The sequence below is a fragment of the Arachis ipaensis genome, chromosome B01, assembly GCF_000816755.2.
Source record: "Arachis ipaensis cultivar K30076 chromosome B01, Araip1.1, whole genome shotgun sequence".
Classification (NCBI taxonomy): Eukaryota; Viridiplantae; Streptophyta; class Magnoliopsida; order Fabales; family Fabaceae; genus Arachis; species Arachis ipaensis.
Genome location: NC_029785.2, coordinates 105676629 through 105731457, shown reverse-complemented (window position 1 = coordinate 105731457; position 54829 = coordinate 105676629). Strand labels below are relative to the sequence as shown.

General features: G+C 39.5%; 1 long non-coding RNA gene across 1 annotated transcript; it reads left to right on the top strand.

Annotated features, from left to right (window-relative positions):
- On the top strand, positions 5570 to 41893 carry LOC110271781. The gene is made up of 3 exons (XR_002362436.1): positions 5570 to 6317; positions 20802 to 21836; positions 41621 to 41893. It is a non-coding gene; the product is annotated as an uncharacterized LOC110271781 (long non-coding RNA).

Below are 54829 nucleotides of genomic sequence, written 5' to 3'. Positions count from 1 at the left end.
CACACTAAAAAAAATATAAAAAAATTAAACATAATTAAAAAATATTATAATTTAATGTCATGTTTTTTCTAGTAATTATATATCTAAAAGTGATTTTAACTAATTTTATCCAAACAATATTTGTTTTATCAAAATCAATTTTGGTAGAGTTGTCAAACATAAATTATGTTGATACAAATTCACTTTTACCTATAAAATTACTTTCATTCAAACTCAAATTTGATAAACGCCAATCCAAACACACACTTAGGTGGTGGAGGACTATAGAGGCAGTATGATAGATAGATGATCCAAAGGCTATTATTAAAAAATAAATACCTAAATTGATCTCTAAGAAATTTTAGACCGGACAGTTTAGTTTTCAACAAATTTTTATTCTCTAAGTCTTTCACAAATTACTTTTGTCGGATAGAGAAATCCCTGCCTCATTTTGAATATGACTAATTTGTTTTAGAGAGTATTTTTTGAGAATCTAATAATCTAATAATAAAACTTGTTAGGGACTTATTTATCTAATACGCATATTGAAAAATTGACTCAAAGTAACTTAGGGACTAATGTGTTTAATGAGAGCAATTCTCAAGGACTTTAAAAGAATAAAAATTCGGTGAAGACTAAAGTATCTAATCTAAATATTTTTGGGAACTAAATTGGATGTTTACTCAAAAATAACTTATTTTGTTTTGAGACGGTATATAGGTTAATCGTCGAATAGCGTAACAAAAGGTACCTCCATAGGTTCCCCTACCTTGAGAGTGGGTTAAGCTTAGGCTAAATCAATGCACTTACTCAAGAACTAAGAGCAGTATAGGAAATACACTATCTTACTGGAACACCCTATGATGATCAAGCAGAGTGCAAGTGCCTGAATAATCCTAATCCAAACCCTCAAAGGTGTTCTTTGAAACTCCATTTGATCTTTTGACGCATGGGGATATAGCCAATTCAAAGTAGGCACGAATTAAAGAAGTGTGTTAGAGCTAACTAATAATATAGGATTTCTTTCATCTCTTGGTTTGATTGAAATCAATTCTAGGATTGAATATCAGAAGCTTTTTAACACTCCAGCTTAAGTATAAAGTCGCAGAGTCAAATATTAGCATTTTGCTATACAAGATATGTTGGACAAGATACATAAATAATACATAAGATTTCATACTAAACAACGAACAATCAATGTTTGAAGGTGGAAACTCAGGTGCAGTCGACTTCACCTGAAGTTGATAGATGAAAGCCGTTAGATGAAAATTTAGTCAAATCATCTAACGGCTCTCAGTTATCAACTTCATGTGAAGTCGACTACACCTAAATTTTCACCATGTTTAAAACACACAAACTAACATAATAAGCTCAAAATGTTAACATCATTCAAAAGAAGAACCAAAAATAATTATATATACATGTTCTTTAAATATCTTTGGTTGCATTCCTTTAGTCAATGGACCAGATAATAATAAATTGGGTAAATGTCCTATCTGGCCTCTGTTTTTTTTTTTCGTTGAACAACATGCATCTTGATCATCCTAAAACTTTATCCAAGCCCCCACCATCAATGAAAATGTACATATTAATGTCTGCTACTTGATGGGAAACGGTTGTCCATTTGATGTGTCAAGTGAAGTCTGATATGTCATGTCAGAGTGCGAGGTATCAATACGAAATTGTTGTAGAAACTAAAACCCCCTTATTGTAACTCAAACGTCGTCGCATAGCCTTATTTAGTATCCCTTGAGAAACATTGCATTTCCATTGATCTCCTTCCTCTCCTCACTCATTCACAAAAAAACTTAACACATCTTCTTCCACCAGTGTTTCCCTCCAAAAGTCAATGACAACGTTGCAAGTGTTGGCCTGATTACGAGTCATTGACAGACGTTTTGAGGGTTTTGACCGTAGCTTCGTGGCACATGTGAAAGGTTAGTTTCCCTGTTTTGGTTTCTCTTATGTTAGTTGATAATGTACTTGTTTTGCATGCATGTATCTTAGAATGAACTGCGTACATGAACTACGTCCCCTTCTTTTTGTTGAATCCGAGTTAATCCTTGAATTGTGATACCCTAGAACACTGTTTTGATTAGGGTTCATTAATTTAAGGTTTTCAAAAACATAGTTAATATTCCAAGTTATTGATAAAATGTAGTGTTTTTAGTCATGGTTTTCATAGCTGTCATTGATGCTTATTAGGAAAAAACTTTAATGGTTTAGGTTTAAAATGTTGCAAATATTTGTGTTTGTGGTACCCTATATTTAACCATGGCATAAAGTTTGGAAGAGCTGCAAATTGTAAGCTACGTTACTTAAGTGGAAAGGTTGAGAAATTTCCTCCAATGGATGTGGATTTCATTAATAAGAAGGACTTAGAGGAACTTTTCAAGGGATTGGGGTATTTGGTGTACAAGAAAATTTACTGGAACGATCCCAATGATCCTCAACGAAAGGACTTTTAGGCCACCAGCTCCTCTGAATTCTCAACTATCAACAACCCATGGATACTGAGCCTACACCAACTCGAACGCCATTAACTCATCCTGCAATAATTCGACCTGCAACAACTAAGGGTCTATCAGCCCACCAAAAATTCCTGAGGCCATATCCAAAAAAAATAATGGCTACAGCAAGTGGAAGGACTTTCTTAAGAGCTAAGACTATTCAAGTGCATTCTAACACCAAATTTTAGGCCATCTACGTAAAATTAGTTTTTTAGGATGCTTGTCTTCTAAGACATGGATTTGGTTACTTTCTGTTTTTGACAATTTATGTTTTTATTTTGCTACTGTCAAATTTGGAAAACTAGTGATAGGTTGTGACATGGTTTGTTATTCATTTTAGAAAGGGCCTCACATGGTTGGGAGTAACTTTTGGAAACTTTGTCCTTCTTTTGAAATGATTATCTATTAACTTTGTTTAGTTGTCTTGTATTATTATGTTTGCTAACATTTCAAACCTTCAATATGTGAATCAATGATACAGAATTCATCAATTGTAACATGATGAATAACTAAATAGAAAATGTCTATTAATCTAAGAACATAGTTGATTACAACTTCGTAGTCAATGCTTCCCTTGCAAATCCAAATTGCATCACTTACAAAACATTAATAAAAAGCACTAACAAATCATCTAAACATTAACAAAGTACTAACAAAGCACTCTAACAGCATCCACTAATAACTAAATTAAACCCCATTGCTATTCCAATGCCCATGAAAAGTAAGTCAAACACTTTGCACATGTTAAGACCACCACTATATTTGTCAAGATTCTTATATTCAACCATCTTCATCTCCAGCTCTATTTTTCATTGGGTCTGCAACTTCATGTTTTGTGGCCACTTCATCAATACCAAAAGATGCAACATACTCATCTAGCTAGTCAAGTAAAGTATTTGCAATGTGGTGTTTTGGTCTACAACAAAGATACTTACTATTAAACTCCCATAAACACCAAATATTTCAGAAAACATGAACTAAAACATAAAACTTACCTTGAAATAAGAACAAAAAAGTCTCCTTAGACTCTGCAAAGTGCCGAATTCGAATAAGATGATATAGGTGCCACAGTTGCACATAGGTGAAACGAATTTCTTCTTTCTCCTCTTCGATGCTCCTTCGAGGTTGCTTCTACCAGAACTCATCCTTGCGGTCCAATTCTCCTTGCACCCAACATATCTTTTGTCGTGACAGCATGAAGAACCACTATTTGCAGTACCCATGCCTGCTGTTATGGAGTCTTCTCACATGGATGGATAATGAAAATCCTATCCTTTTAATGAGGAGCGGAACACATTTAAACTACTAACGACAATGTTTGAGTTGCAAGGGGGGATTTTAATCCATGCAATAATTTTGTATTGACACCTAGCATTGTGATATTGAACATCAGACTTCACCTGACACGTCAGATGGACAAAAGAAAAGGCTTTGGGCAGAAATTCAGCACCCATGTCAATTTGTATAGCTCTCAATTTATATCCAGTTTGTTATTTCATGAGAAATTTATAATTTTGAAAGGTTGTAAGTGCCTGAGATTTATTAACAATCATTAAAATAAAGTTAAACTTAAAATATGCATCCACAAAGCATATATAGTATTTATATTGATAAACCCATATTTTATGATATATATTGTGCTCAATTTAAGTGATTTATTCAACCCTTCACCCACTTATTCATGTAAATTGCATGGTTTTACTTTTCCTTCCTTATTATATGATATATGTGAAAAACATGTTTTCTATGCTTTAAAAATAATTATTTTAATTACCCTTTATTACCATTCGATGTCGTGATTTGTGTATTGAGTAGTTCAGATCTTCTAAGGCAGAAATGACTTAAAGGATGGAAAGGAAACATACAAAAATGGAAGGAAAGCACAAAATAGAGTTTTTGAAGAAACTGGCAGCGACGCGAACGCATGGACGACGCGGCCGCATGCCTAGCGCGAAAAAGCAACGACGCGAACACGTGACTGACGCGGACGCGTGCCTTAAGCAGAACACAGATGATACGGACGCATGACTGAAGCGAACGCGTGATAAGGAAAACTCCAGATGACGCGACCGCGTGACCCAAGCGGCTGCGTGACAGACGCCACGCACCAGAAATTACAGAAAACGCTCCCAGCGATTTCTGAAACCCTTTTTGGCCCAGATCCAAGTCCAGAAGGCACAGATTAGAGGTTATAAAGTGGGGGAATGCATCTATTCAGGAGGAGGATTCGATTATTCACTTTTCATGATTTAGATGTAGTTTTTAGAGAGAGGTTCTCTCCTCTCTCTCTTAGGACTAGAAATTAGGATTTTTCTCGCCTTCATAATTGTCTCTTTTTATTAGGTTCAATGTTCCTTTTTAATTATTTTCTCAAATTAATTTATGAACTCTTTCATGTTACATATGATTCTCTCAATTAATGTTATTTGAGGTATTTCAGTTTATGATTGCTTTCTTTTATTTATGTTACTGTTGCTTCCAATCTGAAGACATTTTTATTCAAGTAAGTTTACTTTTCCCCTTTTGGGCTTGGTTAAGTAATTGGTAACTCATGAGTTATCAAACTCAATGTGATTGATAATTGTTATCTTTGCTAATTGAATTGAACTTCAATAACTCCAGTCCTTTCTTAGGAATTGACTAGGACCTGAGGATCAAACTAATTGGTCCACTTGACCTTCCTTTGCTTTAGTAAAGGCTAACTAAGTGGGATTAAAACTCAATTCTCATCACCATTGATAAGGATAACTAGGATAGGACTTCCAAATTCTCATACCTTGCCAAGAGTTTATTTTATAGTTATTTATTTATTTTATTTGTCATTTAAATTACTTGTTCCTTACTTTCAAAACCCCTAATTTACAAAACTCATAACCAATAATAAAGAACACCTCCCTGCAGTTCCTTGAGAAGACGACCCGAGGTTTAAATACTTCGGTTATCAATTTTAAAGGGGTTTGTTACTTGTGACAACCAAAACGTTTGTGATAAAGAACTTTTGTTGGTTTAGAAGCTATACCTACAACGAGGATTTATTCTGCGAATTTCTAGGCCACGCAAAAGTTCTCTCTTCATATATCCATTTCTTGATGTTATTAGCGATGGACCCCAAATACCTGCAAAAACTAATTTTAAAGGTGATGTATAAACAATGTCAGTATAGAAAAATGCAAGCTATGAATTTTTGCAACCGAACAAATTTCACAAACATGATCAGGATTGATATTAGAAGAGATGAAAATAGAACATCGTTTAAGCGTTGTCTCAACAGTGTTTATTGCATAGTGGCTTAATCGTTTATGCCATAAGTCAATAGTAGGTGTCTTATTATAACTATAAGCTATAGTGCTACATCCATAACCATTTTGAAGGTCAGAATTATTTGGTTTAAAGACAAAATGATTAGGAAATCTATAGACAAAACTAATGTGATGCTTATTTGTACTTGATATAGCACATAGATCAGAATGTATTGTAGAAATCGGTTTTGGCACATAGAGATGATCAAAAGTATAGATTCCATTTTTAACTACGCCTTGGAAAAGATGCTCCCGAGTAGCTTGATCACGAATGACAACAAAATCAGGCCAAATTCAAAGAAAACTCGATTATCGGCAGCAAATTTTAAAACACTCATGAGATTATGTGTAATTTCAAGAACTAGTAACAAATTATTCAAATGAAATACAATCTTTTTAGAAAGATCCGTTATAATAGAACAATCTTTACCAGTGATACTAATACCTGTGCCATTTTCCACAAACAATTGATCTGAACTTGCTTGACTTGAGCATGAAGTTAACAAATTAAAGAGTCATGAGTTGTATGGTGGTGATAAACCACTATTTTATGGTTTATATTGTGTTTAGTTGTGTGGTTTTGTCATGATCCTTGCCCACTTATTCATCAATTTAGCATGCATTTAGATTTCCTTCCTAAATTCAGTACATGTTTGAAAATTGCTTCCTAGAGACTTTAATTATTTACTTTTAATTCTCCTTTATTCCATTCGATACCGTGATCTGTGTGTCAAGTGTTTCAGGCCTTATAGGGCATGAATGAGATGGAGATTTGAGAGGAAGCTAGCAAAAATGGAAGGAACACAAGAATTTGAAAAGATAACCAGCGAGAAGTGACGCGGTCGCATGGCTCACGCGATCGCGCGAAGGAGCGCAAATCGCAGCTACGCGGCCACATGGCTTGCGCAGCCGCGTGGATTGGAAAGCGCAAGCGACGCGGTAGCATGGACGACGCGAACGCGTGGAGAGGAAAAAGCGCAAGCGACGCGTCCGCATGGATGACGCGATCGCGTGACATGTGCGATCTGCATAATCTGCAGAATTCGATGGGGGCGATTTTGGACCTTATTTCGGCCCAGTTTTCGGCCTAGAACAGCTGACTAGAGTCAGAGAATATGCAGAAACAACACACACATTCATTCAGTAGTTTTAGATCTAGTTTTTTCACTCTCTTAGGTTTTTCTCTCTAGTTTTTAGGATTTTAATTTTTCAATTGATCTTAGCATTGGAACATTGAGAAGAGTTATTTCCTCATCAAGACTTCATCATTCTAGTTTGTTCTCTTAACTTAGTTTTATTCTTCCATGTTCTTTGTTATGTTCAATTTTGTCATTCAGATATTTTTATGATTAATGAATGCAAGGATTATTTCTCTTTAATTCAAATTCAATTCCAATAATCATGTCTTCTTTTAATTCCCTTTTATGTGCCATGGATTCTTTATTTACAATGCGTGAGTAGTTTCATTACTTGATAGGGAGTTGATTAAAAGGAACTCTTGAGTTGGAAGGATCGAAGGAGAAATTTATAGTTGGGTTAAATGTTGGATTGCTATCCTGTCACCAACGCCAATCCCTTTACAGATTTTCGGTGAGTTAAAAACTATACTCGCAACGTAACCATTTTAATAAATTTTTAATTCACCAGCTTCTGCTTCCCATCAATTTTTGGCGCCGTTGCCGGGGAGTTGCAATAGAGTGCTAATTTTATTAATTAGAATTTATTTATTTGCATTTTATTTAATTTTGCTACTATGAGCTGCATGTTTCTTCCGTCAAATGACACGTTCACTTCCTGATCCGCGCTTGCTAATATTCGATCCTAAAATTGAAAGAACAATTTCACGAATAAGGCGAGAACAGCGTAGGTTAGCCCGCTCTGAAGGCGGATCTGAAAGTGAATTTGAGGAAGAAATCAGCCCCCGTTCTACTGATTCAGTTGTTTTACGCGTAGAAAACATGGCAGCTAGAAGAGTTACCATTCAGGAGGAAGGAGCTCCTGATTTTACAATACAACCGTTTCAAGCGCATCATCCAGTGGTAGCTACCGATTTTGAAATAAAGACCGCACTGCTGAATTTGATGCCCAAGTTTCATGGCCTACCTGCTCAAGAGCCTATCAAGCACTTGAGAGATTTCCAGGCAGCCTGTTCTACTGTCAGGCGTGATGGCATTGATGAAACTTCAATTTTGCTGAAAGCTTTTCCGTTCTCTCTTGAGGGAAAAGCAAGAGAGTGGTACTACACTCAACCTCTAGCAAATGTATCCAACTGGGATACACTCAGAAAGGAGTTTCTGGAGAAATTCTTTCCATCTGAAGTTACTGATAAACTGAGGAAGGATATCTCTACAATTGTTCAGGATGACAATGAGACTCTCTTTGAATACTGGGAGCACTTCAATAATCTTCTGGAAGCATGCCCCTACCACATGATTGACAAGATCGTGCTACTCAGCTATATCACACAAGGTATGAGGCCCCAAGATAAGACCACATTGGAAAGTGCCAGCAATGGGTCTATGAATAAGTACAAGACCACTGATGAAGCTTGGCAATTGATCAGTGATTTAGCTGAATCTACTCGAAACCACAGACAGAAGCAAGGTCATTCAAAAGCCATTGCAGAAGTATCTTCTGGCATAGAGACTGCTGCTCTAAATCGAAGCATCTGTGAGATGACCAACCTGCTGAAGCAAATGCAGTTAAATTAACAAGCTCAGCAAACTCAACCGCAGCAAAACCAACAACTAGTCCCACAAAGAATTTGCAGAATTTGTGCTGATTATAGCCATTACACTGATGAATGCCCGCAGCTCCAACAAGAAGACAACATGGTGGCATCCACTCACAACTTCTATGACCGCCCCAACCAAGGGTATAATCAAAGTGGAAATAATAACCATGGATGGCAGGACAATTCAAACCAGAATTGGAGGGACAACAATAATAGGGGAGGCAGAGATAATCAGGGAAATCAGAGGTGGAATAATAACAACAACAAGCAGCAAAATCAACCTTACCGAGCACCTCACCTGAGGCAAAACCAAGGACCACCGAACAATCAGCAGCAAACCTCTCAGTTTACACATTCTTCTGTATCTTCTAATGAAGATTTATTACAAGCTTTTGAGAAAAGACAACTGGCCATGGAAAATACCATCGTGAACAATATTAACGCCAGTCTGAATGGTTTCACCTCTACTCTACAAGCTTTATTGACACAACTTGGTTCAGCACAAAATTCCAGTAACCAACCTTCAAGCACCACTGGAATTCCCTCTCAACCATTACCCAATCCGAAGGGAGGCATTAATGCCATCACCTTGAGGTCTGGAACCACACTGCAGGAGAGGAATCAGGAGGAACCAAGCTCACCAGAATACGCCTCAGCTGAAGAGGTGGTGGAAATCGAAGATGTTGAAGAGGAAGAGGATATACAGGACATGGCTGAAGAAGAGATAGCTCAACCACAGGAAGAAGCACCAAAAGGCACAGGCACCACAGAAAACACTACTCCCATTCCATTCCCACAACTTGCAAGGAAGCCCAAGAAGCAGCTGGAACCTGATCCTAAAATGGTAGAAATATTCAAAAAGGTTGAGGTAACTGTTCCCCTTTTTGATGTTATTCAGCAGGTACCTAAATATGCAAAGTTTCTAAAAGACTTATGTATCCATAAAGACAAAATTAATGAATTAGAAACTATTCCTTTAGGTAGTTCTATATTTGCTTTAATGGGAAGATTACCTGAAAAATATAGTGATCCAGGTCCTTGCATAGTTAGTTGTACTATTGGTGGTGTAGTAATTTATGATTGCATGTGTGATTTAGGAGCATGTGTCAGTATAATGCCTTTGTCTATATATGATGTTTTAAGGCTCCCTCCCTTAAAAAGGTCGGCAGCTCATTTTGTGTTAGCAGATAAAAGCATTATTACAGTGGCTGGAGTTGCTGAAGATGTTTAGGTGAACATTAAAGGGCTCACATTTCCCACTGATTTTTATATCTTGGAGATGCCACATAATGATTTAGATAAGCCATCATCAATCCTACTTGGAAGACCATTCCTGAAGACATCAAAATTCAAATTGGATGCTTTTTCAGGAACATACTCCTTTGAAATAGATGGCCGTATAGTGATCTTCAATCTGAATGGAGTCATTGACAACCCCCAGAAGATCGTTCTATCTTCCAGTGTGATGTCATAGACGAAAGTGTGGCTGAAGTTCAAAAAGAAGAGTTTGAAGAGAGGCACACTGGACAAGATCCAAGTGTGGGGACCCTCTTAACTGACAATGGGGACACTTCGCCATTTTCGCAAGCCCCAGACAATCCAGAGCCTACCCATGATCAAAAGTTAGGATTGAAACCTCTCCCTCCACATCTCAAATATGCTTACCTTGAGGATGAGCAGAAGCTTCCAGTTATTATTGCAAGAGAACTGACTTCTCAACAAGAAGAGCAGTTACTTGATGTGCTGAGGAAGCATAAGAAAGCAATTGGGTGGAGTTTGGCAGATATAGTGGGAATCGACCCTCAAGTATGCGAGCACAGAATATTTTTAGAAGAGGGAGCAAGACCTGTCCGTCAACCCCAGAGAAGATTGAATCCCACCATCTTGGAAGTTGTCAAAAAGGAAGTGACCAAATTATTGGAAGCCGGTATCATATATCCCATTTCAGACAGTGAATGGGTAAGCCCAGTACAAGTGGTGCCCAAGAAGTCCGGAGTCACTACCGTGAAGAATGAGCATAGAGAGCTCATAGCAACTAGAGTTCAGAATGCTTAGAGAGTCTGCATTGATTACAGGCGTCTCAACCAAGATACCCGTAAGGATCACTACCCACTTCCATTCATTGATCAAATGCTGGATCGCCTGTCAGGTAAATCACATTATTGCTTTCTAGATGGGGTGAAGGAAGTCCGTTCGTTCTTTGGCCATGCAGGTTTCTACAGGAGATTTATTAAAGACTTTAGTAAGGTGGCACTTCCCTTATCCAGATTACTGCAGAAGGACATTGAGTTCGAGTTCAGTGAAGATTGCAAACAAGCATTTGATAAGCTGAAGACTGCTCTAACTCAAGCCGCAATTGTGAGAGGACCCGACTGGAGCCAGCCGTTTGAAATCATGTGCGATGCTTCCAACCATACAGTAGGAGCAGCGCTGGCTCAGCGTGAAGGTAAGGATCCTTTTGTTATTGCCTATGCGTCTAAGACTTTAGACACTGCCCAGTCCAATTATACTACTACTGAGAAAGAGCTACTTGCTATTGTTTTCACTCTGGATAAATTCCGAGCTTATTTACTTGGTACTAGAGTAGTAGTGTATTCGGACCATGCAGCTCTAAAGTATTTATTAGCTAAAAAGGAATCCAAACTAAGACTTATACGTTGGATACTGCTGTTACAAGAATTTGATTTAGAAATAAAGGATAGGAGTGGTAATCAAAATTTAGTAGCGGACCACTTAAGTCGCCTTGAACATATTAAGGATGATTCTACTCCTATAGATGATAATTTTCCTTTTGACAACCTGCAAGCAGTATTTGAGGTAGTCCCTTGGTACGCACCTGTTGTTAATTATTTAGTTAGCCGCACATTTCCTCCACATTTCTCTAAACATCAAAGAGACAAGCTGAAAAGCGAGTCTAAATATTATATATGGGATCACCCATATTTATGGAGATGTGGCACTGACCAGATAATTAGACGATGTGTACCTCAATCAGAATTCCAGTCCATTTTAGAGGCCTGTCACTCATCTGAGAGTGGAGGACACTTTGGCCCTGAAAGAACAGCTAGAAAGATCTTGGACTGCGGATTCTGGTGGCCTACTCTTTTTAGAGATGCTGCTGAGTTTTGTAAATCTTGTCACCCATGCCAGAAATTTGGTAACATATCCAAGAGGGATGAGATGCCTCAACAATATATGCTTTTTTGTGAAATTTTTTATGTCTGGGGCATTGACTTCATGGGTCCATTTCCGAATTCTAGTGGATATTTTTATATATTTTTAGCTGTGGATTATGTTTCCAAATGGGTGGAAGCAATTCCTACCCGCACTGATGATGCTAACACTGTTGTTTCCTTTGTGAGAAACCATATTATATGCCGCTTTGGATCACCACGAGCGATCGTGAGCGATCAAGGCACCCATTTTTGTAACAGGAGACTAACAGGATTGATGAAGAAGCATGGGATAATCCATAAAGTTGCAACAGCTTACCACCCCAAACTAATGGGCAAGCCGAGGTGTCAAACAGAGAAATTAAGCGTATCTTGCAGAAGATAGTGAAGCCTCATAGAAAAGACTGGAGCACCAGACTACAAGATGCACTGTGGGCATATAGAACAGCATACAAGACACCCATTGGGATGAGTCCCTTTCGCTTAGTTTACGGAAAAGCTTGCCATCTTCCAGTTGAAATCGAACACAGAGCCTTCTGGGTAGTTAAAGAGTGCAACATGGAAATTGAGAAAGCCGAAACTGAAAGAAAGTTGCAACTACAGGAACTGGAGAACCTTCGCCTAGAAGCTTATGAGAACTCCAGAATATACAAGGAAAAGATGAAAGCTGTGCATGATCAAAACATCAAGAAGAGAGAGTTCTAACCTGGAGATTTTGTTCTCCTTTACAAATCTCGACTGAGGCTCATGCCCGGTAAGTTGAGATCAAAATGGGAAGGTCCATATAGAATAGAGAAGACTGAACCGTACGGAGTCTATCACCTAAGCCATCCTTCAAGTTCTGAACTTATTAAGGTTAATGGACACCGCCTAAAGCTGTACCATGGTGAGAAGGTGCAGAAAAATAAGGAGCTTGAGATCTTCCACTTGGAAGATCCCCACATAGCAGCAGATTGAACTAGTGGAGCGTCCAACTTACAGATGTAAAAGCAAAGTGCTTGGTGGGAGACAACCCACCGCGGTATGATCGTTCCTTTCTTCACTTTTAGTTTTTCTTCTTTAATAACTCTTCTCTTTATTAGTGCTTCCGTGCTCTTTCAATTACATGTATTTACATTTCTCTAAAAAAAAAAAAATTTCTCCGAACGACGCGATCGCACCAGCAACGCGTCCACGTGGCAGAAGGAGTAAAGAAAAATAAAAATGAACAGAAAGTTACGCAGGAGGAGCGCTGGAGTCGTGCCAATGGCACAAATTACTCCACGTGACCGCGTCGCATGGAAATCATGGCCTCCCACGCGACCGCGTGCCTCACGCGGCCGCGTGCCTTGCATTTTCGACGTAAAAGGGTGCACTATGCTATATTGTGCGAGAGTGGTGCTGGATTGGTGCTGGAAGCACAATCCTCGTCACGCGACCGCATCGCCGACGCGGCCGCGTCCCCCATTTTATAACACACACTCATGCGATCGCGTGACCCACGCGATCGCGTCACCCAATTTTGGCAATTAAAATGAATCAAACAGAGAGTTGTGCTGGAGCGAGGCTGCACTCGCGCCAGCAGCGCAACATAGGTCACGCGACCGCGGGACAGACGCGATCGCGTCCCCTTCCCTGACGCGTCCCCATGCGAACGCGTGCCCCAGGCGGCAGCGTCGCATGCGCCGCACAGCTAAACCCCAATTGCCAAATTATCTTATCTTTCTTTCCTCCAAATCCTAATTTTTCTTTTCCCTCCTTCTTTCTTCTTTCCCCCTTCTCCTTTCTATCTCACTCTCTCTCTCTCTCTCTCTCTCCTCCATTAACAAGGTTTTACCTTCTTCTTCCTTCTTCTCTTTTCTATCATTCTTATTATATTATGTATATATTATTATTTTCTTTTTCTTTTCTTTTTCTTTTCAAACTTTTACTTTCTTTATTCTTCTTTTCCCTTTTTACATGGTGTTAGAAATTTTTTTGAGTCATTATCCCTCACCATATGCTTGTGACTTGTTACAATTTATTTGACAATTATTATTATTTTTTTTTTTAGGGGATTGCTTGCACGTTCAATTTCATACTTTTTACATCTTGTTTAACATGCATGCTATGTGTTTGTGAAAAAGCCCATGTGGCATTATGCACTTCTCTATGTTCCTATACTATTCAATGCTTGCTTTTCACAACTTTCCCCTATTATTTTATTAATTGAACTCAATTGTCAATACAAACGTGATGGTTTGTTACAAAGTAATGCTTGGTCTATGCTACTCATGCCCTTTGCCAGCATGCCAATAAACACCTTGCATTCACTTGTCTTTTTATGCACTAGCTATTTCCCATTGATGGCTTTTCATATGTACTCGAGAGCATGTGTTAATGTCATCTACATTTTACTGTGCATCATTCACCCTCTTTTCCGTTTCCTTCCTTGCTGTATCTCTCTTTGCATTTAATTTTCTTTCTCTTCCCTTCTTTCAGGATAGCCACCAAGAAAGGAAAAGAGAAAGCAACTTCCAGACCACCAGCAAGAAGAGGAACTAAAAGAGCATTAGTGGCAGAGCCTTCTTCAACCGCAGTCAAGCCCTCAACAAAACGAGTCAAGAGGATAATAAAGGTTGACGAAAAAGAGAAAGCCTTTCCAGTAAAGGACGCTGCGCGATTTTCCAATTGCTACTGTGAGCAGATGTTCCCCATCCTGGCAGAAAGAAACTATAACAATGAATACCTTCTTACCCTCCTGCCCAATATTGCCACCTTTGTTGAGCCGCAAATTGAGCGAAGACAATGGGGTTTCCTACGGAAACAGCCAAGGCAGGTCAATCTTTCTTGGGTAGTTGAGTTCTACTCCAACTTCTACATGCCGACCCTGCAGTCTGTTTATGTCCGGCAGAAGCAAGTCCCCATCACAGAAGAAGCCATTCAGCAAGTTCTGAGTCTTCCCCCTATTCCTGCAGGAATGGACGCTTTTCAAGAAGCCACCCTTCAGCGCCAGAGATACCAATTTGACTGGGACTTCGTTTTCGGAGTCATCGCTTTACCTGGCAGCCGTTGGATCTACGGATACCACCGTTCCCGCCCTAAGGGAATCTTGGCTTCCGTACTTACCTTGGAGGCTCGCGTATGGGCACAGATCATGTCCCATTACGTCTTTCCAAGCACTCACGAGTCCTCCTTCACTGCAGACATGGCTGTTCTACTATGGTGCATCCTTACAGACCAACCTCTGAATCTCTCAAGACATATCCGGCATGCTATGGAACACGTACAAATCGCGGGCAACCTACCTTTTCCTGCCCTGGTCTCAGATCTTGTCTCAGCAGCCGGAGTCTCTTACAGAGCTGGGAACACCAAAGCCATGCTTCCACGGGAGGATCAATATGTCCCTCACGGGAAATACCTCAGACTTTCAGCAGCCACTACAAGCCAGCCTACTGAGCCAGTTGAAGATATTCCTTCTTCAACACCACAAGCATCTACAACCGAGAAATTGCTCCAGCAGATACTTGAAAAATTGGATCGGCATGAACTGAAAGCTAAGATGAGAGAGCGCCGTAACGAGCGCCGATTCAAACACCTCAAGGAGCTACTCAAGGGACGCTTCAGAGACTCAGACACCCCGGACTCCACTTCTTTTACCAGTACCAGGAGCCATGATGATCCCGACTGTGGAGATACTGCCACTAGCCCACCCCTGTTCCTGACAGATGGCACCGAGGACGGTGCAAAGCCTTAAGTGTGGGGAGGTCGGTCAGTACCTGACTTCCGGAGGTAAATTCTCTTCTCTGGCACCAATAATTATGATATTTTAGTTAGATTTTCTTTCTTTTATAGAATAGAATAAACTGCATAGGTTAGAATAGTTGCATGCATGTTCTACTTGATTTAAAAGACAATAAGTTTCTTTTAAAAATCTATCTTTGGAACAAAATTTCACTAATTTTTCAAAATTTTTATGATAAATCTTCTTGAGTTGTATTTGGAACATGATGTTTGAGCTAAAGAACACACAACCTGTGAAAGATTTGAGCCTTTATGTATGGTTACATTATTTAACCATAATCATTTTATTCTTGTGTGTTTACTTCTCTATGATTGTAATCTATATTTTGTTTTATCTTATATGTCCAATATTTATTATATTTACATGTTTGCACATGATTGAGGCCATCATTTGTTTACACTCACTTATCCAAATCAAGCCTACCCTTTTCAATTACCCTTGTTAACCACTTTGAGCCTTTGAAACCCCATTTGTTCTATATTTTACCACATTACTAACCTTAAGCTGAAAAACAATTATATATCCCAAATTGAATCTTTGGTTAGCTTAAGATAGAATTGTGTGTGCTAGTTAAGTATGGGAAATTGTGGGAACAAAAGTTGTTGAGGGAATGTGTCATGAAAATTTAAAGGGAATTTGGATACCTACTCATGTGAAGATATGAGAATGAAAAATCTATGTGCATTGATAAGCTTTATTTATTAAAAAAAAATCAATAAATAAGGGGACAAAATTAACCCAATGTTAAATTCAGAATTCAAAGATCAATGCACATATGATAGAATTAAAATACAAAGTTGAAACATGAGTATGGGTTGAAAAAGGGAATTATGGGTAGCTAAGCATGAATTTAAAAGTATATAGAATATATGTATATTAGGTGAGAGCTTAGGTTAATTAAAGATTCAATTTATAAAGCTCACTTAGCCATATGTATATCCTTACTTGCACCTTGGCCCCATTACAACCCTGAAAAGACCTCATGATGTTTGCATTGGTATATTAATTGTTGTTGATTGGTTAAGAGAAAAACAAAAGTTAGAAAACATGACTAGAAAAGAATTGAGTGATTACCCTATACACTAGAGATTAGAGCGTACATACATTACCAGTGAGGGTTCAATGCTTGAATTTTCATGTTTCCTGCTTTCATAAGCTATCTTCTTGCACTTTTATCAGTTTTATTGTATAATGATAGAATTAGTGGAATTTGATTTGTAACTGTTTTGAAAGGCTTATTTACTTTTGATCAAGTGGACAATAATCATCTAGTTGCATTTATTTATATAAGTAGGATTGCATTGCATTTCATGAGTTTCTGCATGTTCATACTTATTCCCTTGTCTCCTTCAATTTAGCATGAGGACATGCTAATGTTTAAGTGTGGGGTTGATAAACCCATATTTCATGAGTTCTTTTGTGCTTAATTAGAGTGATTTATACAATCCTTCACCTACTTATTCACATTAATTGCATGGTTTTACCTTTCCTTCCTTATTATGTGATGTAAATGAAAAAACATGTTTTCGAAGCTTTAAAATTAATTATTTTAATTACCTTTATTTCCATTCGATGACGTGATTAGTGTGTTGAGTAGTTTCAGATTTTCTAAGGCAGAATGACTTAAAGGATGGAAAAGGAAACATACTAAAATGGAAGGAGGAAACAAAACGGAGCTTTAAAGAAATCGGTATCCACGCAATCGCATGGACGACGCGATCGCGTGCCAAGCACGAATCAGCAGCGACGCAGCCGCATGACTGACGCGACCGCGCGCCTCAAGCAGAAAACACATGACGCGGTCGCATGACTGACGCGACCGCGTGGCAAGGAAAAGCTCCGAATGACGCGACCGCGTGACCCACGTGGACGCGTGACAGAGGCCACGCACCAGAAATTACAGAATACGCCCCCAGTGAATTCTGAAGCCCTTTTTAGCCCAGATCCAAGTACAGACAGCATAGACCAGAGGTTATAAAGTGTGGGAATGTACCCATTCAAAGGGAGCTCGCATATTTTCACCTTTCAATGATTTAGATTTAGTTGAGAGGGAGATCTTCTCTCTCTCTCTTTTAGGATTTAGGATTTCTTCTTGTTTTAAGAGTAACTCTGGATCCAGGTTTAATGTTCTTTTAGTATTACTTCTATTTATTTATTCCAACATTTGAATTGATTATTATTATAAATTGATCTAAGAATTATTCCATGTTACAGATTTCTAATTGAATTAATGATAATTTGAGGTATTTTCAGTTTATGATTGTTCTCTTGATTTAAGTTGCCATTGCTTCCCATCTAAGGACACTTTTATTAATTCAGCAATTTACTTTTTCCCCTTTTGGTTTTGATTAAGAATTCAGTAACTCAACAGTTATTAAACTCAACATAATTGATAATTGTTACCTTGCTAATTGAGTTGAACTTAAATAATCCCAACCTTTTCTTAGGAATTAATTAGGATTCAAAGGTCAATTTAATTAGTCCCTTGACTTTCCTTTGCTCTGGTAAAGGTTGACCAAGTGGAATTAAGATACAACTTTCATTATTGTTGAGAAGGATAACTAAGTTGGACTTCTAATTTCCCCTATCTTGCCAAAAGTTATTTTACAGTTATTATTTATTTTTACTTGCCATTTAATTCACTCGTCATTTAAATTACTTGCTTCTCACCGTCTAAACCCCGATTACAACCTTTATAGCCAATAATAAGAACACACTTCCTCACAGTTCCTTGAGAAGACGACCCGAGGTTTGAATACTCGGTTATCAATTTCAAAGGGGTTTGTTACTTGTGACACCCAACACGTTTGTAAGAAATGTTGATTGCTTGGTTTAGTAACTATACTCACAACGAGAGTTTTTATAACCTCTAAACCATCAATCTTCCGTTGCTCTTTCAAAATGGCGCCGTTGCCTAGTAGAATCTCACCGTGGCGACCAAACGTCCTCCGTGATCCATGCAATTGAGCACGATACCAATCCGTGTACTTCGAGGTGAAGTGTGGAACCTTATTGAACCTGGTGCACCAGCTCTGAATACGAGCCATTTACCTCTTACTCTTAAAGCTGCAAAGAGCTCTAAGCTGGCCATCTGTTTCAAGCAAACCATATTCAAGTGAATAAGTAAAATTATAAGTTAAGGATTGTACCCACTTGAAGCTTGTATTGGGTGGCAATGGCCTTGGGATAGGTGTTTTTGGTGGTTCTGCGAGTTCCGTTTCCTTGTGCTCTTCTGTGAATTCTTCCACTTCCTTGCAAAGATCTTCAATTGTATCTGTATCTTGGTCAAAGTCTTCTATGTCTTCCTCATCACTTGAGTCATAGATTGGAGGTTGAGAGAAATCTACCTCCGCATCATCTTCATATTCACTTGGGGAAGATTCTTCGATCTCAGAGAATTCACTTGCGGACGCAAGTTCATTACTAGGAGAACTAGACTTGTGACTATCATCATCAAGGAAATTTGCTTCTTGGATCATTCTGTCTGATTCTTCGTAAACGACTTGCCTTGGAGATTGTACGGTATCCTCCTTAGCATTAACTGTGGCATCTCGGACGGAGTTTTCCTTAATTCTGTATTCCCAAGGAAGTTCAGCATCGCCTAGATCTTCAACCAATTCTTCTTCTTGAACAATGACAGCTTCTTCCACTTGTTCTAGTACGAATTCATTTTCTGTCTTGTCCACTGGAGTCTCTAGTATTTCTTTCATGCTACGCTCTTCATTGGGCTGTCCACATGGAGCTGTTGTTGATCCTTGTATACTTGAGCGCCTAGTGGCCCATTGAATTAGTGCTTGCTCCAGTTGTTGAATGGTTGTTTGAAATTTAATCATTGTTTCCTTCAGGCGATCCTTTGCTTCGCGGTTTGCCAGACTTGGACATGATACAAAGGAAAGTGGTGATGATTGGGAACGATTGGATTGGTATTAGGGTAAGGAAGGATCATATGATGGCGAATGGTGAAGAGAAGCTTGTGAGTGTGGTGGTTCGAGGTTATGTTGAAAGGATGGTTCATATGCACGGGGTGGGGCTTGTTGGTAGTTACAAGGTTGTCCACCATGTCTTACAGCTGGGTATGCACGGTAGAATGGTCTTTGTCCAGGATATCTCGGAGGGTGTTGCTGTCTAAAGGGTTGATTAGATCCTCTTGGCTCCATCCATCCTTGATTGGTCGGACCTTGATGCACATTCCTACTGTAACTTCTATTTCCTTTAACAATATTAGAACCAAACTCAAAGCGAGAGGGGGGAGAGTTCATAGTAGCAAATAAAGAGAAAAAGGAAAAACAACAATAATTAAACAAGCAAAAGAAAAATATTTACAATAACCAATAATAAGGCACACGTTAGCAGTTCCCCGACAACGGCGTAAGTATTCCCGCCTGTCACGCGGGTGACCCGGGTTCGATCCCCGGCAACGGCGCCAAAAATTGATGGGAAGCAGAAGCTGGTGAATTAAAAATTTATTAAAATGGTTACGTTGCGAGTATAGTTCTTAACTCACCGAAAATCTGCCTATCAATTTAGAAATATGTCACAGAGAGTCTAAATTAAAATTACTGGGAGTTTTAAGTCCCAGGTCGTCTCCCAACGAGTACAAACTAGAATGATGAAGTCTTGATGAGGAAATAACTCTTCTCAATGTTCCAATGCTAAGATCAATTGAAAAATTAAAATCCTAAAAACTAGAGAGAAAAACCTAAGAGAGTGAAAAAACTAGATCTAAAACTACTGAATGAATGAGTGTGTTGTTTCTGCATATTCTCTGACTCTAGTCAGTTGTTCCGGGCCGAAAACTGGGCCGAAATAAGGTCCAAAATTGCCCCCATCGAATTCTGCAGATTATGCAGATCGCACATGTCACGCGATCGCGTCATCCATGCGGACACGTCGCTTGCACTTTTTCCTCTCCACGCGTTCGCGTCGTCCACGCTACCGCGTCGCTTGCGCTTTCCAATCCGCGCGGCTGCGCAAGCCATGCGACCGCGTAGCTGCGATTTGTGCTCCTTCACGCGGTCGCGTGAGCCATGCGACCGCATCACTTCTCGCTGGTTATCTCCTCAAATTCTTGTGTTCCTTCTATTTTTGCTAGCTTCCTCTCAAATCTCCATCTCATTCATGCCCTATAAGGCCTGAAACACTTGACACACAGATCACGGCATCGAATGGAATAAAGTAGAATTAAAAGTAAATAATTAAAGTCTCTAGGAAGCAATTTTCAAACATGTACTGAATTTAGGAAGGAAATCTAAATGCATGATAAATTGATGAATAAGTGGGCAAGGATCATGACAAAATCACACAATTAAATACAATATTAACCATAAAATAGTGGTTTATCAGGTGGCTATCACCAGAATTTAGAAGCCACGCAGCTTCACTTATAGAGGAAAGGATAGAAATACATGCTCTTGGATGATGGAAGGAGAGTGGTGGTGGTGGTGGAGGTTGAGAATTGCCATATGAAATTGGACGTTGGAAATTATAGTTGTTTGTTGGTGGGGTAAAGGAAAATTCAAAGCAATGGTAGCAGCTCCAAATGACATGGCCAAATCGGTCACAAAGTTGGCATTGAGGTTTATTATTTGTGAAACCAAATATTCCTCTTTCTCTTGAGTTTCGACCCCCTGTACCTCGACATCCATAACCACCTCTAGTATCATGAAATGACATTGATGATTGAGCAAAATTAGCTATATGCATTCCTGAGTCAGATTTCTTGAATCTTTCCAGCATATTTTCATATGCTAAAAGGTAGTTTTCCACTTCTATAACACGATAGGAACCTAATTTAGACATAACAGTGCCTATGTAAACATTGTATTCCTCAGAAAGCCATCAAGAATGGCTTAGATGTGATCATCTTCAAGAACAATACCGATAGCAAAGAAAGAATCAACAATCATTCTTATTTGAGCTAAGTAGTTAAAAGCAAAAGCTATTTTCTTGGTGGATTTCAACTACGATTTCAATGATTGTACTCTTGCATTTGATGCGACTGTAAAGTAAGAATTAATTTTGCCCCAAATTTCATAGAACCAACCTGAGCCAAGGATCTTGTTTCAAAAGATTGGAGTCATAGATGCTACAATCCATGTAGAGAGAGCAAGATCCTGAAGCTTTCAGGCCTTGTAAAAGTCAGATTCAGATTGTATCTTCTTGGTTGGACCAGTGATGAATTGTTCAGGTACCTTTTTCTGCATAAAGATGATCTTCCATTCCAATGTTTTGAATGGTAAGAAGAGCTTGATAACGCCATGTGGAGTAATTATTTTCGTTCAGTTTATCAGGAATTGGGGAGAAAGGTTTCTTGTTTGATAAATCGGTGAGTGAGATCTCAATTAAAAGAGCAAACAAGAAGAAGATTCAGCTACATAGGTGTTCATACCCTGGGTCGAGTTATGCGATCCGGGTTGGACGAAGACAAGAACGACTGACCTCTTATAAGGTTGGCTGGTCACCGACCTCTTCCCAAAGAGCTCGGCCAAATCGCTATAAGGGCCTAAGCAGGCCCAAAGTAGAAGATCACAGCCCACCTGAAGGCGGCTGGCCAAAAGATAAGCGGACTCACCCATAAAAAGATAAGATAAGATAACTAACTTATCTCAAGGGAGGTCACTCCACACTACTATAAATACATTGGAGCACCCAGGTATAACTCATATTTCAATTCTACTAACAAAACCTACCTAAAGCCCATGCTAACTTAAGCATTGGAGTCTCTTGCAGGTACCACCACCCTCCGGTGACCAAGGATCGATAGCATCTCCAGATCCAGCAAGTCGGACCCAACAGCTTCGATCACACCCGAAGATCTCATCCGAGATCGACCTTCAGTTTTAGGTAACCCTCGAAACATTTGTGCCATTTCCGGGGATCCTGGAACTCATCCCACCATCATGGCAAACAATCCTGACAACGATCATAACTCTAGTTTGGAAGAAAGAATGCCGCATAAGAACACGGATGCTGCATCAAAGGAAACACCTCAATCAAAAGGAGACAAGCAAACCCCAAATACAGAGATCTTAAATGCAATCCGTGAACAGCAGGATTGTCTTAAACAGCTCGAACAACAAGTTGAACGGCAACGAGAGGCCGAGAGAGACCTCTGAAGAGAAACAAGACGGCGTCAAGAGCTGGAGGACAAGCTCCTAAAACTCGAAGCCGACCTCAAAACTAAAACCACTCGATCCAACCACGAAGATAGCTCCCACAAGACACGTTCAGAAAAGAGATCATGAAAGCCAAAGTTCCAAAGGACTTCAAAGCCCCCAACATGACCCTGTACGATGGTACGACTGATCCAAGCCATCATCTCAGCAATTTCAGAAGTTGGATGTATCTTACAGATGCCTCAGATGCAATCCGTTGTAAAGCCTTCCCGACCACGTTGACCAAGACGGCAATAAAGTGGTTCGACAGCTTGCCGCCAAGGTTGATAACAAGCTTCGATGACCTCGCTAAGAAATTCTTAGCTAGATTCTCCATTTAAAAAGACAAAGCCAAGCATGCTCCAAGCCTGCTAGGGATTAAGCAAGGAGATCGGGAAAGCCTCCGCAGTTACATGGAGAGATTCAACAAAGCATGCCTGGACATACAAAATCTTCCAACAAAAGCAGCCATCATGGGTCTCATCAATGGTTTACGAGAAGGACCCTTTAGTCACTCCATATCTAAAAAACATCCAACATCTCTCAATGAGGTTCAAGAACGGGCAGAAAAATACATTAATATGGAGGAGAACTCTCGATTAGGGGAAACTTCAAAGATTGGATTCTCCTACCCACCTCGGGACAAGGATAAAGAGTCTAGGAAGAAGGAAGACCAACCTACTGAGAAACCCAGAAAGTACCACAACTACACCCCTCTTCGGGTGTCTCTCGTGGATGTTTACCGGGAGATATGTAACACTGAGAAGATCCCACCGCCTCGCACGATTAAACACAAGAGAGGTGGAAGTCAGACAGAGTATTGCGAATACCACTGAATCTACAGGCATTCTACCAACGAGTACTACGACCTAAGGAATGTCATAGAAAAATTGGCACGAGAAAGGAGATTAGATCGGTTCTTAGCCAATAGAGTGGATCAACCAAAAAAGAGAAGAAGGGATGAAGAGGTCGGACGAGCTGAACGTCCCCCTAACACCCCTGAGAGACATGTTCACATGATAAACGGAGGAATCGCAGGAGGAGGGATCTCTAAGTCCTCCCGTAAAAGACACCATAAAGAAGTGCACCATGTCGGAAGAGGGGATAGGTTGGTCGATCTCCCCACTATTACCTTCACTCAAGAAGACGCCGCGTGCATCATCCCGAGGCATGATGACCCCGTGGTCATTACCATCATACTAGCCAATGCCAACCTTCACCGAACATTGGTCGACCAAGGAAGCTCTGCAGATATACTGTTCAAATCCGCCTTCGATAAGCTCGGCCTACAAGAAAAAGAACTCAGAGCATACCCAAATAGCCTATTCGGGCTAAGAGACGCCCCAATTCAGCCACTAGGGTACATTCCACTACACACAACCTTTAGAAAAGGAACTCGGTCTAGGAAATTAAGCACAGACTACATCGTAGTCGACGTGAGTTCAGCCTACAATGCCCTAATAGGTCGGACAACACTGAACCAGCTCGCCGTAGTGGTGTCCACTCCGCACCTATGCATGAATTTCCCAACTCCAGAAGGGATCGCTACCATAAATGGAGCACAAAAACTCGCGCGACGCTGTTATAATGAAAGTCTGAACCTTAAAGGTGACCCCAGAGGAAAGAAAACCAATGCTATAGAACTTGGGGAAGACCGAAGAAGTTCAAATCGGTGAAACTCAGGACAAAACAACAAATATAGGGACAAATCTAAAAGGAGACCTCAAGGAGCTATTAACAAAGCTCCTAAAGGATAATTCCGACTTCTTTGCATGGAAGGCCGTGGACATGCCTGGCATCGATCCCAGACTAATGTGCCATAAACTAGCAGTATACCCTGGATCTCAGCCCGTACAACAGAAACGAAGAAAGCTCAGTGCAGAGAGATCACAAGCTGTAGAGGAACAGGTACAGGCCTTGTTAGAGGCAGAGTTCATAAGGGAGGTAAAGTACCCACTATGGCTAGCCAATGTAGTATTGGTCAAGAAGTCAAATGGGAAGTGGCGGATGTGCACTGATTACACCGACCTCAACAAAGCCTGCCCAAAGGATCCCTACCCACTCACGAACATAGACACACTAGTCGATGCTTCATCGAGATATAAGTACCTCTCCTTCATGGATGCTTACTCGGGATACAATCAAATCCCGATGTATCAACCCGACCAGGAGAAAACCTCATTCTTAACCCCAAGAGCAAACTACTGCTACGTAGTCATGCCCTTTGGACTTAAGAACGCAGGGGATACATATCAAAGATTGATGAACAAAGTGTTCGCCAATCATATTGGAAAGCTGATGGAGGTTTATGTACACGACATGCTGGTAAAGACATAAAGAGAGGAAACGTTGTTATCCGACCTCACTGAAGTGTTCGACACCATAAGAAAGCATGGGATGAGACTTAATCCCGTGAAATGTACCTTCACGGTAGAAGCTGAAAAATTCTTAGGCTTCATGCTCACTCAAAGGGGATCGAGACAAACCCGGACAAATGCCAGGCCATACTTAACATGAAAAGCCTGACCTGTGTTAAGGAGGTCCAGCAGCTAAACAGAAGACTGGCATCTCTATCTAGATTCCTAGCTAGATCGGCATTAAGATCTCTCCCTTTCTACGCAACACTAAGGAAAGGAAAGAGGTTCGAATGGACCCCAGAATGTGAAAAAGACTTCCAAGACTTCAAGACATTCCTGGGGCAACCACCCATCTTAACCCGACCCAGGGAAGGTGAAGAGCTAATCCTATACCTCACCGTAGGAAGTCGAGCAATAGCTTCAACACTAGTCAAAGAAGACGAAAATGGGCAACAGCCCATCTACTTCATCAGTAAGGCTCTACAAGGGGCTGAACTAAACTATCAAAAGATAGAAAAGTTTGCCTGCGCCCTTATACTCACTTCTCGATGATTTCGGCCATATTTTCAAGCTCACACTATCAGAGTACAGACCAATCAACCTATAAAAAGTATTCTACAGAAAATAGACTTAGCTGGAAGAATTCTACAATGGGCAGTCGAGTTGTCCCAGTTCGATCTCAAGTATGAAGCTCGGACAGCCATTGATAAATCACTATTTTATGGTTTATCTTGTGCTAATTTGAGTGGGTTTTATCAAGTCTTTGCACACTTATTCATATGATTTGCATGATTTTACAATTCCTTCCCAATTTTGTTCTATGGGTGAAAACTTGCTTCCTAAGCCTCTAAATTATGAAATTTTGATCTCCTTTTCTACCATTCGATGTCGTGATCTGTGTGTTAAGTGTTTTCAGACTTTATAAGGCAGGAATGGCTTAGAGGATAGAAAGAAAGCTTGCAAAAATGGAAGGAACACAAGAAATAAAGGAGACAACCAGTGAGGATCGACGCGTGCGCGTACGCGTGGATTGGAGTTTGCACGACGATGCGTGCGCGTACCTGACGCGTACGCGTGACTAGCGCAGAAGACAAGCGACGTGTACGCGTGACATGCGCTACCTGCAGAAATCACAGAAAACGCTGGGGGTGATTTTGGGCTGAGTTTGGGCCCTGTTTTCAGCCCAGAAACGCAGACTAAAGCTAGGGGACAAGCAGAGACTCAACATATTCATTGACACAACATTCATTCACAAAAAATTTTAGATTTTAGATGTAGTTTTCTAGAGAGAGAGGCTCTCTCCTCTTTCTAGGTTTTAGAATTTCTCTTAGTTTTAGGTTTATTTCTTCTCAATTCCAAGTTCAATGTTCCTTTAATTTAGTTTCTCTTCTACTTTTATTTATTCTAGCATTCTAGTTTATTTATTTTCCCAATTTGATTTATGAACTCCATGTTAGATTTGATTTTTTTATTTAATGCAATTTGAGGTATCTCATATTTATGATTTTAATTTCGCTTTTTACATTCTTAGCTTGAATTGATTAATTGGAGACTCTTGAGTTATCAAACTCTTTTGTTAATTGATAATTGAAATTTGCTAGTTGATTTGGATCCCTCTAAGCTAATCTTTCCTTAGGAGTTGACTAGGACTTGAGGAATCGAATTGATTCATCCACTTGACTTTCCTTCATAGTTAGAGGTTAACTAAGTGGGAGCAATGAACAATTCTCATCACAATTGATAAGGATAACTAGGATAGGACGTCCAGTTCTCATACCTTACCAAGAGCTTTTCTAGTTATTGATTTACTTTCTTGCCATTTTATTTCCTTGTTCCTTATTCAAAAACCCCAAAAAGATACTCTTCCATAACCAATAGTAAATCAAACCTCCCTGCAATTCCTTGAGAGACGACCTGAGGTTTAAATACTTCGGTTATTAATTTATTGGGTTTGCATTAGTGACAAACAAGTTTTTGTACGAAAGGATTCTTTGTTGGTTTAGAAACTATACTTACAACGTGATTACTTTTGTGAATTTTTTACTAGCAAAAATCCGTTTGTCAAAAAAATGGCGTCGTTGCCGGGGAATCGCAAACGTGTGCCTTATTATTGGTTATTGTAAATATTTGCTTTTTTGTTTCTTTGTTAGTGTTTCTAGTTTTAGGAGTTTATTTTTATTAATTTTTATTAGTTTTTATTTCTCTTGATACTATGAATTCTTACCCCTTTGGCTATGAGTTTAGTTCAAATTATGTTGCAAGGAATGGACGCTATAATGAGAACATGCATCGAGGTCGGAATAATCAAAGATGGGAGGAGCCACGAGGATTTGATCAACCCTTTCGGCAACAACCCCCTCCAATGTGCTATCACCAACAACCATTCTATGATGCATACCAAGACAATAGTTATGGTGGACCTCTTCGTGACAACCAACCTCCACCAAATTACTATGGTCAAGAGCCATTCCAGGGTGCGTACCAAGATGATGAATATGGTGAACCCCCTTGTAGTTACCAACAAGTCCCACCATATGCCTATGAACCCGCTACTCAACATAGCTTTGAACCACCATACTCACAAGCCCCCTACTACCAAACACCCTCACATGATCCTGACCCATATCCACCATATCAACCACCCTATGAGCCATATGAACCATACGTAGAACCACCCCAATTCCAACCCAATTACTCCCAAGAACCACCACCTCCATATACACCATGTCCATATCCATCCATCCACGAGCCATATGATCCTAATTATGCAGTCCGAGCGGAACAAGAATCAAAGGATCGTCTCAAGCAAACAATGGATCGGTTTCATGTAACCCTTCATCAATTGGACCAAGTGGTGAGCCAAATGGCACCCGAAGCTCTCGCGGCTAAGGAAACTCAACTTGAGAACCAAGGATTGAAGTGTGTTGTGCAACAAGTGGAAAAGATGGAGAGTGTTGAACCACCACATCCTGAATATGATGAACCACCCTCTTATCATGAACCTTTCCTCCCAAATAATGAACCCTCATATCCACCCCAACCTCCAATGAATGACACTTTAAGTGTTCTTCTTCAAGGACAAAGAGAGATGCAAAGGACAACACAAGAGTTCATAGCTACCTTGACCGAGGTGGTAGGTAATTTTGCCTCCCTACACTTCGATACTCAAAGAACTCCCATGGCTACATGTGGAGAATTATTAGAAGAGCGTAGCATGAAGGAGACATTAGAAACTCCGGTGGAAAATGAGGAACGTGATTTTGTATTGGAACAAGTGGAGGAAGCCGTAATAGTTGAAGAGGAAGAAGTGGTTGAAGACTTAGGACACGCTGAACCTCCATGGGAATCTAGAGTTGTAGAGTATTCCTCCAAGAAGATTGAAGTTGATGTCAAGGAGGCTAGTGCACACCCCCATGGCATATTCCTTATGAAGACTTGGACGGGATAGATCAAGAAGCAAGTTCCCTTGATGAAGAGCATGAATCAAGCCATCCTAGTGCTGAACGTGCATCCGCAACTGAACCCCTTGAGTTTGAAGAACCTTCTCCAAGTGAATCTGAAAATGATGTGGAGGTAGACTTTTCTCAACCTCCAACTTATGACTTGAGTGACAGAGAAGAATTAGACAAATTTGATGAGGTTGCGGTTAAAGTTGAAGAGGTTTGTAAAAAGGTGGAAGAATTCAAAGAAGAGCACAAGGGAGTGGAGCCTGAAAGACCATTAGATACATCTCTCCCAAGGCCATTACCACCCAATACAACATTCGAGTGGGTAAAATCCTTATCCTTGACCTTCACTTTCCCATTTGAATATGGTTTGCTCGAAACAGATGGTCAACTTAGGAGACTTTGTGGAATTAAGCGTAAGAGAATGACGTTTAGTGGTTGGAGTTTCAAATCAAGACTCATCAAGGTTGATACTTCAAGAGCTAGATGCAAAGGTGAGACTAGTGAACATTTGGTTGGATCTAAGAGAAGAGTTTGGTATTGCATAGAGAATTCAGACTGTCTGTCAACCGGTTGGACCAATGATAACCCACTTAGAGACGGGTATAGGATCAAGATTTGGGATCCGGGCATACAAGAGGATCAATTTTGGGAGCTCAAAGCTTATGGAGAACTTCATCAAGGCTTGGTGAATTTATTTAGAGATGTTGAAGCTTATTGGAAGTCCAAGCATTGGTGGAAGTTTCAAGATGAGTTCAAGCACAAGCCACCATGACAAGGAGCTCACCAAATGTCCAACTTAAGGACTTTAATTAAAAGTGCTAGGTGGGAGACAACCCACCATGGTATAATATTTCATTTTTATTCTTAGTTTTATTTTATTTTATTTTTATTAGTGTTTATTCATAATGTCGGTGTCATCATCTGCATTCTGCATCTTTGCATTCTGCATTAAAAAAAAAAACAAGCACACGACGCGTACGCGTCACATGTGCTTGCGAGAATAAGGAGAAGTGAACAGAGAGTTGGGTAGGAGTGGTGCTAGATACGTGCCTTGCGCACAAGCAAGTCCACGCGTACGTTTCCCTCACGCGTACGCGTCGCTTGCGAATTCAGTCCAGCACGCGTACGCTTCCCCGACGCGCACGCATGCCCATGAAAAATCGGCGTAAATAGTGTATGGCCAGAGAGTTATGATGGTGTGGGGCTGGAACTATGCTGGGAGCACAAGTCCCATCACGCGTATGCGTTCCTAACGCGTGCGCGTCGTTTTTCCAAAAACGGCCATCCACGCGTGCGCTTGCCTGACGTGCACGCATCATACGAGATTTAGGCCCCATGCGCACAACAAACAGAGAGTTGTGCGTGTGCAGGGCTGCCCTCGCGCCATTCGCACAACCAACATCATGCGTACGCGTCCCAGACGCGTACGCGTCGCTTGAAATTCACGCGATCCACGCGTACGCACAATTTATCCACCTCAGCGCCTGATTTCAAATCACCCCCCATCCTAATTCTTTTCAATCCTAATTATTTCTTCCTTTTTCTTTCTTTCTTCTTCCTTATTCTTTCTTACTTTCTATTACTTTCTTCTTTCCTTTTTCATCTTCCTCATCAGGTTTCTTTTTTTCTTCTCTCTCCTTTACTCTCTCATTCTTCATTTAATTATTGCATTTAACTATTTTTCTTTCTTCTCAATTTTATCTTAGCTTAATTCCTTTTGGTTTCTTTTTCATTCCTTTTTTTTCATGCATTTTTATGTTGGTGTTGGAACTTTATTTGGGTCTTATATTATTATACTCGAGCTTGTGGATATATTAGGGAGTAATTTGACAATTAATATTAATTTTTGGGTTGTATGCATGTTTGGAGTTCTTACTTTTGCTAACATATTTTACATGTATACTAAGTGTTTGTGAAAAGTCCGTATGGCATTGTGAATTCTTAATTATTCTATTCTTCTACACTACTGCCTGTTTTTCACAAAACCCTTGAAATTTTTTATTGATTAAATATTATTGTCAACACAAATGTGGTTGTTAGTTTGTTACATTTGATAATAAAATGGAGCTATTAATGCTTGATCTATGCTACTCATGCCCTTGCCAACATGCTGATAAACATCTTGTATCTAATTGCCTTAATATATCATGCTATATTTCCATTGATGTCCTAATTACATGGAGTCGCGACCATGTCTTTACGACATTCTTCTTTACCTTGGCATTGATTATCACTTGTATTTTCCTCCTCCCGGTTCTAGCTATTTGATTTCATGCCCCTTTCTTTTCTCCCTTTTCAGGATGGCCACCAGGAAGGGTACAGAGAAAGCCTCTAACAAGCCACCGGCGAGGAGAGGAATGAAAAGAGCATTGGCTGCGGAATCATCCTCAACATCAGTCAAGCCAACCACAAGGCGGGTCAAGAGGATCATCAAGGTCGATAAAACCACCCACCTGAGGAAGAACCAGACACTCCGGACTCCACCTCACCTACCAGCACCGGGAGCCATGATGACCTCGACTGTGGAGATGCTGTTACCAGCCCCCTTTGTTCCTGACTGATGGCACCGAGGACGGTGCCAAGCTTTAAGTGTGGGGAGGTCGGTCAGTACCTGACTCCCGGAGGTAATTGCTTTTTCTTAACACCAATAGATTTTTTTTTTCTTTTGTTAGATAGGATAGATTGCATAATAATAAGTGTTTGCATGTATGTTCTACTCGATTGAAAAATAATAAGTTTCTTTTCAAGACCCTATTTTTGAAAATTTCACTAATTCAAATTAAAATTCTATGTTAAACTTGTTTGAAGATTGTAACTTGGAACATGGTTTAGAGCTAGAACACACAACCCAGTGAGATTTGAGCTTCATTATATGGTTACATTATTTAATCATAATATTTTATTCTTAGGTGTTTTCTTCTCTATGATTGCAATCTTTGCTTTGTTTCATTCTATATGTCCATTGTTTAGTGTATTTACATGCTTGCATATGATTGAGGCCATCATTTGTTATTAGCTCACTATTCCAAATAGCCTACCATTCTAATTACCTTTGTTTGCCACTTTGAGCCTTCTCTATCCCCTTTTGCTCTTTATGTTACCACATCACTAGCCTTAAGCAAAAAAAAATGAACTACCTTAATTAAATCTTTGGCTAGCTTAAGATAGGGATTGTGTGTCAAAATAAGTGTTGGAAACTATGGGAACTCTGGTTAATAATAATGTGTATTGCTTAATTGATGAAGATTAAGAATTTGAATGCTACTCATGTGAAATTATGAAAACCAAATGCATTGATGTTGTACTGCTTTTATATTTAAAAAAAAATCCAAATTTAGGGGAATGAAAGCACCCCAATGTTAAGTTCAATAAAAAGATCAATGCATGTGAGATTAAATAGAAGAACATTTAAATACATGAGTAGGTAAAAAGCACAAAAAGTGAGACTATGGGTAGTTAGGCATGATTTTAGAAGCATAAGGAGTGTGTGTATGTTAGGTGAAAGCTTAGGTTAATCAAGGATTCAATTCTTAGCTCACTTGGCCATACATATATCCTCACCCTTACCTTAGCCCCATTACAACCTTGAAAAGACCTCATGATGTTTGCATTGGTACATTAAATATTTGTTGATTGGTTAGATGAAGAACAAAGTCTAGAAAGCATGACTAGAGAAGAGTAGAGTGATTAACCCTAGACACTTGAGAGATTAGAGTGCATATACACTACCACTAAGGGTTCAATGCTTGATTCTATGTTCCCTGCTTTCATGAGCTATCTTCTTACAAGTTTACTTGTTTTTTTTTTATTATATGATTTGAATTAGTGGAATCTGATTTATGTTTGTCTTGAAGAACTTATTTACTTTTAACCAAGCAGACAGAATCATCTTAGCATATAGTTGCATTCATAGGTTGCATCTCAAGAGTCTTACTTTCCCCCATTCATTCCTTTTATCTCCTTGAGCTTAGCATGAGGACATGCTAATGTTTAAGTGTGGGGAGATTGATAAACCACTATTTTATGGTTTATCTTGTGCTAATTTGAGTGGGTTTTATCAAGTCTTTGCACACTTATTCATATGATTTGCATGATTTTACAATTCCTTCCCGATTTTGTTCTATGGGTGAAAACTTGCTTCCTAAGCCTTTAACTTTTGTATTTTTTATCTCCTTTTCTACCATTCGATGCCGTGATTTGTGTGTTAAGTATTTTTCAGGCTTTATAGGGCAGGAATGGCTTAGAGGATAGAAAGGAAGCTTGCAAAAATGGAAGGAATACAAGAAATAAAGGAGACAACCAGCGAGGATTGACGCGTGCACGTATCTGACACGTACGCGTGGATTGGAGTTTGCACGACGACGCGTGCGCGTACCTAATGCGTACGCGTGACTAGCGTAGAAGACAAGCGACGCGTACGCGTGATTGACGCGTACACGTGACCAAGATTTTTGTCAATCGACGCGTACGCGTGACTGACGCGTACGCGTGACATGCGCTACTTGCAGAAATCGCAGAAAATGATGGGGGCGATTTTGGGCTGAGTTTGGACCCAATTTTCAGCCCAAAAACGCAGACTAAAGCCAGGGGACAAGCAGAGACTCAACACATTCATTGACACAACATTCACTCACAAAAAGTTTTAGGTTTTAGATGTAGTTTTCTAGAGAGAGAGTCTCTCTCCTCTTTCTAGGTTTTAGGATTTCTCTTAGTTTTAGGTTTATTTCTTCTCAATTCCAAGTTCAATATTCCTTTAATTTAGTTTCTCTTCTACTTTTATTTATTCTAACATTCTAGTTTATTTATTTTCCCAATTTGGTTTATGAACTCCATGTTAGATTTGATTTCTTTATTTAATGCAATTTGAGGTATTTCATATTTATGATTTTAATTTAGCTTTTTACATTCTTAGATTGAATTGATTAATTGGAGACTCTTGAGTTATCAAACTCTTTTGTTGATTGATAATTGAAATTTGCAAGTTGATTTGGATCCCTCTAAGCTAGTCTTTCCTTAGGAGTTGACTAGGACTTGAGGAATTGAATTGATTCATCCACTTGACTTTCCTTCATAGTTAGAGGTTAACTAAGTGGGAGCAATGAACAATTTTCATCACAATTGATAAGGATAACTAGGATAGGACGTCCAGTTCTCATACCTTGCCAAGAGCTTTTCTAGTTATTGATTTACTTTCTTGCCATTTTATTTCCTTGTTCCTTATTCAAAAACCCCAAAAAGATACTCTTCCATAACCAATAATAAATCAAACCTCCCTGCAATTCCTTGAGAGACGACCCGAGGTTTAAATACTTCAGTTATTAATTTATTGGGTTTGCATTAGTGACCAACAAGTTTTTATACGAAAGGATTATTTGTTGGTTTATAAACTATACTTACAACGTGATTACTTTTGTGAATTCTTTACTAGAAAAAATCCGTTCGTCAGCCATCAAGTCCCAATATCTGGCCAACTTCATTGCAGAATACACCGACACCATAGACACCCCCACCGGCTGGAACCTCTACGTTGACGGTTCATCAAACAAAGCCGGAAGTGGAGCCGGAGTAATCCTAGAAACTAGTCAAGGAACTCAACTTGAGCTCTCCTTAAAGTTTGAGTTTCCCACCTCAAATAACCAAGTTGAGTATAAAGCCCTACTGGCAGGTTTGAAGCTGGCTAGGGAGGTCGGCTCTCAAAAGCTTACCATTTTCAGCGACTCACAGGTAGTCACCTCCCAAATAGAAGGGAGCTACCAGGCTAAGGATCCCACCATGAAGAAATACCTAGAAAAGACCAGAGAACAGCTCGAAAACTTCATGGGATATGAGATTCGACATATACCTTGAGAACAAAATGCCCGAGCTAATGCACTTTCGAAACTAGCTAGCACCAAACCTGGGGGCAACAATAGAAGCCTCATCCAGGAAATACTACAAAATCCGTCAACCTCGGAAAAAAAGAAGGTCTTAAGCATATCAGACCAGGACCAAGGGTGGATGACTCCCATAATTAGTTTCCTCAAATCTGAAACACTCCCCGCGGATAAAAAGAAGGCAAAAAGGCTAGTACGAGAAGCACAGTACTACACCATAGTGCACGACGTCCTATATAGGAGAGGAAAGTCTACACCCCTCCTAAAATGCATCCCAACCTCCGCTACAAGGGAAGTTCTTGAGGAAGTCCACAGTGGCATGTGCGGCAACCACCTCGGGGCGCGAGCTCTTTCTAAAAAGGTATTTTGTGCTGGCTTTTACTGGCCAACCTTGCAAAAGGAAGTAATAGAGTTCGTCAAAACATGCCCCCCATGTCAGAAGCACACCAACTTTCACATCGCACCACCCGAAGAACTCATTTGTGTCACTTCACCTTGGCCATTCGTAAAGTGGAGGCTTGACCTCCTCGGACCATTCCCTTAGGGATCAGGACAAGTCAAGTTCCTTATTGTAGGAATAGACTATTTCACAAAATGGATCGAGGCTGAACCTTTAGCCACTACCACCGCCCAAAGAAGTCGTAAGTTCTTGTATAGAAATATTGTCACAAGGTTTGGGGTCCCATACTCTATTACCACAGACAATGGCACTCAGTTCACCGACACAGGCTTCAGAAACCTTGTGGCTGATTTGAAAATCAAACACCAGTTCACCTCTATAGAGCACCCACAAGCCAGTGGACAGGTGGAAGCTGCCAACAAAGTCATATTGGCCGGGTTAAAATGGAGACTACAAGACGCCAAGGGAGCTTGGGCAGAAGAGCTTCCACAAGTCCTATGGGCATACTGGACAACACCACACTCCACCACCGGAGAATCACCATTCCGACTTGCCTACGGAATGGAGGCAATGATTTCCGTGGAAGTAGAAGAAGGATCCCCTAGAGTGATCCTCTACAACGAAGACACCAACTCCCAAGCTCAAAGGGAAGAGCTCGACCTACTTCTAGAAGTCCGAGAAAGAGTTCGGATCAGAGAGGAAGCCCTAAAATGTCGAATGGCTCTAAGGTATAATCGAAAGGTAATCCAGTGAAGCTTCACCACCAATGATCTCATCTTAATCCGAAATGACATCGGAGCAGGTCGGTCAGGAGAAGGAAAGCTAGCAGCTAACTGGAAAGGGCCATACCGAGTTATAGAAGTACTAGGAAAAGGCTACTATAAGGTGTCCGACCTCGAAGGGCGAGAGCTACCAAGGTCATGGCATGCTTGTAACCTAAGAAGGTACTATATCTAGAAAATAGTAAAGATCTTAGGTTAAGGCGCACTCTTTTTCCTAAAAAGGGTTTTTTAATGAGGCATCAGGCCAAGATCTAAAAAACTGCCCGACCTAGAAGGGTAAACACTCATATGTATACACTTTTGTTTATGTTTTATGAAAGTTATCAATTCCCTAAAAATTTTCCTGTCAAGACACATTAATCTAAGCTCATAAAACGCAAAAATTCATCGCCTGATTACAGAAAGGTCGGCAAGGTGAAGCGATAGAAGCAAATTAATGTAAGAAGTTATAAAAAGTAACCCATAAAAAGTAACCTGACGATGTCTAACTAAAAATGGGATTACTAAAAATAACTTAAGAAGGCCCGACAGAGAAGTCGAACCAATGAAAGGATCACTGCAAAGGGACAAAGAAAGGTTGAAAAACCAAGTGCTTAGCTGAAAGGTACAAAGTCTCGAAAAAAGACATTACTTAAAAAGTAAAAGCACAAGTCGGAAGAAGGCTAAAAAGTCTTCCAAACAAACTATAAAGAAAAGGTTTCCCATAGGAACACTACCTAAAGTTGATTAGAATATGACTGAAAGCCAGGACAGTAAAGGCATACAAGTCAACACCAAAAAGGTACGACCTAAAGAGACAAATACAAAAAAGAGAATAGGTAAAAGTCCAAAAGGTCAAAAAGCCTAAGGGTCAAAGCGCTTAGCTAAAAAGGGTACAAGACTCCTGAAAGGAGATATTACTCAAAAGGCAAAAGCATAAAAAGTCATCCAAACATACTAAAAAAGTTCCACCCGAGAACACTATCTAAAAAGTTGTTTGGAATTCGACTAAAGAGCTTGGACGACAAGTCGCAAAGATGATACAGCTGAGGTAGCCACTGCAAGGGAAACCAAGGAAAACCCCACCTCAAGGGGTGTCAAACCAAGGAAACCCAAAGCGCCTATATAAAGGTTGAAGAGCAATCCCCTCCAAACAAAGGTTGAAAAACAAATATAAAGCATATCGTCACAAGCAGAGTTAATATATCATTCAACACAAATTAAAGCATTAAAGACTCAAAGGCTGCTGTAAAGTGTTGTTTTTGAAATAAAGTTGCTAGGAAGCAACTAAATGTCAAAGAGTCAGCCACAGAAACTTACAAAAAAGTTCAACAAAGTCCACAGGTCGGACTATACCAAATACAAAACAAAGCTATAATAAGAAATCATCAAGGATCTAAAGTCGCGTCAGCAGCGGCACCCTTAGGAGAAGGAGGCATGGTCGAGATTGGGGTGGCATTGACAACTCCATCTGGCTCATTTAGAATCTCCACATTAGGCTTGGGCTCAGGTGGGACCACCTCGCCAGAAGGAGCTACAGTACCGGAAGCTGAGGAAGCCTTAGGTGGTGGCACAAGAGGAGGAACTTTATCTTCATCATCTGGGGCAAGCACGATCTTGCCATCCTCCACCACATTTTCCATACTAAATAACGAGAGTTCGAGCTCGGGAGCAAGAACACAGACTTGGTCCTTTAGATTTTCATACATCTCGGTCATATTGCTCACCATATGGCCCTGAAGCTCGGCAATCATCTTGGGCAGACTGAAGACTCTCCTTAGCTTCCAATAGCTCACCATAGGTCCGAGTATAGCTCTCCTTATACTTCTTAGCAGCCTCCTCGAACAGATTAGCAGCTGCCTCCGCCACAGTAGCCCAATCCTTCTCCTTTTCTACATCAAGCACCAATTTAGCCACCTTGGCATCTAGCTTGTCTTTCAAAGTCTTAATCCTATCATATTCAGACTTAGCATCTTCCATAAAAGCTCTGGAAGCATGAACCAGAGACTCCTGGACAATTCGGGATAAGGCCGCAACAATATTGGCCATCCGAATGATGTTGCTCGTTATGAAGTCAAGGTGGTGAAGGATCAAAATGTCGTCCAGAGGGACTTTCCCATGAGGAGCTATCAATTCTGTGACAAAAGCCACACCATCAAATTCTTTGTCATTAAGGTTATAAGTCCCAACAGTCTTTTTCTTCTTGGGAGGAGGACCAGTAGCAGTAGGAGAGGAGGCAGCACCAGAGGTCATCTGAGACGGGTTGGACAGAACTGCCCGAACTCTCGGGGTCGGGATAATCTTCCTCGGACCCTGAGACTCAGCCGCTGGCTTCTTCGGAGGCAGCTATGCCAAAGACCCCTCCCTCGACGTCTTATGTGACAGATTTTGGGCCGCCATCGCCTTCTTGGCCTTCCGAAAGGACTTCATAGTATCCGAAGATTTAACCATCTCTGAAAAGAAGCCAGGAAAATAATTACACAGTCGAAAGAGGATAAATTCACAAATAAGAATAGAAAACTATATGTAAAGAAAGAGGTCGGACGCTACCTAGCTCAGCACAAATAAGGGAAAGATCTCCTAAAAACTTCTTAGTATCCAGGTGAGGAAGTTCTCCCCAATGCTCCTCTAAAACATCCACAAAAGCCTGTTCTACCTCACCTAAACTCTCCCAAGAGTATTTTAGGGCTACAGGATCTTTTTGCCACCATAAAGGAAAGGTCGGCTCATTATTCTCATCCAAAAGAAAGGGCAAACGCCCTCAACAGCTCGGACTTTAAAATAGTGATTTTTAAAGTCGCCAAAAGATTCATCAAACATTGAGAACAATTTCTTGCCCTGGGTAGCTCAGAAAGAGATCCAAGAAGCTTTCTTCTTAGCCACTCCAGGTTTGGTCAAAAGAAACAGGTAAAGGAAAAGAGACTGGGAAGGATGAACACCTAGTTCTCGACACAGCAACTGAAAAATCTTTATAAAGGCCCAAGAGTTCGGATGAAGTTGCGAAGGGGCCACATTACAGTTCCACAAGAGCTCGGTTTTGAAGGTAGTAAAAGGAATGGTAATATTTAGCTGGGAAAAGAAGTAGTCATAGGCATAAAAGAAAGGTCGCTCTGTCCGTTCTAAAGGAGGGAAACTAACTCTTTCCTCAGGGTCGGGCGATACTAATACATCAGGATGGAGTCTAGCCAATCGGCCGTACCAGTAGGGACCTTGGTGGACGATGCACCACTATTTTGTGGTATATTTTGTACTTAATTGAGTGGATTTTATCCACTAAACTCATACTTATTCATATAATTCACATGTTTTACATTTTTCTTCCTAATTCTGTGCTATGATTGAAAACATTTTTCTTTAGCCTTAAAATTGTTAATTATTAATCCTCTCTCACTACCACTTATTCATATAATTTGCATGTTTTATATTTTCTTTCCTAATTCTGTACTATGATTGAAAACATGCTTCTTTGGCCTTGAAATTGTTAATTATTAATCCTCTCTCATTACCATTCGATGCCGTGATCTGTGCGTTAAGTGTTTTCAGGCTTTATAGGGCAGGAATGGCTTAGAAGATGGAAAAGAAGCTTGCAAAAATGGAAGGAACACAAGAAACTAAGGAGCTGACCAGCGAGGAACGACACGTGCACGTATCTGACCTGTACGCGTGAAAGGCGAAAAAAGTACAGCAACACATGCGCATGCCTGACGCGTAGGCATGACAAGGAAAATCTCCAAACAACGCGTACGTGTGACTGACGCGTACGCGTGACATTCGCTACCTGCAGAAATCGCAGAAAATGCTGGGGGCGATTTTGGGCTGAGTTTGGACCCAGTTTTTGGCCCAGAAATGCAGACTAAAGCCAGGGGACAAGCAGAGACTCAGGACACAATTGACACAACATTCATTCAAATAATTTTAGGTTTTAGAATTTCTCTTAGTTTTAGGTTTATTTCTTCCCAATTCCAGGTTCAATGTTCCTTTAATTTAGTTTCTCTTCTACTTTTATTTGTTCTAGTACTTTGGTTTATTTATTTTCCCAATTTGGTTTATGAACTCCATGTTAGATTTAATTTTATATTTAATACAATTTGAGGTATTTCATATTTATGATTTTAATTTAGCTTTTTACATTCTTAGCTTGAATTGAGTAATTGAAGACTCTTGAGTTATCAAACTCCTTTGTTGATTGATAATTGAAAGTTGCTAGTTGATTTGAATTCCGATAACTCTAGTCTTTCCTTGGGAGTTGACTAGGACTTGAGGATTCATATTGATTTATCCATTTGACTTACCTTCATAGTTAGAGGTTAACCAAGTGGGAGCAATGAACAATTCTCATAACAGTTGATAAGGATAACTAGGATAGGACTTCTAATTCTCATATCTTGCCAAGAGTTTTCTTAATTATTAGTTTATTTTCTTATCATTTAATTTCCATGTTCAATATTCAAAATCCCAAAAAGTTACAATCTCATAACCGATAATAACTACACCTCCCTGCAATTCCTTGAGAGACGACCCGAGGTTTAAATACTTCGGTTTATTTTTATTGGGTTTGCTTTAGTGACAAACAAGTTTTTGTACGAAAGGATTCTTTGTTGGTTTAGAAACTATACTAGCAACGAGAACTTATTTGTGAAATTCTTTACTAGCAAAATTTCGTTCGTCAGTGGACATCTCGACAATGTTCTTACGAGAAGACATAAAGCAACTATACCTACAGCAAGAAAAATAAAAGGAGTCATTACCAAAAACAACTCGGACAGCAATAAAAAACAAAGGAACAACCAACAAGTAACAAGTATGACAGCAAAAGGGCACCCCAGGATCCATGCAAAGCAAAGAAATCAAACACCAAAAGACCCAGGGGCACCCTTTGGAGGCAGTACAGATGCGGAAGAAACCCATAGGGAGATCAAAACCCTAGGCCCTTCACCAAAAAGAAAAAAGGTTCACCTAAAGCGCCTACATTCCCCCAAACCAAGCAATGAAGACTAAAAGATCGCGACTTCAATGAAACGTAATCACCAGAAAGCTATCAAAAAGCCCAGCAAGATAAAAAAATTTATACAAAAGAGCATGCAGCAGTAAAGTACAGAGAAACACGATGATCAAAACACATAAGATAAAAATACGTGAAGCGAAAGCACCAACCTGTGGAAGAAGCTAAAACGAGCAAACCAGCGAGCCACGAACAATCTTCACTAAAGATAATGGAAGCTCCAAAAAACCAAGAAAGGAATGATCTTGGGGATGAAGAAAAGGAAGCTTCTTTCACTGAGCAAGAGAAATGCACGAACAAACCAAAAGCAAACTTCAGGAAAGAAACGAGCTTAGGGGCAAGATTAAAGGACGAAACGAAACAGAAAGGAGAAGGAAACTGAAACTAAGAGCAAAACCTCTTCTTTTATTTCAAAAAAAAGTTTAAAGAGGGAAAAGAAACGGCAAAACAAAATGAAAGCCCAATCAATAGGCATTAAAAGCGCGTGTGTATTCCCAAGAAAGTAACCCCTTCAAGAAACAAACGCGGCAATAAAGGAGCGAAAGCAAAAAACGCTTCTCATTCAAACACATCTCGCAAATAGAAGAACATATTGGGCCAAGATTCTTGAGCACGAATTCCCCAAAGAGATCAAAGTTCAGAAAGCACGATCTCATGGAAAGGTCTAAGCTCAAGCAGGGGCACTGTTCATACCCTGGGTCGAGCTATGCGATCCGGGTTGGACGAAGACAAGAACAACCGACCTCTTATAAGGTTGGCTCGTCACCGACCTCTTCCCAAAGACCTCGGCCAAATCGCGATAAGGGGCTAAGCAGGCCCAAAGCAGAAGATCACAGCCCACCTGAAGGCGGTTGGCCAAAAGATAAGCGGACTCACCCACAAAAAGATAAGATAAGATAACTAACTTATCTCAAGGGAGGTCACTCCACACTACTATAAATACACTGGAGCACCCAGGTATAACTCATATTCCAATTCTACTAAAAAATCTGCCTAAAGCCCGTGCTAACTTAAGCATCGGAGTCTCTTGCAGGTACCACCACCCTCCAGTGACCAAGGATCAGCAGCATCTCCAGATCCAGCAAGTCGAACCCAACAGCTCTGATCAGACCCGAAGATCTCATCCGAGATCGACCTTCAGTTTCAAGTAACCCTCGGAATAATAGGGATGGAGGGAGGGATAAGAGAGGATTTAAATACCAATTAAGGGAATTGAATTCAACTATTTTCTATATCATCCAGTAATACTCATAACATGACCACAAGATCTAAAGCTAAACAAAACTTCTCTATTGCTTTAATTGTCTCTAAACTTGTTGCGTTTGATCTTATAAATAATATACCAAAAAATATAAAATAGACTCTACATCTCCTCATTGGGAAGCTACTATAGATCAGGAGTATAAGGCCTTACTAAAATCTAGACCCTGGACACTTAAAGAACCTCTACCAAATGCTTTAATTTTGTATAGTAAGTGGGTGTTTGCTATAAAAAGAGATCCTTGGCCAAAAGGTTTCACCAAATGAAGGAATAGATTATTATCAATTTTATAGTCCTGTTGTGCGACCAACTACAGTTAGAATTATATTGACTCTTGCTGTCTCTCTAGGATGGAATATTAGGCAGTTTGACTTTGATAATGTATTTTTTAATGGTAAATTAGATGAAAAAGTATACATGTTAAGCCAGAGGCTTATGTTGTCTCTACTTCTTTATTAGTGTGTGACTTAAATAAAGCTATTTACGGTTTAAAACAAGCTCCAAGAGCTTGGTTTAATACTTTATCTAACACACTAAAACTGTTTAGTTTTGTAAATGCTAAATTAGATGTGTCATTGTTCATGAAAATTACATCATCCTATGTTATTTATCTTCTTGTGTATGTAGATGATATTATTGATACAGAAAATAATGCTCAAGAGTTGGAATTATTGATCACTAAACTCAATACAGTTTTTCCTTTGAAGGACTTGGGGAGATTTAGCTTCTTTCTTGGCCTCGAAGCAAATTATCTACCTCAAGGATAGATCCTATTAACTCAACCAAAGTATGCAAATGAGTTATTAAGGAAATTCAACATGGATCAAGCATAGCCACTGCCAATCCAATGGTATCGAATGCTAAATTGGATATTAATAATTCTGAGCCTTTTCAAAATCTTAGAGGGTATAGAGCTATTATTGGTGCCTTGCAGTACCTTACAATGACTCGTCCAAATATATTATTTACAGTGAATTGTGTGTTTCAATTTATGCATAACCCAACTGTTCTACACTGAAGAAGTGTCAAGCGCATACTTTATTACATCAAAAGTACAGTCAATCATGGAATTTTGTTTACAAAATCTACTCACTTTCAACTTCTTGCCTTTGCAAATACTGATTGGGGAGGAGATCTGAATTATCGCAAATCCTTTACAGGGTTTTGGACAATCATTTGTCATCCGGTAGTAGGCGTCGATCTGTACATTTTCATTGATAGGTGGGAGTAGGATAAGATTTCAGGGTGATCGAGGTGCATGTTATCCCACGAAGAAAATGTCAAAGGTCGGGCATGATATATACCATAATAAATTTTATTCTAACATATTCTATGAACACTTTTTGTTTCTGAACTTTCTTCTAAAAACCAAAGTACTCTAATTCCATATATTTGATATCTTTAAAGTATCAATTATTTTTTGAGAAAAATATTATTGTAGAATTATTAGAATATTTTCATACCTTAAGCACATACTTTTCATGTTCGTCATTATTATCAGAAACTTGTTTACTAAATTCCAAGAAAAAAAATTAAGTCATTAAACATGATAATAGACAAAGTTTACTAATAAATAAAAAGATTATGCTACATGTACACAAAAATCAGTTACTAAAGTCAGTGATCAGTATAAAATATACGTTGTAATACAAATACATATTGAAAATAAATAAAATTAGTAACTAATAAATAAATATATTCAATGCTCATATTAATTTTATCCAATACCCAAATTATATTATTATAACATAATATAGTTTGTCTGTCGATAAATTTTACAATACATTAACATAAATAAATTTTTGATAAGTTTAATACCAACCACAAATAATGTCTTTAGACAATACATGTATTTGACTCTGATCCGTTACCACCAAAACCGACCTAACCCAACAAAAGCTCGGAATCGAAAAACCGTTAAAAGAGATAACCCTCCAAAAATCTCACCAACTAAACCATCAGAATCTCAAATATCGGAGCATTAACAAAAGACTCCGTAAAACTAGCAACAAATATACGAATAACCACTTTAGAGTAACTCAATATATACTAACGACCTACTAGGTCACAGGTACACAATTCATTCTACTCTCTACTCTGAATATCTCACACCCTTACTTACTTGAGCGTTGGAGTCTCTTTGCAGGTGTCCAACACCGCCTCTCATACAAGAAGACGACGTTCCACCCCTGTTCCAAGGGTTACCTGAAACTGTAGGTCGATCTCAGACGAGATCTTCTGTATTGGTCAGAGCTGTTGTGCCCGACTTGTTAGACTTGTTGGTGATGCTGATCCTTCGTCTCCGGAGGGTGGTGGTACCTGCAAGGGACTCCGATGCTTAAGTTAGCAAGGGTATTAAGCAGGTTTTTTATAGAATCAGAGTATGAGTTATACCTGGGTGCTCTAGTATATTTATAGTAGTGTGGAGTGACCTTCCTGGAGATAAGATAGTTATCTTATCTTATCTTATCTTTGAGTGAAGTCATCTTATCTTCTGGAGAGCCGCCCTTATCTTTCTAGGCCGTAGTTGCCTTTAGATTGGGCTACGTCCCTTTACTTGGGCCTGCTTGGGCTCCTTGTAACAATTTGGCCGAGCTCTTTGAGAAGGGCTCGGGTAGTTCTGTCCTGAAGAGGTCGGTCGACTCAGCCCGGGTCGGACAGCTCGACCCAGGGTATGAACAACCCCCTTGTTCCAAGGAAAGCTAGTTCAAGCGTTAGCATGAGCTATACCTCGGAATATCCATTCTCACAAAAGAACATTTGGCGCCCACCGTGGGGCCTGAGATTTTGTAACCCCACGTCTCTTTATGTATTTTCTGTACTTTCTTCTTTTCTTTGCAGGTCACGACATATGGCGGATGCTCACAGCAATGCCCCTTCAAACCATAACTCGGCTGAACTACTGGCCATCAACGAATATCTCAGGGCGGAGAATCTAAAAATGGCCGAGCTCTTACATCAAAAGCAAAGCAGTCAAAGTAAAGGAGGAGAGCACAAGAACACTGAAAACAAGGATGACAATGACAAACACACGTCGGAGGCAAAGCACACCATACATAATCCCCCGAAAACTGTAACCAAAAGAACTAATCCCTTAAAAAAAGAGGTCATGAGCTTTCAGATGCCCAAAAACTTCACCCTTCCAATGACCCTGAAACCCTATGTGGGAATAGGAGACCCAGACATCCACGTCACCAAATTCTATACCATGATGTTCATGAACAAAGAGTCCGACCCAATCCTATGTCGCACTTTCTCAACTTTCTTAGATGGAGCCGCCCTGATTTGGTTCTCCAACCTCCCTGAAGGCTCTATCTCTAATTTCGATGAACTAGCCGACTAATTCGTCAACCACTTCAATGCATCCAAGATATATGTGCACAATTCTGACTACCTGAGCACTATTAAGCAAGGGCCGAATGAAAGCCTGAAGGACTACATAACCAGATTTGCTGAAGCGACCAACGAAATACCCAACCTGAACCCAGAAGTCCACCTCGATGCCCTGAAAAGCAGACTCCACCCTGGGAAATTCCAAAAAACATAGTCATAGCAAAACCAAAAATCCTAACCGAATTCTGAGAAAAAGCGATAACGCAGATCGAGATAGAAGAATTCCGAGCACTGCGAAAGGCAGAAAAGCCCACCTCGAACAGAGAGGATGAAAAGCAAATCAAGTATTCAAACAGCAAGACAGATCAAAGGTCGTTCAGACTCACACCCAAATTCGATAGCTACACTCCCCTCAATACCAAAAGAAAAGACATCATCAAAGACATCATGCATTCAAAGCTCATCAAGCCTCCGAACAAGGCTGGTACATACCAAGACCAGTGATATGTAGACAAATCCAAATACTATACTTTCCATCAGAAATACTGACATACCATAGATGATTGTGTAATAGCAAAAGATCTCCTCGAAAAGTTGGCCCGCTAAGGCCTACTGAACAAATACATCGAAAGCCAAGGATGAAAGCGAAACACATAAGACCTCGGCCAACATCCCAAAACGACTAACAATCTCTGAGATAAAGGGAAAAAGATAGACGGTGATATTAATCCACCTCGCAAAATAATAAATTGCATTTCTGGTGGCTTTGCAAGAAGATGATGTACAAATTCGGCCAGAAAGAGATCCTACGGAGCTATGATGACCATGACGGCATCAACCTCGTCTCAACCTATCAACTCAGACAAACCAGGGATATCATTTCTCCCCAACGACTATAAGGCAACCGACCACAATCTCGACGACCCCATTGTTATCTCTGCGCAGGTTGGCGAGCCATTAGCCAAGAAAATCCTGATGGATTCGGAGAGTAGCGCATACGTACTATTCTACTCAACATTTCAGAAGATAAAGCTAAGTGAAAAAGCCCTACAACCATCATCCAGAGAACTGGTAGGTTTCTTAGGTGAGCGAGTTTCTATCCGAGAATATATCTAGTTATAGACCGTACTCGAAAACTATCCTGACTGTAAAACTATTGATATACAATACCTAGTAGTTGATTGCAAAAGTCCTTACAACATAATTCTAGGCAGACCCTCTTTGAATGCATTCAATGTTATTATTTCTACTGTGCATTTGTATGTCAAGTTTTTCTCGCAGGATAACAAAGTCGTAACAATCCATGGAGATCAAAAAAAAGCCAGGCAGTGCTATAACGCCAGCTTGAAAATTGAATACTCGGGACGACCCGAGCAACAATATGTCCAATCAATATACAACTCAAAACAATTACCCCCGTTGGCTAACTTAGACCCTCGAACCAATCACCAAGAACGACCGATGCCAACAGACGACCTCACAAAGGTCCAACTAATAGCCGAGGAGGGCAAATATACATACCTCGGCAACGCATTGAAAAATGAGGAACGAGAACAACTGACCGAGCTGTTCAGGAAAAATGTTGACCTATTCACGTGGACCCCAGCTGACATGCCATGGATAGATCCCAATGTAATTTGTCACAAATTGGCAATCAATTCATCTATCTGACCTATAGCCCAGAAGAAAACACACCTCAGAATAGATAAAAAGGCAGCTTCTTTAGAAGAAACCAAAAAGCTCCTCAATGCCGGGATCATAAGAGAACTCAAATACTCCACCTGGTTAGCCAACATGGTAATGGTAAGAAAAAACAATGGTAAGTGGATGATGTTTATGGACTATACAGACCTTAATAAGGCCTGTCCAAAGGACGCATACCCCCTCCCATGCATTGATAAACTAGTTGACAGTTCCTCCGGTTTCCAATGTTTAAGTTTTATGGATGCCTATTCTGGTTACAACCAAATACTAATGTATTTGGCTAACCAAGATAAGACTGCTTTTATCACTGACAATGGTAATTTCTGTTATAAGGTCATGCCCTTCGGACTCAAAAATGCAGGTGCAACATATCAAAGGTTGATGGACAAAATCTTTTCAAATCAAATTGGCCGAAACATAGAAGTCTATGTTGACGATATGGTGGCAAAGACATTACATGCTACAAATCACATAGATAATATAAAAGAGATCTTCCAACAACTTCGCACATACAACATGAAACTCAATCCTGAAAAATGCGCTTTTGGAGTGTAAGGAGGGAAATTCCTCGGCTTCATGCTCACCTGCCGAGGTATTGAAGCCAACCCTAAAAAATGTCAAGCAATCCTAAACATGAGAAGCCCCAAGACGGTCAAAGAGGTCCAACAACTAACTAGTCGGCTAGCAGCACTGGCCAGATTTCTACCTCGTATAGCACATCGATCATATCACTTCTTCAGGACATTGAGGAAACAAGCAAGATTTGAGCGGACCAAGGAGTGCGAGGAAGCATTCACTGAGCTTAAGACAATACTATTAGAATCGCCCATTCTGCAAAAACCAGAGCCTGGTAAACCATTATATCTATACTTATCTGTTACTAACCATGCTATCAGTTCTGTCTTGGTAACAGAAACAGGAAAGCAGCAACACCCAGTATACTTTGTTAGCAAATTCCTCCAACACGCCGAGGTCAGATATCCAAAACTAGAAAAGCTCGCCCTGGCCTTAGTAACAACGACCAGATGTTTGCGACACTACTTCCAGAGTCATACCATCATTGTCAGAACAGAACAACCCTTTTGGCAAATCCTGACGAAGCTCGAGCTGGCTGGAAGACTGATTAAATGGTTGATTGAGCTATCTAAGTACGACATCCGGTACCAAAGCTGAGGAGCAATAAAATCTCAAGTGCTAGCCAATTTCATCGTAGAACTCACCTCACAAGAATCTAATCCCACAGAGAGCACATGAACACTATACGTTGATGGAGCCTCAAACAACAAAGGCTCAGGAGCAGGAATCCTGCTTGAGGACAAACACGACAAAGCTTTAGAACAGTCTCTACAATTCACCTTCCATGTAAGCAACAACCAAACAGAATATAAAGAACTCATAGCAGGACTGAAGCTAGCCCACACAATAGGCATAACACAATTGCACGTCAAATATAACTCCTTACTTGTGGTAAAGCAGGTAACAGGTAACTTCCAGGTTGGCCCACTATTGGAAAAGTATAATGCTATTGTTAATAACCTTGTCTAGGGTTTTCAAAAATTTGAAATTTCCCATATACCTCGGGAAAAAAATGATAGAGCATATATCCTTTCAAAATTAGCAACAACCAGAACTCAAACTAAAACATCTATATTATCTCAACTAACATTTAATGAACCTAGTGTTTCGCTAATAGCAATTTAGAGTATCTCACAAGAAGAAGACCGGCGACGACCTTTCATACACTACCTATAAACAGGTCATATACCTGATAGAGTCCATAACAAAAGAAAGTTCAAAAGAAGGGCCAGTTTTTACACACTACTCGGCACTGAACTATACAAGCGAGGCTTTACAAGACCTCATCTAAAATGCCTGAACACGGCAGAAGCTAAATTGGCAATGAATGAAGTTCATAAAGGTGTTTGCGGAACGCACATAGGAGGACGAAGCTTAGCTTCCAAGATCCTCCGAGCAGGTTACTACTGGCCAACATTGCAACAATACTGCATGTATAAGGTTAAACATTGTGACCACTGCCAACGTCATGCACCAGTCATTCACAATCCAGGCGGGCAATTACACTCATCTGAGGTAAGTTGACCATTCAATAAGTGGGGGCTGGACATCCTCGGACCTTTCCCACCTGCACTAGGCCAGGTTAAATTTTTAATTGTTGCTATTGACTATTTTACAAAATGGATAGAAGCAGTACCATTGGCAAAAATAACCTCCGAAAAAATGATTTCTTTTTTATGGAAAAACATACTCTCCCGATTCAGTATTCCTCAATCCATTATAACTGACAATGGTAGACAATTCGTGGATAAAAAATTCACAACATTCTTACAAAACTTAAACATAGTTCAACAGTTCTCATCTGTAGAACATCCACAAACTAACGGCTTAGCTGAGGCTGCCAATAAGATTATTCTATAGGGACTCGGGAAGAAACTCGAAGACTCCAAAGAAGAATGGGCTGAGCTCATTCCAGAAGTATTATAGAGCTATAACACAACAGAACAATCATCAACAAAAGAAACTCCTTTCAGGCTGGTATATGGATGTGATGCCATGCTACCAATTGAAATCTCACTACAATCTCCTAGGACCGAGAACATAAACGAAGGCGACAACAGAGCTTGACCTCGTCGAAGAAGACCAAAACAAATCAACTCTGTAACAACTCGCCACAAAACGAGCTATAGCTCGAAAATATAACAAAAAACTAAAACCAAGAGCATTCTTAGAGGGCGACCTCGTACTCAGGAAAATAGAAGATCTACGAAAGCCAACAAGACACGGCAAACTAAGTGTCAGCTGGAAAGGACCATTCCGCGTACACAAAGTCTTCGGCAAAGGAGCCTACAAAATACAAACACTTGATAGAACTATCCTACCAAACAATTGGAACATATCTTCTTTAAGAATGTATTTCAGTTAGTCTATAAGCCAGGCACGGTGATGCACTTTTTTTCCTACTACCAGCTTTTATCCCTAAGGAGGGTTTTGCTGGAGAGGTTTTAATGAGGCACACCACCCCACACTTTCTCAATTATCATCTTACAATACAACAAACATAACCTACTTTCCATAATAAATTATCTGTCCTACTCGGCCGAGCACTACCAACAAATAATACTAACTCAAAGTATGAGTATTCAAAAAGATTCTTCACACGAGAAAATCACACAACTAAACATGTAATTTAAACATGCAATCGAATTCTAACAATATCAAATCCTTTTGGCTAAGTACTACAAGCCAACAGTTCCAAACAAAAATAACTACATCAATGCAATTTTCGCCTATAAACAAGAAGTTCCAAAACACAAACGCAAGAACAAAAGACTACTACAGAAAATAACTAAACATTTGGGTTCTCACCTTCCTCCTCAATACCATCTTCATCATCATCAACAAACTCGTCGCCAACAACAACCTTACACGGATCCATTGCAGATAGATCACCAGTAGGCGCCAGAAGTTTCGCTTGCTCAACAGCCCTCTCAAAACCAGCAGCGAACATCTTGAGGCCGTGGTCTTCTTTGCTAGTCTCGAGCTCTTTCTTCTCAGCCACCAGTACAGCCAGCCTAGCCTCCAATACAGCTTTTTCTTCATCAAACTTCTTTCCGACATTTTTGGCAGTAGTTAGCTTCTCTTGCAAAGAGTGCACCAAGTCCAAAGCAGTGCGAAGTTTGTTAGCTTTATCCAAATTATCCTGCATCAGCTGGTCTACAGTAGCTCTGTCAAACGAGTCCCTGTCATGTTTTAACTCCTGAGTTCGGCTGAGAGACATCAGTCGAGCTCCCATCACCTAAAACAACAAACAATCAAATCAAACCAACACAAACTGACATATTGCTAAAGAAAGATGAGCAAAGACATCATACCTGAAGATATTGACAAACGCCAATATCACCAACCTCCTGAACCAGTTTGACATCGGCAAGACTTTGACAATATTCATCAGCAACCATCGACAGAGGAAAGTGCTCGCTCCACAGAGAGGTGAGATCCTCATCTCCCTTATAACCATGCAGTACCTTTTGATTTTTCGTAAACCTCTTCGCCTGATCCAAGTCGACCTCCTTCCCGCCAATTTTGTCATCAGCCAAACCGACCACCTTTTCTTTCTTTCCATCTCCCCTTTTTTGTTTATAACTTACCTTCTTTGTAGGAGATGGTTGATTAACCTCAGCTCCTTTCTCATCCTTCGCATGACTACTAGACCCCTCTTTATCCACGTTCCTCGATCGAAATAACGCTCTCAAACTACTCGATGTTACTTTCGGAGCCTTCTCAACTGCAAAACACAAATATAAGAGACATATCAAAAACCATAAAATAAAGCAGGCGAGTCCAAACAAAATCTTTACCTATATACTCTGAAACAGTATCTTTATCAGACTCCCACTCAAGAAGCTCCACAACAGACAACAAACCGGAAGAGGAAATACTGTTAGCCAAAAATTCCACCACCATTTCATTTCTATATTTATCTCATCCATCCCCAATATCTGCCTAGGTCTAGGATACCAAAATAAAGGAAACTTCTCAAGCAAATAGTCATCCACATACCAAGGAAACTCATCCTCAGTAACACTAACTTTCAGAAACATTGATTTAAACCCCTTATAAGATGACTTATACAAGCTAAATACAGCTCGACCAGGAGCACTGGCCAAGTTCAACCACCCACCCCCTTTGCACACCCTTACACTGAAAAAGAGCAAAAAACACCTCCAGCAATGGTTCGAACTCAAGATATTCCATTAACACCTCAAACGCCCTAACAAAAGCCCATGAGTTCGGGTGCAATTGAGAGGGCGCGCATTTAAGCTGCATCAACACTCCACATTCAAACTCAGTAAAGGGAAACCTAACACCTAGGTCTACAAAGACACAATTATACATAAAGAAAAACTCAAACCCTTCACCACGATGACATACGCGATCATCAGCATTGCAAGACAAAAATTTTAGACTTATACCGCCACCTTCCCTAACCCACAAAGATGCTAAACCTAACTGAGATAAACTTTGATAAAAAACAGAAGCATACTCTTTCACCGACTCAGCCACCCACGCGAAAGGATCATTAGGATCCCATACCCAAACTTCCTCCGCAATCTTGTTCTTCTCGTTAACTTTCTTTCTACCCTGACCCCTAACAGCCCTCCCCACCACAACCTTTTTTCCTTTTCTCCATCTCAAAAACGAAATGAAAGCAATAAAGCAAACAAAAACCAAGTAAGAATAACTAACCTTTCTTACTCATCTTCAGAAAAAACACAAGAGATGTAAAAGCACAAAATATTCAAAGAGTCCAACCAAAACAACCCACTAGCCCACTACCCACATCTTCAGTAAGTTAAAACATCACAACAAACCCTGTCCGTCAATGAACAAAGGTACATTACAAATCAACAGTAAAAAATTATCATTGTTTCAATACCCAACAAGCATTAAATGAACCTATCTTTTCCAAAACCTTCTCTCTCTTCAAAATAACTCCACGTAAATTGCCGCGAAAAACCCAAGCATCTCCTTATTTTTCAAAATTCGCAAAAACCAAGTTGAACTTGGGGGGCTTTAACTATCTCCGATTCCGACCTATACCTCTGAAGCTCAACCTGTTATAGCTCAGTTCCTCAAAACAGGTCTAGCTTGGGGGCTATGATCTGTTACCACCAAAACCGACCTAACCCAGCAAAAGCTTGGAATCGAAAAACTGTTAAAAGAGATAACCCTCCGAAAATCTCTCCAACTAAACCATCAGAATCTCAAATATCGGAGCATTAACAAAAGACTCCGTAAAACTAGCAACAAAGATACGAATAACCACTTCAGAGTAACTCAATATATACTAACAACCTAATAGGTCACAGGTACACAATTCATTCTACTCTCTACTCTGAATATCTCACGCTCTTATTTACTTGAGCGTTGGAGTCTCTTTGCAGCTATGAAGCACGGGTTCGCTCATGGTGCCGGCGTATCCGTGTCGGATGCGAATCCGACGTCGACACGCGGTGGATACGTCAAATGAGCGTATTGGCGGCATGTCTTCTTGCGGTGCAGAATTTTGGTGAAGCGGTCACAAATCTAAACGAGTCCAACCCGATTCAGATGTTCATGAGACGAATCTTTCTGCTGGGCCGCAAATCTGCAATTGATTTTGTGATTATGCCCGATTAACTGATTTTCTCTTTTTAATTTTAAAATATTTTAAAATAAAAATAAATCAAAATTTAAATTTAAAAATAAAATAATTAATAAATCAAAACCTAAATCTACTTATCGTTTGTTTTTGGTGGCTTACTTACTCACTAGCTTAGCCGTTCTTAGTTCTCTGCATTATATTAAAGAAGAAGAAGATACAGAGGATGATGGACTTGAAGCTGTGGTGTTGCGGATGATGGACTTGGAAGAGAAAAAATTGATACATTTTCTGTTAGCGAGATGGCAAGAGTAGATTAAAGTTTTTTATTTTCTTTTTAATAATTACATAATTTTAAGACTTTTTTATGCAACTATATTTACTCTTATATTTACAATATGATATTTTATTAATTTAATATATTATTTAAATTTTAATTCACAATGTATCCTAAACGTGTTGTATCCAATTTTTTATAAAAAGAACGTGTCGACGTATTCGTGTTGTGTCGTGTCCATATCACGTGTCGTATCGATGCTTCCTAATTTTGCAGGTGTCCAACGCCGCCTCTCATACAAAAAAATGACATTCCATCCCCTTTTTTCAAGAAAAACTAATTCAAGCGTTAACATGACAAGCTATACTTCAGAATATCCATTCTCACGCAGGAACAGACTTAATAATAAAATTTCAGTTCTAAGTTTATTGAAGATAAAAAAAAATTCTCTCGAATAAATATAATTCCAAAATTAATTAGCAATGCATCATTTAACAATGATGACATTTTCACATTATAATCCTGTCACTTTGATGTGAATAATCATATAGTTAATTTTATAAATAAAATATTTATATATGCTAGTATATTAATAGTTTGCCCTTTTATTTATTAAATAGGTATAAAAATAATAAAGATTCAATTAGTGAAAATGGAAAATGTTTTATAATTAAAAAATTTCTTTGATTCAAATATTAAAAATAATATCTTGTTTGATTGATTGATATAAAATGAAAGATATTTTAAGAAAAATATCAACGCTTTTAATATCCCAATTTCAATATATAATCAAGGATATTTATGAGTACATTCAGATAATCAAATTGCTATAGGAAAATTTTAAGGTATGGACTAAATTAAACATCCATACACATGGATCTGACCTGTCTTACATGCTGTGTTAGACGCGTGTGTGGTTTCCTGCATTTTGCAGGGTTTCATAAATCCCGAAGGAGGCAGTAGTAGTAGGTGGTGTCAGCGTTGGTTCAGTACTTATTCCGGGTGACTGCGGCTAAGTAAAGCTGATTAAGAGGTGTGTGTTTCTTCTGTTAACATATGTGTTTAATTTTTATTTTTGGATGATGGGCCCGAATTGTGTAATGGGTTCACTCCAACTTTTTTCGTTGGTTGGATAATTGGTGGGAATGAGTAATTGTTGGAAAAATTTTGTCCGAAGATGCTTTGGAGTTTGGATGGCAGATGGTTGATATGTAGGAAAAAATGGTGAGTGATGTGACCAAAAACAATATGATGAGGATTACAAGGAACTGATATCTGAATTGGGTCTGTAAATGGAATTACAATTAAATAATGAGGTAATTTGAAATTTTTTTCCAACATGCATGCAAAAAAAAAAGTTCATAATTATTTAAATATTTAATTACTATTCTAATACATATGTTACAATGAGCTAAAAAAAATCTATAGGTTACATAACTAATTATTTACCTATATCCACGAAACAATAAATTAATTAATTAAATTAGTTTTTTAAATGTTTTTTATTTGTGACTAGTTTTTTTTAAATGTTTGAATTCAAAATATTTAATTTTCAACAAATTTCAATTATTAAGTCAGTTACTAATATTTATTTTGCTAAAAAAATTAATTATCACGTAAATGTTTTTTGAAAAAATTGG